The sequence below is a fragment of the Urocitellus parryii genome, chromosome 7 (genome assembly GCF_045843805.1).
Source record: "Urocitellus parryii isolate mUroPar1 chromosome 7, mUroPar1.hap1, whole genome shotgun sequence".
NCBI lineage: Eukaryota > Metazoa > Chordata > Mammalia > Rodentia > Sciuridae > Urocitellus > Urocitellus parryii.
The window spans coordinates 178,029,313-178,086,870 of record NC_135537.1 but is presented as its reverse complement, the minus strand read 5'-3'; the positions used below and the strand labels follow the sequence as shown (position 1 = coordinate 178,086,870).

General features: G+C 43.1%; 4 protein-coding genes across 6 annotated transcripts in view; 3 read left to right on the top strand and 1 right to left on the bottom strand.

The window, feature by feature from the left end:
- The window catches only part of Sumo2 (small ubiquitin like modifier 2), a 17,591-nt gene extending 9,938 nt beyond the window's left edge, over positions 1-7,653 (top strand). Inside the window, exons 3-4 of one of the 2 annotated variants that reach the window (XM_077800400.1) lie at positions 2,648-2,719; positions 5,607-7,653. In XM_077800400.1, coding sequence (XP_077656526.1) covers positions 2,648-2,719; positions 5,607-5,669 — 135 coding nt within the window. In that variant the 3' untranslated portion in view covers positions 5,670-7,653. The remainder of the gene's footprint in view (positions 1-2,647; positions 2,720-5,606) is intronic. The other variant, XM_077800401.1, reaches the window with a different exon arrangement.
- An 18,173-nt stretch (positions 7,654-25,826) lies between these two features.
- Positions 25,827-41,399, top strand: Jpt1 (Jupiter microtubule associated homolog 1). The gene is made up of 5 exons (XM_026404812.2): positions 25,827-25,993; positions 34,078-34,220; positions 34,477-34,574; positions 35,469-35,487; positions 41,135-41,399. Exons 1-5 carry the CDS (start codon positions 25,938-25,940, stop codon positions 41,281-41,283), a joined length of 465 nt encoding a protein of 154 aa, XP_026260597.1. The 5' UTR covers positions 25,827-25,937; the 3' UTR covers positions 41,284-41,399.
- A 2,800-nt stretch (positions 41,400-44,199) lies between these two features.
- On the top strand, positions 44,200-45,878 carry Nt5c (5', 3'-nucleotidase, cytosolic). The gene is made up of 5 exons (XM_026404862.2): positions 44,200-44,439; positions 44,717-44,817; positions 45,027-45,087; positions 45,294-45,408; positions 45,510-45,878. The coding sequence occupies exons 1-5, from the start codon at positions 44,254-44,256 to the stop codon at positions 45,653-45,655; spliced, it is 609 nt and encodes a 202-aa protein (XP_026260647.1). The 5' UTR covers positions 44,200-44,253; the 3' UTR covers positions 45,656-45,878.
- Positions 45,879-45,947: 69 nt separating this feature from the next.
- Armc7 (armadillo repeat containing 7) lies at positions 45,948-55,836 on the bottom strand. Of its 2 annotated transcripts, none has more exons than XM_026404826.2 (3): positions 55,483-55,836; positions 55,247-55,390; positions 45,948-47,548 (listed from the first exon to the last, which is right to left on the bottom strand). In XM_026404826.2, the coding sequence occupies exons 1-3, from the start codon at positions 55,571-55,573 to the stop codon at positions 47,187-47,189; spliced, it is 597 nt and encodes a 198-aa protein (XP_026260611.2). In that variant the 5' UTR covers positions 55,574-55,836; the 3' UTR covers positions 45,948-47,186. The 2 variants fall into 2 exon arrangements, with proteins under 2 accessions (XP_026260611.2, XP_026260613.2); XM_026404828.2 differs by having other exon boundaries at positions 47,315-47,548; positions 55,311-55,390.
- Between the last annotated feature and the right edge of the window lie 1,722 nt (positions 55,837-57,558).

Sequence of the window (57,558 nt, the reverse complement as noted above, 5' to 3'; positions counted from 1 at the left end):
TAGATCAATGACTACAAGTAACTTAATATTTCATGTTGGGTCTTTCAAAATTCCCAGTGTAGCCATTGTATGGTGGTGCTTGCCATAATCTCACCTACTCAGGAGGTTGATATAGGAGGTTCACAGGTTCAAGGCCAGCCTCAGCAAATTAGTGAGACCTTAGATAAAAAGGTCTGAGGATATAGTGCAGTGCTAAAATGCCCCTTCACTTATTTTATTTATTTATTTGTAGTTGTAGATGGACAGAATGCTTTTATTTTTTTTTTATGTGGTGCTGAGGATTCAACTAAGTAGCTTCATGAATGCCATGCAAGTGTTCTGCCACTGCCCCAGCCCTCTGTGTACATTTTTTAATGCTCTAAAATAAGGGGGTCCCCACACGGTGGCACATTCCTGTAATCCCAGCAGCTGGGGAAGCTGAGGCAGGAACATTGCGAGTTCAAAGCCAGCCTCAGCAAAATCGAGGTGCTAACGCAACTCAGTGCTAAGACCCTACCTCTAAATAACTTACAAAATAGGACTGGTTGATGTGGCTCAGTGGTTGAAACAAGAACCCCAGAATACAGAAGGTGCTTAGTATTTTATTGAAGCAAGGAGTTTCTTTAATGGAATATTATTTGTAGATACAAAATACTGGGGCTGGGGATGTGGCTCAAGCAGTAGTGTGCTCGCCTGGCATGCGTGCGGCCCGGGTTCAATCCTCAGCACCACATACAAACAAAAATGTTGTGTCCACAAAAAACTAAAAAATAAATGTTAAAATTCTCAAAAAAAAAAAATACTGAGCAGTTGATGGCTTGGCATTGAATCCTTCCTTTTTTAAAATTGTTTTTATTTTTCAATTCTTCAATTGCAAAATTGGTTTTTTTAAATTTTTTTTAGTTATAGATGGACACGATTTCTTTATTTATTTTCTTTATTTTTTATGTGGTGCTTGTGAGATGAGTGCTCTACCACTGAGCTACAGCCCCAGCCCATAATGTCATTTTGAATACTTGACTAGGATTTTAAAGGAAATCATTATGATCTTCCTATTTATGGATATATTTAAGCACAGGTTCAGTGACTCCTTGTTAAAGGGGAATGCAGATGTTATGCAAATGTTTTATTACTTTGTTTCAATATTTTGAATACTTCCTTTTAATTCTTTGAAGTATCAATTTATATTTAAGGGTGTTTATGTAACAATTTGTAATAAGTTTAAAATTGAACATGATACAGGAGTGACTAAGTTAATTTATCTCCAGCCTGCCTCTAAAGATACTTTATTTTCTTGTTTGTTGTCATTTGGCTGTCATTGCCAACAGCTTTGCTGCTTTTCCCTTCCCCCTATTCTTGCCACTTTATCAGGTAAGTAATGCTTCTCAAATGAAACACTGGAATTAGGTTTTTTTTTTTTGGTTTGGTTTGGTTTTGGTACCTGGGATTGAAGCCAGGGGCATTTAACCACTGAACCACATCCCCTAGCCCTTTTTTATGTCAGGATCGCACCGAGTTGCCAGAGCCTCACGAAAATTGTTGAGGCTGGCTTTGAACTCAAGATCCTCCTGCCTCAGTGTCTGGAGCCATTGGGACTACAGGTGTGTGCCCCTCTGTCTACCTTGGAATCAGTTTTGTAGAAGGGGCTATATATCTTGAAGCTAAACTCAATTGAGGGGGTGCGTACCAGAGGTTGAACCCGGAAGTGCTTGACCACTAATCACATCCCTATTCCTTATTATTATTTTGTTTTTCAACACCTTTATTTCACTTATTTATTTTTTTATGTGGCGTTGAGGGTCAAACCCAGGGTCTCACATTTGCGAGGCAAGCACTATACCACTGAGCCACAACCCCAGCCCCTATTATTTTTTTAATATTTATTTTTTAGTTTTAGTTGGACACAGTACCTTTATTTATTTTTATGTGGTGCTGAGGCTCGAACGTGCTAGGTGAGTGCTATACCACTGAGCCACAACCCCAGCCCCCCAATTTTTTTTTTAAATTTTACTGGGGATTGAACCCAGAGCCCTGTGTGTATGAGGCAAGCACTCTACCAATTGAGCTATAGCCCCAGCCCCACTACCTTTTTTTTTTTTTTTTTTTTTTTTTTTGGTCTCCTCAGTTTTGAGATAGGGTCTTTTTTAGACAGGGCTCTGCACTGAGTAGCTAGCCTTGCTTTTGCTGAGGCTGGCTTTGAACCTGCGATCCTCATGTATCAGCCTCCCAAGCCGCTATGATTACAGGTGTGCACCAACACGTCCAGCTGGGGGACTTTTTCTCAAGGGTGCTTCACCACTGAGCTGTATTCCCAGCCCTTTTTATTTTTTGAGACAGGGTCTCACTAAGTTGCTGGACCTGATCTTGGATTTATAATCCCTGTTTTAGTCACTGAGTTTTCAGGATTACCAAAAATAGGTGTGTGCCACTGCACCTGGCTTCCCAGCTCAATTTATTCTTTTCAAAAAAAAATCAAACATGCTGCATTTTAAAGAAAGTAAGAATCATCTCACATCTTTTTACCCACATAAAAATGTTAACTTATTGATGGTTATTTATTAGATATCTCTTTTAATATTCATGGTTAAATATTTAAATATGTGTATAGTTTTATCTAAATGGAGTTTTTTCTTTACATGCTGCTTATTGCTTTTAAACTCTTGTTCAGGGTTTGTCGATGAGGCAGATCAGATTCCGATTTGACGGGCAGCCAATTAATGAAACAGACACACCTGCACAGGTAAAGTCTCTGTTATTTAGAAAAATTGTGTTTTTTTAAACAGGTTTGTGTATCAATTTGTAAACTTTTTGACTTGGAGAGTAATTGTTGTCTCCAAGGGACATTAGAAAGGGAAAAATTGGACTAGATTGAGGAAATGCCAGTGTGGTTTTTAATTACCCAGTTACCACTCAGTAAAGGGTTATTTAATTACTTAATAAATCCCATTTTTCCCCTGTTGTCAGCATTATTTGGAAAAAATAATTAAAACCATTGTCTCTTTCTTCAGAATATAAGTTTCATTTATTTTTGTTGTTGCAGCCCTTGATCATATCCAAGGTTCTCCACAGGTAATTGGTTGGCTATTGATCCTGCCCACTTAAATTCCTCATGCTGAAGTGAATTTGTTTTCATCTATTCTCGAGAATTAATTACTCTTAGCTGCAAAGTCTCCTGATACCTTAGTTTGACAGGAAGAACTTTTGATAATAAAAGATTTTTCAAACACTTTGTAAGAAAGGTGATGATCTCTGATCCTTAATCTTTTTTACATATCAGTTTGTTCTGTGACTTGTATGGGATTGGTTGGTCTATCTCCTATGGCAGAACACTTTGTTTCTATTTACCATTTCAGTTTAAGACTTTAGTCCTGGAAACAAATAATTAACTTGCTAGCAGAAATTTAAATTGCATCATTTATACTTTTGAATTTCAATTTTGTTGCCCAGTGTAAGAAAGATAAGTGTGGCATTAATGAAGTAGCACATCCAGATGTGGTTTTGTTGATGATCTTCAAAAAATTGACATATCTGAGTTCTCTAGGGGAGAATATTTTGAAGAAATTTCCATTGGTGAGTCTCCATAAAACAATTGCATAGTGTAGCCGCTAGGAGGTGCTATAGTCTCTATAAATGATGGCCCTTTTTTGGAAGGCTTTTACAGTTTTAGTAAAAAATGTAACAATTCAAGCTGGGCACAAGCCTGTAATCCCAGCGTGGAGGCAGGAGGATCACAAGTTCAAAGCCAGCCTCAGCAATTTATTGAGGTGCTAAGCAACTCAGCAAGACTGTCTAATAAAATATAGAATAGGGGCTAGGGATGTGGCTCAGTGGTGGAATGCCTCTGAGTTCAATCCCTGATTCTCCCTGCCCCCCCCCAAAAGAAAAGTGACCTTTTCAGTATGAAAAGGTAAACCTTAATTAAAGAGCCTTTGATCTTAAGGTGGGCCTCGTGGTGTATATCTGTAATCCCAGCAGTTTTGAGAGGTGGAGGTAGGAGGATTGGAAGTTCAAGGTCAGCTTCTGAAATTGTGCAAAACCATGTCTCAAAAATATAAATGTCTGGGAATGTGGCTAAGTGGTAAAGTCACAGATTTCAGTCCCCAGTACAGGATTGGTGGTAGGGGAGAAAAACTCCCCGTGAGGGATTATAAAATGTTTAAGTACAGCTTGGAATTATTTTGGTTCATTTTAGAACTCTCACAGTATTTCTCAAATTACATAAAAAGTTCTATTTAAGAACACAAATGATTAGTATGTGCCCCTCATTCTGCTAAATGGTTATGGTTTACTTTCTTAGACTCATTTTTAATTGTTATAACTGAGTGATATTTTATAGAAGTGGGAAATGAGAGTCATGGATTTATTTTATTTAGGTACTGGGTGTGTTATCACTGAGCAATATATCCACAGGTTTTTTTTTTTTTTTTTTTTTGAGACTGGTTTGTTTAAATTGTTAAGCCTGTCCTTGCTTGAATTTGTGAACTTTCTACCTCCTGCCTCTGCTTCCCCAATACAATCCTTGGGATTATAGGCAAGTAGCCACCACACCCAACTAGAAGAACTAGCATTAAGAATATTTTAATATTTAATATTACCTCTACTTTTAGTCTGTTTGTATCTACTTAGAACGAGCTTCCTTTCTTGTCTTAAGGTATCCAAGGGAACTATTTTATTTTTTAAAAAAATCACTATTTAGCTGGGTGCCGTGGTGTTTTCCTGTAATCCCAGAAAGTCCTAAGGCTGGGGCAGGAGGGTCACAAGTTCTGGGCCAACCTGAACAATTTAGTGAGACCCTGCCTCAAAAATTTAAAAAAAGGGCTGGGGAGGTAGAGCACCCCTGGTTTCAGTCCCCAGTTCTGAGGGGCAGGGTGATCAGTTTTTAGAAGGAATGGTTTAAAAGTTAATTAATTTGCAGCATAGTAAACAATTTAAAAGCTGATTGACTTTATACAGTGTTTCAATATGTGCTAAGACCTTCCTATCACCATGGTTATTTTACAGATAGTGTGTGGATAGTAAATCTTGGTAACTAAATTTTTGAATATAATTTGGAATTTTAAATTGTTTTTTCTATATAAATAAACTTGCATGATAAAGCGATTCAGAACTCCTATTGCCTATTATCTACACTCATTTTTATTTATTTATTTATTTTTTATTTTTTATTTTTTTTAGTTTTCGGTGGACACAACATCTTTGTTTGTATGTGGTGCTGAGGATCGAACCCGGGTCGCACGCATGCCAGGCGAGCGTGCTACCGCTTGAGCCAAATCCCCAGCCCCGACACTCATTTTTATAAACTCATAAAAACAATCTAATCATACTATAAGCTATTAATTTGCTTAGTTTTTAAATTTTATTTTTAGCCTTATCTTTGGGATATAAATGTATCATGTTTTATTTCCTTGAGTTTCTATTGACAAGTTATTCCCCATCTTTTTCTGATCTAAATATTGCAGTAAGGTCCAGTGGACATATCTAGCTTTTTAACTTAAACAAGATTTCTGTGACATTCATTTAAAAAGGAGGCCAAGTGAAAAATTACTTAAATCAAATTTGATGCCTGATTAATCCATGACATCTAAATTAATCAGTGGTCTTAAATTTGTTTTTCTGTTTTATACTAGTTGGAAATGGAGGATGAAGATACAATTGATGTGTTCCAGCAGCAGACAGGAGGTGTCTACTAAAAAGGGAACCTGCTACTTTACTCCAGAACTCTGTTCTTACAGACCAAGAATACATTCTCAATTAGAAAACTGCAATTTGGTTCCACCACATCCTGACTACTACAGTATAGTTTTCTTTATTCTTTCATTTTCCCCTTCCCCATTCCTTTATTGTACATAAAGTAACTGGTGTATGTGCACAAGCATATTGCATTTTTTTTTTAAACTAAATGGCCAATGATATGTTTTGATTGACATCAAATGGAGATGGGATGGGGAAAAATACTGGTTCTGTGAAAATATCCCCTTTCTCCATTAGTGGCATGCTCATTCAGCTCTTATCTTTATATTCCAGTAAGTTATTTTGCTCTCACTGTTTTAACAAAAAACAAAAAAACAACAAAAAAAAACCTGAACAACATAAAAATCCTTGCATACCTTGTTCGATTGGAGAATTTTAATGTTTTTCATTTATCATTGTAAAACCAAGGACAATTTTATAACTTTTTTGTACGTAGCTGTTACATGTAGGGCAATCTGTCTTTAAGTAGGGGTAAATTACTCTTAAAAAAGATTCCTAGATAGTTTTCCCTTCAAGTCAAGCGTCTTGTTGTTTAAATAAACTTCTTGTTTAAAATGAGCTGTTTTCTTTATTCTGAAGAGTATTAAATAAAAAGTTGAAGCCTAGAATAAAACATGATTTGAATGGGCCTGCTGGAAGTAACATTTCAGGAGAAGAAATGAAATTATTAAACATTTCTGAGCGAATCATATAAACAAGGAATAGCAAAGTTGTATAAATGACTGGCATTGGAAGTTTCGGCATCTTCAAAAACCTTGGTACACCTGTAATCCTAGCATCTCAGGTGCCTGAGGTAGGAGAATCTCAAATTCAAACTAGCCTCAACAATTTAGCAAGGCCCTTAGTAATTTAGTGAGACCTTGTCTCAGAAAAGGGTTAGATGTGGCTCAGTGTTTAAGCCTCTGGCAGCCTCTGCTGCCAAAAACAAAACAAAAAAGGAAGATAAAGCTTTGTTAAGTCCAGTTCCAATAATGCAACTATACTAGCAAATTATTTGGGTCATAATGTTATGGCATTCAGTAAGAATATTCTCTTTTGTAACCACTACCCAAGGCAGAATAGGGCAGTTTCTGTATTAAAAGATTCTGATTTTGCTTTCTCAGCTAGTCACCTCATAGTTTGAGTAAAATATCCCTAACCTAACAAAGTTTTTGTTCTTCATTTATAGATGTTGAAGGACAGAAAATGTCTACATTTCTACTCTTAGAGCTTAAATACTTCAAGACACTATAGTTTTTAAAATATATGGAGAAAAATTATAGCTTTATAAATGGCTTATCCAGTTTTATCCTTTTCCTTGGGGTGAGGGTACTGAGGATTGAACCCAGGGGTGCTTAACCACTGAGCCCACATCTCCAGCTCTTTTTATGTTTTATGTTGAGACAAGGTCTTACTAAGTTGCTTCAGATTCACTAAATTGCTGCTCCTGAACTTTTGATCCTCCTGCCTTAGAGAGGAATCTTGGTAAATTGTTCAGGTTGGCCCAGAAACTGGCAGTCTCCCTACCCTTACTTAGCCTTCAGAGTCACTGGGATTATAGGCATGCTCCACCACATTCCCTGAAGGGTTTTTGTCACATAGTCATAACTGGACTTGGGCTGGGTGTGGTAGTGCACCATTATATTCCAGCTACTCTAGAGGCTGAGACAGAAGGATTGCAAATTGGAAGGCAGAGTGGTCAATTTAGCAAGACCCTGTCTCAAAAATATTTGAGCCAGGCATGGTGGTACACCTCTATAATCCCATTGACTTGGGAGGTTGAAGATCACAAGTTCAAAACCAGTGTCTGCAATTTGTCAAAGTTTAAGCAATTTGTTGAGACCATGTCAAAATAAAAATGGGCTGGGGCCAATCCTTGGTATTGCGTAAAAATAAAAAAGCAAACCTAGAATTTTGAGATTGTGTTTCCTGATGCCCCTCTCATTTTCCCCAGTAACTATTCATATGACCTTTTTTGGTCAATTCTCCAAGTGCTATCATGTAATACTTCACTTAATTCACTCTACTGTGTTTCAGTGTGGTGTTTACATTCCCATTTATGTAGTTGATGACCCTCCCCAGAGACAGGAGGGATTCAGTAGGTTTTTTAGCTTTGTATAATACATATGAGTCTGCAATCAAGTGAATTTCAGTTTCTTTTCTGTGTAGTGGTATCTGCCTGTTTTTCCAAAACTTATACTATAAAATGGGAAACTTGGACAAGAATTCTCAGTATGAAAAGTCTAGCATGGTTGAACACATCTATATATGATCTCATCTACTGGTGGGTAGGACAAGAGGGTTGCAACTTCCAGGTCAACCTGGGCAACTCCGAAAGACTGGGTCCCCAGAAATATTGGAGTTATAATAGCTTAGTGGTAGAGGCTTGCCTGGGTTCCATACCCTGTGTTGAAAAAAAAGTTCTTGGTATGAAGAAATCAGGTAAGGATAGTTCTCTTTACTTGATACTCTAGAATACTGTTAAATATTGGAATTTGTGGTGTCCTTAAAATTAGATGACTGGGCATAGTGGTACATCACCTGTAGTTGCAGTGACTTGTGAGAACGAGGCAGAGGGATCTCGAAATTCCAAGCCACCTTGGCAATTTAATTAGATCCTGTTTCAAAAAATAAAAAGGGCTAGAGAGTGGTACAGTGCTCCTGGGTTCAATTGCCACCAGTACTGCAAAGAAAAGGAATTAAAAGTTGTTTTTTTTTCCTTTTGCATGGGTCTTTTTTTTTTTTTTTTTTTTTTTAACATTTTTAGTTGTAGACGACTCAGTACCTTCATTTCATTTATTTTTATGTGGTGCTGAGGATCAAACCCACTGCTTCACCCATGCCAGGTAAGTGTTCTATCACTGACCTAAAACCCTAGCCTCTTGCATGAATGTTTATATTTTATGGTGCTTGGTATAGAACCCAGGGCCTTGCACATGGGAGGCAAGCTTCTACCACTGACCTTTACTGCCCTTTTTATTTTTTTAAGATAACGCTTAGTTTTTTGGTTTTTGTTTTTAACAATTATTAGTTATTGGGCTGGGGATATGGCTCAAGCGGTAGCATGCTGGCCTGGCATGCGCAGGGCACCGGGTTCGATTCTCAGCACCACATACAAACAAAGATGTTGTGTCTGCCGAAAACTAAAAAATAAATATTAAAAAATTTTCAAAAAAAACCAAAACAATTATTAGTTGTTGAGGGACCTTTACTTATTTATATGTGGTGCTGAAAATCTAACTTAGTACCTCATACACGCTAGGCAAGGGCTCTACCACTGAGCCACAATTCCAGCCCCAATTGCTACCCTTTGTTAAGTTATATATTGAGACTGGATCAGCTTGGTGAACTTGTCTGCCTCCCAAATGGGATTACAGGTTTTTGCCACAGGGCACATCTGGAAACGTCACAAATTTGTTTTATGCAGTGCTGGGAATAGAACTCAGAGGCTTGCACATGCTATGCATGTGGTCTGTAATTGAGCTATATCTCCAGCCCAAGGAAGATAATTTTAAAATTCTTTCATAGAGAAACTTTTGGGAGAATTAAATTTAAAAATTTTAAAAGAGAGAGGGAAATGCATGGAAAGGCCACTATTTGATGATAATGATATTTGGGACTGCTACTTTTTTTTTGGGGGGGGTACTAGGTTTGAACTCAGGGGCACTTAACCACAGAGCCACATCCTCCTTAGCCCTCTCTTTTTGAGAGAGAATTTTTTAAAATATTTTTTATTTTTTAATTTTCGGCGGACAACATCTTTGTTTGTATGTGGTGCTGAGGATGGAACCCAGGCCGCACGCACACCAGGCGAGCGTGCTACCGCTTGAGCCACATCCCCAGCCCCCTTTTAAATATTTTATTAGAGACAGCGTATCACTGAGTTGCTTAGGGCCTTGTTAAATTGCTGAGGCTCTCTTTGAACTTGTGATCCTCCTGCCTCAGCCTCCGAGCCACTGGGATTACAGGTGTGTGCCACTATACCTAGCTGGGACTGCTACTTTTTACCTTATTTCTGTCTTCAAACTTGTTAAATGTTGTGTTTTGTTTTTCTCTCTAGAAAAATGAAAAAAAGTTTAATGTTTTTAGTTGTTCATGGACACAGTACCTGTATTTTACTTATTTTAATATGGTGCAGAGGATTGAGCCCAGTGCTTCCCACATGCTAGGCAAGTGCTCTACCACTGAATCCCAGCCCTGGAAAAAAGTTTATTGCTTTTCTACCAAAGGAGAAATAAACAAGCTGACTCCCATCCCAGGGTCTCTGATTCTCCCCATCAAGGGAAATAGGATTTAAAAGAGGTGATTCAAAAGAATCCTGATATTAGGGAGGGGAGAAAAATTCATCCATTTAGAGCAGCAAGGGTTATGTTCAAAGTAGGAAAAGGGCCACTGTTAAATTTCCCACTGTCAATTTCTATATTACCTTTCCTTGGAAAAGTGGGCAACAATATCTCCAAGCTGCTTCCTACTGAGAGAGGGCAAAGTTGGGGGGAAGTGACCAGATTTTCTCCAGGTAGGGCATACCTATTTAAAGGTATTTAGGCCTGTTTAGAGGTCCATTGCAGCAGTTGGCGGGTTATGGGTCCAGGCATATATACATAGGGCAGGGAATCATTCTAAGACAACAATAAAATACCGTTCCTTTTTTGTAAACAATTAGCACAAAAGCAATTAGTGTTTCAGCCACTCAACATTCAGGACAACTTGGGAATCTAAAGTCCTTTCTGATAGTTATAACAACTATTGGCATATTATAACAGTTATAATTACAACAGTTATAGGCATTCCCACACAAGAACCCTTCCTTGCCAAGGTGCAGTGGCACACGCCTATAATCCCAGCAGCTTGGGAGGCTGAGATAGGAGGATTGCAAGTGCAAAACCAACCAACCCCAGCAAAATCAAGGCATTAAGCAACTCAGTGTGTCCCTGTGTCTAAATAAAATCCAAAATAGGGCCAGGGAGGTGCCTCACCAATCAATTGCCCCCGAGTTCAATCTCCAGTACCAGAAAAAAAAAAAAAAAAAGAAATGTACACTTTAAATTACATTTTAAAAACCCCAACCATGGGCTGGAGATGTGGCTCAGCGGTAGCGCGCTTGCCCAGCGTGCGTGCGGCCCGGGTTCGATCCTCAGCACCACATACCAACAAAGATGTTGTGTCCGCCAAGAACTAAAAAATAAATATTAAAAATTCTCTCTCTCTCTCTCTCTCTCTCTCTCTCTCTCTCTCTCTCTCTCTCTCTCCTCACTCACTCTCTCTTTAAAAAAAAACAAAAAAAACCCCAACCATTGTCTTTCCTTTGAAATGTCCATGTATGATTGTGCTTTTATTATACTCTACTGTCAGAAATTTAAGATCAAGTTGATCCAATTTGACCTTTTTCTTATCTACTCTTTGGGCCAGCTGAGATTCCTCAGACATCACTTTTGGGGATCTGTGAGAAGCCTTTGGTTCTTCTTCCTCTACCAGTCCTGCCATCTGCCAGGATGCTGACTATATGTGACTTCCTTTTGAAGTATCAGGGACATTTTCCTCTCCAGTGATCCTCTCTTTACAGAATGTGCACTGGTTGGTTTTCTGTTCTCTAGGATCCTCTTGATCTCCCTGATCAAGAGGTCAGGTGACTCACAGCCTTACAGGGGCCTTAGAAGGGATTCTGTCATTCCCTGGGTCCTAGCAAACCTAAGAGGGCAAGGCCAAAATGTTGACAGCTTTTTCCTTGGCTGTTTACTTCCTTCACTTCAGATCTCCAAGTTTTAGGCCAGCTTCACTAGTCTTAAATTGTGAATAATAGGTTATTCTCTCCTTATTTAATGTAAGTAGCTACTGAGAAGACAAATAACTCTATGGCACTAAAAATAGTAACCTTGAGTATCAAAATTGTAAAAAATCAGTAATCTTTGCCTTTTTATTGAGCTTGGGAGGAAAGGTTGAAATGATGGCAGTTACAGTGCCATTTTGGCTAACTCTTATTACAACTTAGCTAAACTCTTACTGCTACCCTCATTGAGTCCTATATGTTGGTCAGGTATGGTGGCACATGTCTATTATCACAGTGACTGGATGCTGAAGCAGAAGGATTTACAAGTTTGAGGCCACCTTCAGCAATTTAGCCAAACCTAAGCAACTTAGTGAGAGAGACCCTGTCTCAAAATAAAAATTAAAAAGGGGTGGGATGAGGCTCAGTGGTTGAGCACTCCTTTTCAGTTCCCAGTACCAAAAGAACAACAACCAAAAAAAAAATCCCATGTGTTGTTTCTTAGGAGTGACCTAAGTGTATCTAAATCATTTTCCACAGAAAGGTAACAATTTCATGTAAGCTGTTTGAAGCCAAAACAAGGCAGTAGCAACTTTCCAAAGACTTCAAGTTATTTAACTCAAGTGTTTTTTCTTGCTCATGTTTGAATGGGAATTTGATGATCGAATTACATTTTATCTAAAGGAAATGAGATTGAGTGGAAGATATGAAGGAGCAAATCCTGTTGGAGAAGTTGAAGGCTCAGACCAAAGCATGCAGTTGTGGGAGATTGAGGCACCATGAACTCAGTAGAATCCCACAATTTGAGAAAGGCCTGTTGGAAAGTTTTTTTTTCAAGATCCCTATGAGGCTCTGGTGCATTGGAGAGGGCCAGCTGTGCAGCTGGGAGTTATTTTTGAGTTAGGATGATACTGCTTTTAAATATAGCAGATTGATTCTCGACTGTAGTTTTGCATCAGAATCCCCTAGCAATATTTTTTTTAAAAAATGTCTCAGCCTGGGCCCCACCCCAAAAATGTATCTTCAAGCAATAAGGAATTGACAAGCAACCTGAGAGTCATCATCACCACCCTAAGAGTTAAGCACCTTATTGTGGAGCTTAAGTGAGGCAATGTATGTTTTAAATGCCTTACAGGGTATTGGGTCAGTGTTTTCACTATGGAGCAATCCTCTAAGGCAGAAAGGGTTCTGAGCCTTCAGCTGTGCACCAGAGTCAACTGAAGGTCTGCACTCCATGCAAATGAGAAACCAAAGACCAGGCCAAGAGTTTTCTATTCATTTTTAACACTACATAAAATGGTTTTCTTAGGGGATGGGAATGTGGCTCAAGCTGTAGCGCGCTCGCCTGGCATGCATGTGGCCCGGGTTCGATCCTCAGCACCACATACAAAGATGTTGTGTCCGCCGAAAACTAAAAAAAAAAAAAAAAATGGTTTTCTTAGTTATATTTTCTAATAAATACTTAATACTAAGTTGTCTTAGTATTTAAGGTAAGGAAGAACATTTATCAGGATTATAATGGTCCTCTGATACCTTAAGAAGTAAAAAATACTTTAGTGTTTTATTACCTAGGTGGTGATTTGAAGACTGTATGTGTAAGAGATACACAAGTGGTATAATAAGACTTTGGTCTTTTTTTTTTTTTTTTGCAATTCTATGGATTGAACCCAGGGCCTTACACATGCTAGGCAGGCAAAGTGCTCTACCACTGAGCTGAGGATGGCATTGAACTTGTACCTTCTACCTCAGTCTCCTAAATTGCTGGGATTACTGGCATGCGCTACTGTGCCCAGCTGTAATTCATATATTAAAGACATATTTTATAGCTAATTTGGTCACAACTTACAGAGTTTGGAATATTTAGGAAAGAATTCCTCTGCATTTTTCTCTCTTTTTTTTCTATTTTTGTTATTGTTATGGGTTATGAACCCAGGGGCACTTAACCACTGGGCCATTTCCCCAGCCCCCCCTTAAAAATCTTTCTGCTTCACCTATAATCCCAATGACTCAGGAAGTTTTTTCTTTCCTAGCAAAGGTGTAACACAGGAACTACTATTCTTTTTCTTTTCTTTTTTAAAAATTGTTAATAGACCTTTATTTTACTTAAAATTTTTTCCTTTTTTAAAATTGTTAATAGTCCTTTATTTTATTTATTTATTTAGAAAAGGTCTGGCTAAATTGTTTAGGGCCTTGCTGGCCTCCAACTTGGAATCTTCCTGCCTTAGCCTCTTGAGTCTGGACTTACAGGCATGTGCCACTGGGCTCTGGCCCTCTGTTTTATTTTTTTTCCTTCTCTGTCTCTCTCTCTCTCTCTCTCTCTTTCTCTCTCTCTCTCTCTCACAAGGAATTGAACCCAGTGATGCTTAAAAACTGAGCCACATCCCCAGCTTGAGAGAGGTTCTTGCTAAGTTGCTCAAGACCTCCTTAAATTGTTTAAATTGTTGAGGCTGCTTTGAACTGACTATCCCTGTCTCAGCCTCCAGAGCCACTGGGATTACAGATGAGTACCACTCACCTCTGTTTAATTTCTCAAAGATATCTATGACCTGTCTCTGGTCCCAGAAATTGAATTCAGTAGATCTCAGGTGGGACTTGGGATTCATTTGTATTCTTAGAAGCTCTAGGTGATTCTCATGTGCAGCCAGTGTGGGGCACCTGTAATAGAAAGTTTTACTCCAGGAAGTACAGCATTCTTAAATTTATCTCATTCCTATCCATACAACTGAGAGTAATTGTTTCCTCATTTTGCAGATTAAATAACAAAGCTTTAGGACATGGGTGTCTAGAATATATTATATTGGAAAACGGTAAAACCAGAACCTAGGCCTTTTACTTTTACAGAGTGCTGTATTGTACTAAACTTATCTTTTACTAGACACTAAGAAACTAAGGCATATCAAGACTGGGGAACAAAATTGACCAAATTATATTGTTTGTGTATATATATTTAAATAAGACAAATCAAGTACAAATTCTAAATTTAGGTCAAAAGGAACCTTAAGCATCTTATTCATACTGCTCAATTAACATGAAAAAGTCCCACAGAACCACACCTATAATCCCAATGACTCAGGAAGTTTTTTCTTTCCTAGCAAAGGTGTAACACAGGGACTCCTGTTCTTTTTCTTTTCTTTTTAAAAAATTGTTAATAGACCTTTATTTTACTTATTTATATGTGGTGCTGAGATTTGAACCCAGTGCCCCACACATAGCAGGTAAGTGTGCTAAAGCTGAGCCCCAACCCCAGCCCCAGGAACTCCTGTTCCAGAGGCTGTGATTTTGCCCATCAGGGCAACAACAATAAAAAATTTTAATACCTTTGTTTTATTTATTTATTTAGTGTTGAGGATTGAACCCAGGGCCTTGCCTACGCTAGGTGAGCACTCTACTGCTGAGCTGCAACCCCAGCCTGAAATAGCAAATTTTTAAAGAGGTCTACATTCTAGGTATTCCGTGTAGAGGGACTGTAATTCATTTGTCCTTTCGGGAGACAGTCATTTCTTAGATCTCTGAACATCCCACTTCTGTGGTGGCTGTGGGCTCAAGGACAGATAACTGGGCCTGAAATGAGAAGAAAGATAATCTTATTTCCCTGGAGGTAGCTCATCAATTTAAAACACTATGGAGGGGTTGAGGATGTGGCTCACTGGTGGAGTGCTTGCCTAGCATTCATTGAGGCCATGGATTCAATCCCCAGCACCACAAAACCTGTTGGGGGCCATGGCCAAGTCTGGATGGTGCCTGGCATTTTGCCACAGGGAGTGGTTGAGAGGTAACACCGGCGAGCCATGGGGATGATGATGATTAATTTAAGCTGTGTATAATTATTGGGATGAGGACTGATTGCTGTAACTGGATGATGCTAAATTGAAACAAGCTGTGTATTCAGTTGTGTATATAAACCTCTGCTGTCTGGCAATAAGGCGGCTCCTGCTACCTCGGCTGCCCGCTACTTTTGAGTTCCCATTGAGTTCCTGTTGGTTCTCGAGGAGTTTCATTGGAGTTCTGGAGAGTTCCCGTTAGACTCAGGCAATAAAGTAGCTCCTGTTGGAACCTACAAGTGGCTCGTGACCTCCCGATTATTTTTGTGCCCAGTCAGACTGTGGCATTTGGTGGCCCGTTTGGGGAACGCCTGAAGCTTGGGGGTAAGTGAAAGTTTTCACCCACCCTGAGGGCAGGGCGAGAGAATGGGTGACCATTTCAAAAAACAATGTGTTCTTGTTTTGATTTGTTACGTTTCTGTTTCAAGTTGCCTGCCCCTAGAAATAAATAGGATGCTAGAAAAGTTGTTCAGCCCTGAGGAAGAGATAGAGATAGACCACGGATACACAGGTCAAGAAAATAGAAAAACTGATACAACTAATTTTTGTTCCGTTTTTGTTTCATTTTGTTTCGGTTTTGTTTTGTGTTATCTTGTTGGGTTGCTTTATCTTTGTAGCAAAAATATGGAATTAAAAATTAGTAAAAAACTGGGCTGGGGATGTGGCTCAAGCGGTAGTGTGCTCGTCTGGCATGTGTGCGGCCCGGGTTCGATCCTCAGCACCACATACCAACAAAGATGTTGTGTCTGCCGATAACTAAAAAAAAAAATAAATATTGAAATTCTTTCTCTCTCTAAAAAAAATTCTTTAAAAAAATTAGTAAAAAACAAACCGAAAGAGTTTTAAGTAAATTGCTAGAGGAAGGAGGCACCCCAGTAAAACCAAGAATAGTTAGGGCATATGTTGATTAGCCCATGATTTCTTAAGGAGAGGTTGTTAAATATATCACAATGGAACCATCATGGTGAAGATTTTAAAAAGATAGAAAAGGAAAGCCCAGGAACTCTGCCACTTGGCACATTACCATTATGGACATTGGTACGATCTTGTTTGCTTAGTCTAGGAGAAGACATCTTAAAAGAGGAAGTCTCTCGAGTTATTCAGACAGGGGAAGAAAGTTTAGAGAAGGAAGGGCTATCAGGGGATAAGTTACAAAGAGAGGTTGCTACTAACACCTTTCTATCACCGGAGGGCATGGGTGTCCAACCAACAGCTCCACCTATGTATACAGAGACAACATATGCTGAGTGGCTCTCAACCCCTATAGTTGATAGATGGGATCCTGAGACAGGACCTCAAAGATTAGCATGCCCTGTATTTGAGTAGACAGGAGGGCAGTGAATTCAACATGCTTTAGATACAAAACAGTGAAGCAGCTGAAAGAGGCTGTAACAACCTATGGTCCTCAAGCACCCTTCACTGTAAGTATGGTCGAATCCATTACCAACTTTTTTTTTTTTTTCAGTTTTAACATTTTTTTTTTATTGGTCGTTCATAACATTACATAGTTCTTAATACATCATATTACATGGTTTGATTCAAGTGGATTATGAACTCCCGCTTTTACCCCGTATACAAATTGCTGTATCACATCAGTTACCCTTCCATTGATTGACATATTGCCTTTCTAGTGTCTGATGTATTCTGCTGTCTGTCCTATTGTCTACTATCCCCCCTCCCCTCCCCTCCCCTCCCCTCCCCTTTTCTCTCTCTACCCCTTCTACTGTAAATCATTTCTTCCATTTGTATTCTCTTGTCTTACCCCTCCTTTCCTCTTATATGACATTTTGTATAACCCTGAGGATCGCCTTCCATTTCCATGCAATTTCCCTTCTCACTCCCTTTCCCTCCCACCTCTCATCCCTGTTTACTGTAAATATTCTTCTCAAGCTCTTCGTCCCTACCCTGTCCTTGTTTACACCCCTTATATCAAAGGAGTCATTTGGTATTTGTTTTTTAAAGATTGACTAGCTTCACTTAGCATAATCTGCTCTAATGCCATCCATTTCCCTCCAAATTCTATGATTTTGTCATTTTTTAATGCAGAGTAATACTCCATAGTGTATAAATGCCACATTTTTTTTATCCATTCATCTATTGAAGGGCATCTAGGCTGGTTCCACAGTCTTGCTATCGTGAATTGAGCTGCTATGAACATCGATGTAGCAGTGTCCCTGTAGCATGCTCTTGTTAGGGCTTTAGGGAATAGACCGAGAAGGGGAATAGCTGGGTCAAATGGTGGTTCCATTCCCAGTTTTCCGAGAAATCTCCATACTGCTTTCCAAATTGGCTGCACCACCATTACCAACTTAAACATGACGCCAGCAGATTGGGCTAGTATGTGCAAAACTGTGCTAAATGGAGGACAATACCTGTTATGGAAGGTTGCCAATCAGGAATTTTGCACGGAGACAGCTAGGAGAAATGAAGCAGCCAGTTATCCTCAGAGAAATCTAGATATGTTGTTAGGAGAGGGACTTTATGAGGGTCAGCTGCAACAAATTAGATATGATCCTGCCATATACTCACAAATAGCTTCAGCTGTGGTTAGGGCATGGAAAACTTTACAGGGGCATGGAGATTTACAAGTTCAATTATCTAAGGTAATACAAGGAGCTAATGAACCTTATGCTGAATTTGTAGATAGGCTTATACAAACAGTTACCAGAATCTTTGGGGATGTAGAACAAGCAATGCAATTAATAAAACAACTAGCCTACGAACATGCAAACAGATGGTGCAGGGAGGCCATTAGACCATGGAAACATGGAGATTTAAACACATATATTAAATTATGTACAGACATTAATGAACAGGGGCAAGTCTTGGCAGCTGCAGTTCAACAGGCTTTAGGTGCCAGGCACAAAACATGCTACAATTGTGAACAAACAGGACATTTTAAAAGGAGTTGTCCCATAGGAGGAAGGTTTAACAAAACTAGGTATCAAAAGGGTAGAATACCGGGGAATTTGCCCATGATGCCATAGAGGGAGACATTGGGCTAATGAATGCCGTTCTCAAACCACTATAGAGGGTACTCCATTATCAAAAAACGAACAAGGACCAGGAGTTTACCCACGATATCGTGGAGAAAAACATTGGGCTCCATTGCCAAAAAACGGACAGGGGAGCCCAATACTCTGGGGCCCATGACCACAAATATACAGGGCATTGGAGGAACCCAGCAACACCATCACCATTAGATCCCTCATTAGACAAACCAGAGGGAGCGCAGGGTTAGACATCTGCACCTCCACCAGAGCAGTACTAACTCCAGAGATGGGAGTTCAAATAATTCCCACAGGAGTAAAAGGACCTCTTTCCCAAGGAACAGTAGGCTTATTATTAGGATGCAGCTCTTCTACTCTAAAAGGATTTATGATAAGTCTTGGGGTAATTGATCCTGATTATGAAGGTGAAATAAAAATTATAGCTAGCTCTCCAAGGGGTATATCAGTAATTTCACCAGGAGATAGAATAGCACAGTTACTAATAATACCCAGCCTACATGATAAATTTTCCAGTTGTACTATAGAAAGAGGTTCCAGGGGATTAGCTCTACAGGTATAGATTGGGCTATGCTTTCTTTAAATTTAGATTCTCGCCCCATGCTAAAACTAAATATTCAAGGACATGAATTTAATGGGCTACTGGATACAGGTGCAGACCTTAGCATTTTCTCTCATCAAGAATGGTCAAAACATGGGCTGGGGATGTGGCTCAAGCGGTAGCGCGCTCGCCTGGCATGCGTGTGACCCGGGTTCGATCCTCAGCACCACATACCAACAAAGATGTTGTGTCTGCCGAGAACTAAAAAATAAATATTAAAAAAAATTAAAAAAAAAAGAATGGTCAAAACATTGGCCATTACAACAAGCCCCTCAAAGTCAAGAATGGCCAAAATATTGGCCGTTACAAGAAGCCACTCAAATGCTTCAAGGCCTAGGAGTGGCAACTAATCCCCATAGAAGTGCGATGGTATTAGATTGGAAGGATCCCGAAGGATGTGAAGGAACTATACAGCCATATGTATTGGATCATCTTCCTATAAATTTATGGGGATGAGATGTCCTAGATCAATTAGGACTAACATTAACAAATAACATCAATTCAAATGCTCCCACTATTATGGCTAGACAAGGTTTTAGGAAAGACAAAGGATTAGCAAGGACAAGGTATAGTGGCACCAATACAAATAGATCAAAAAAATAGATAGACATGGATTAGGTTTTCAGGAGGGGTCACTGAGACAATAAAAATTACATGGAAATCAGAAAGGCCAGTATGGGTTCCTCAGTGGCCCCTGACTAAAGAAAAGATACAAGCAGCCCATAACCTGGTCAAACAACAATTAGCGGAGGGACATATACCTTCTGTATTTCCCTGTAATACTCCCATTTTTGTCATCAAAAAGAAATCTGATAAATGGAGATTATTGCAAGATTTAAGAGCTATTAATAACGAGATGGTTATTATGGGACCTGCTCAATCGGGGATTCCTCAATTGTCTGCTTTGCCAAAAATCCGGTATGTAATAGTTATAGATATTAAAGATTGTTTTTTTTTTTTCAATTCCAATTCATCCTGAGAATAGTCCACGTTTTGCATTTACTGTCCCTGTATTGAATCAAGAAGGACCTGATCAGAGATATGAATGGAAAGTACTCCCTCAAGGGATGGCTAACAGCCCAACTATGTGTCAAATTTATGTTAACAAAGCAATCCAGCCACTTAGAAATCAAAATCCTGAACTACAAATATTTCATTATATGGACGATGTATCATTAGCACACAAAGATAAAAACACATTGCAAAAATGTTATGCCACACTTACAAACTTATTAAAAAATTATAATCTAGAGATAGCAATAGATAAAGTATAATTAAATTTTCCAATTAATTATTTAGAATTCTATTATCCTCAACCATGGTCTATCCACCAAAAATTCAAATATTAGTAGATCAACTCAAATCACTTAACGACTTTCAAAAGTTATTAGGAGACATAAATTGGATAAGGCTTTATCTAGGCATACCAACAGGAGAGTTGGGACCTTTATTTGATATCCTAAAAGGTTCATCAGATCCAAATTCACCCCAAATGTTAATGCCTGAAGCAAGAAAGGCATTAAAAATCATGAAACATATATGGAAAATATGCATTTGGATAGAATTGATATAAGTTTGCCTTTATTATTTATTGTACTACCAACAAAAAATATTCGTGTTACAGGAGTATTTTGGCAAGAAGGTCCATTATTATGGATACATTTATTTTATTCTCCTAACACTATTCTTACTAGGTATCCTGAGGCTGTAGGACAATTAATACTCAAAGGAATAAAAGCAGCAAAGGGAGTGTTTGGAATTTCTCCCAATAAAATTATTACTTCATATACTATGGATCAAATTGATGAGTTAGCCAATGAGTTAAATCCTTGGGCAATAATCATGTGCAAATCTAATGTTTCATTTGATAACCACTTACCATCTAATCCTTTGTTGTCTTTTTGGTCTTCCCATCCTGTAGTTTTTCCAAAAATGACAAGAAAAACACCTATCATGAATGCTCCAAATATATTCACTGATGGGTCAAATAATGGTACAGCAGCAATAGTTACCCCTGATCAAACTTTTACATTTTTAGTACCCAAACAATCAGCTCAAAAGGTAGAGCTCAATGCAGTATTACAAGCTTTTGTGATGTTTAAAGATTCTGTATTTAATTTATTTTCTGATAGTTGTCAGTATATAGTTAATGCTATAGTATCCCTTGAAGATGCTGGTAGGATATTCCCTTCCTCTACTGTTTTCTCTTTATTTTCCACTATACAAAGTCTAATCTGGGACAGAAAAGATCCATTCTTTATAGGACATATCAGGGCACATACAGGATTGCCTGGAGCCCTTAGTTTGGGCAATGATTTAGCAGATAAAACTACACATGACATACATATTTTCTCTACACTAGAAGAAACTACAAATTTTCATAAATCCTTCCATGTCAATGCAAATACTTTAAAAAAGCATTTTAAAATAACTAAGGAAAAAGCTAGACAAATAATAAAACAATGTCAAAATTGTGTGACCTTTTTACCACAAGTTAATCTTGGAATCAATCCTAGAGGACTGATACCTAACCATATTTGGCAGATGGGCATCACACACTTGCCAGAATTTGAAAAATTAAAATATTTGCATGTTACAGTTGATACTTCTTCCGGATTTTTGATGGGCTCCCTTCATGCTGGAGAAAAAACTAAAGATATTATAGCTCATTGCGTACAAAATCTTGCCACTGTGGGAGTTCCAAAACAGTTAAAAACAGATAATGGCCCTGGCTATACTTCTACCTCTTTCAAGCAATTTTGCTCATCATTTGGCATTATTCATATAACAGGAATCCCATACAATACACAGGGACAAGGCATAGTTGAAAGAGCTCATCAAACTATTAAAATGTACTTATTAAAGCATAAAGAGGGAATTGGGAAGGGGTAAAAATCCCCCAAAGATAAACTTAAAATAACCCTTTTTACTCTAAACTTTGAAAATTTGGATTCATCAGGGCTTAGTGCTGCGGAAAGGCACATTTGTCCAAAAAAATGTACATAAGCCCAAGGTACTTTGGAAGGATATTCTAACAGGACAATGGAAAGGTCCTGACCCAGTGATTGTCTGGAGTCGGGGGTCTGTTTGTGTGTTTCCACAGGGAGAACAGCAGCCGATTTGGATTCCAGAGAGACTAACTAAAGTGATTTCTACAGACCAAAAAGGAGATGACTTGGCTCAAATCCATAACAGCTGATATCCAGAACTTCAGTTTAGCTATCCTTACATCTGCAACAGTGGTTCTCCCACACCTGGAGGCTAATGAATAATGAACACCATTAAGGCCTATTTCAAATGTAAAAAACCTTGGGGCTTGCTTGTGGGAATACCTTCAGACCCATATGCAAGTTACAGGAAGAAGGATGGAATATCAAAAGAAGAGTCAAACCCAGGTGGTAACCAGGATGCTTTTTTTCTTTTTTTTTTTTAATATTTATTTTTCAGTTTTTGGCAGACACAACCTCTTTGTTTGTATGTGGTGCTGAGGATTGAACCCGGGCCGCCCACATGCCAGGCGAGCGTGCTACCTCTTGAGCCGCATCCCCAGCCCCCAGGATGCTTTTTTCAATATCTATTTTATTATTGCCCTCTCCCACACCATGAGGTTCTATTTTATTTTTTGAGCTCATACAGACCTAGGTTAATGTTTTTCTGATCAGTTCTATTTTTTGACTGTGGAGTTTTTAAACACTGCAATGGAGATTTCACCTGTGAAAAGCTATAAGGCCTTTACTATTATGTTATGTGTTGTATGTATTGTGTTATGTGTACACACTTGTGTTTTGTGTTGTATGTCTGTATGTGCATATGTCCATATATTATATATGAGGAATGCTCCTGAAAAAATCGATGCAAATATTTTTTTTATTCACGTTATTTAAGTGGTTTAATTTAAATTGGGTAAATAGCTGTTGAAGATTGTTTTAAAATGTGAACAAAAAAGGAGGTTAACAGATCTGTTTGTTTACTTTCACCTTTCCTTTTCATTATATCTAATTCTATTCAGGATACTAAATTGTTTAGAAAATTGCTTTTTTTTTTTTAGTGCCTGCTGGAATGTTACATAATTTTTTTTAGCCATCATTGCCAGAATTCCTATCTTCATCCCAGTGCCAGTGAAGACAAAGATAAAACCAAACTACAGCTTCTGTTATAGCTCACAACAAACTGTATAAACTGATGCATCAATGAATAATGTAACTCAACAAGTGATACTCAATCAAGGAGTCGATTTACTTTGGGAGGAAATGGACATATTAATGGATTCCTCTCCTTTGAACTACTTGCAAAACTTGCCTGGACTATGTATCACTTGTATGCATTGTAAATTATCTGTTGGTACAGCAAATTGTGGTAGTGCTGGGGTATCTTTGCTGATGGTGTCATCGATGGTACAATTTTTCCAAAAGGAGCCGTCAATGGCTTGATATCATGGCATTTTGTATCCTCCCCTTTCTGCTTGTAGCAGGTTGTTTATGGTGTTTGTGTAAAAACCACTATCCACAAGTATGGCTAAATGCTGGGCCGGTAGTCAATGACAGGTAAGATCCAATTGCAATGGTACCAACCTAAGACAGGAGGCTGATGCCTTGAGGTCAGCTCATCCGATAACGGGTATGGATCATATGTAGTATTGGACAAGTTAAGACAGGCACGATCCCTAAGCCACATCCTTGTTTAATTAGAGGGGGGGAGATGTTGGGGTCCATGGCTAAGTCTGGATGGCGCCTGGCATTTTGCCAGAGGGAGTAGTTGAGAGGTAATGCCGGTGAGCCATTGGGATGATGATGATTAAGTTAAGCTGTGTATAATTATTGGGATGATGACTGATTGTTGTAACTGGATGATGCTAAATTGAAACAAGCTGTGTATTCAGTTGTGTATATAAACCTCTGCTGTCCAGCAATAAAGCGGTTCCTGCTACCTTGGGTGCCCGCTACTTTTGAGTTCCCTTTGAGTTCCTGTTCCTTTTGAGTTCCTGTTGGTTCTTGCGGAGTTTCAGTGGAGTTCTGGAGAGTTCCCATTGGATTTGGGCAATAAAGTAGTTCCTGTTTGAACCTACAAGTGGCTCATGACCTCCCAGTTATTTTTGTGCCCAGCCAGACTGCGGCACCACAAAACCAACACAAAAAAGTCAAAAACTAAGGAGACCAGTAATCCTAGCTACTCAAGAGGATGAAGCAGAAAGATTGCAAGTTTAAGGTCAGCCTGGGCAATTTAGCAAGGCTTTGTCTCCAAATAAAAATGGTGATAAAGTGCCCCAGGGATCAACTTCCAGTGCCACCAACAAAACAAGGGTAAAAACCCCCACTAGGTACCCTTTTAACCTTATAAATGAGGAAACTGTAACCCAAAGCTTGGTCCTCTACACCAATCCAATAACGAAGACAAGATCCTGAGAAAAAGGAAAAAAGAAGGTTTATTGCTTTGCTAGCAAAGGAGAAACACAAAATGGGGCTGAGGATGTGGCCCTGTGGTCGAGTGCCCCTGAGTTCAATCCCCAGGACTAACAAAACAAAAGAAAACCAACCCCATCAGACCAATCTGGTCAGTAAGCATGACCTCTTTAGAAGTAATGTTAACTATGGATCAGGTCACAATACTGTATTGTAATTTGCCACTGGGATTACAGGTATGTGCCACCCCACCAGTGCCTCATGCATGCTAGGTGAGCATTCTACCATTGAGCCACAGCCACAAAACAAAACCTCAGCTCTGGTTTTGTTTTTTTAAAGTTTTGGAAAACTTAGGCTCAGCCTTTAAGAATGGGAAGATTCTAACCCAAACAAATGGTGTGCTTCATGGTGTTGTGGTGAGCACATAAATGCATGATCATGCTTTCTAGAGGAGAGGAACTTCCCTCTGTTTTTTCATGAAAGCCTACTGGGAGGGCTTTTTAACTAAGACTGCTAAGAAAGAGACTTTCAACTGTCTGGAAGAGGGCCACACAAAGAGGAATGTAGTTCAATTTGTGTGGAAATACTGAGACTAGGAAAAGACATCAGCCTTGGGGAAATATGCACCACATCAAATGCCTGCACTCCTTTACCCAAGACTTTCCTATTATGATCTTATAAACAGTCATTCCTGAGTCTTCCAAGTGTGTCTGCATTTGTTGCAGGGATAGATTTACCCAGACAGGTGGAAGAGTCATGACTTAAGGGTTATAAACAGCTGCAGAAGCCTGGCTGATCCCATAGTCTTGGTGGATGGGAATGAGGCCATTTCAAGTCGCCGGGTATTAACTAGTTTTAGAACAGGCCCCCCAAACGGAATGACTGTAATTTTGGTTCAACTCATGCACCACTCATTATAGCTAAATAATAACATTAAAATGTAAAGAATTTCCAGTCATTTAAAAAAGGATCATCTTGGCGTGCTTTTTGTTGCTGACTCATAGGGCTACTGCTTTGGAACTGTTAGGTTTCCAAATGGGACACACAGTAGGTATTCAATAAAAGTAAATGTCAACTGGTAGCAGTAATTTTCGTCCCTTAAAGAGAATGTCCTTTACTATCCCACCGTAAATGTAAATGAGTAAATGGTAACAGTGACAAATCTGCCCTCGGTTTGCCGGTTCTAATTCTCCCAGAGCGAGTTTTTCCTTCTACCAGGTAACTTTTTTAATTGACGGTGAGTAGGACTTGTACCCAGCACAGGGCAGGTTCGACTCGTGCCCAATCAGCTCCAAGATTTTGGGGTGGGGGTGGGGAGAATGTCTCTAGTCCTGCCCTGTCCAGGAAGCGGGCGGGCTTAGACCCAACCCTGGCCACTGTAACCCGTCGTGACAGTGAGCGGTGCTTGACACTCCAGCAAGCCAATAGGAACAAAGAAATCCATTTAAATCGGCCAATGCCGATGGCTAGGGGGTGGGGCTTGCGAGCTCTATAAAAGCGTCGGCCGGCCAGCCAGGCGGTGGCGGAGGCTCCTGCGGCGGTAACCGGTAGTGGGTCTGGAGCTCCTCTGGGCCAGTCGCGTCCGACGCTTTCGGCGTTCTGCTTCCGCGCCAGCCTACCTCGCTCCTCGGCGCCATGACCACCACCACCACTTTCAAGGGTGTCGACCCCAACAGCAGGAATAGCTCCCGGTGAGACGGCGAGGCGGCGCCCGAACCGCACGAGGTTAAGGGGCCGTTAGGCGGCTGCCAGCGGGCCGAGTTGGCCCGGCGCGGGTCGTTGGCGATAATGTCCCCGGTGCGTCCCGCTCGCGCTGGGGCGGGCTGCGGGGCTCGGCCGCGGGGCTCGGCCGCGGGCGTCGCTTTGTGCGGCGGGGCGAGGCGGCCCCGCCCCGATCCCGCTGCTCTCGCCATTCATTCCTCCCACAGAGCGGGGGCCGGGGGGCCGGGGGGCCGGGGCCAGCCGCTCCCTCGGCAAACGGCGGGTTTTCGTCATTCGCAACGTGCGGGCGGGTTCGCTTTCCGCGCTCTGCGGTGAGGCTGGCCCAGCCCCAGGGTGGTGGTCTTAGTCCCCTGAGTGTCGGGGGGGGGTGGGGCCTCCAGGACGCCTTCGGTCAGGCCCCATTGTCCCACCCCCGGGCCACGCGCTCCCGCCACTGGCCCGGGGCATGTGCTTAGCCTGGGCTGAGGCTCAGCGATGTAATCCTGCGACTGTGTCTGCCGGGTCCGGCAGGCTCCTGCACTCGCGGTGCCCCATTCCCCATCGGGCCCGCCTGGCAGGTGTTTGTGGTCGGGCGGGGCTGGTCATCGCGACCTTTCACTCCGGTTCAGGACTCAGCCGCCCAACCCCTCTTCGAAGTGCCTACCCTCTGCTAACAAAGAGACCCCGTCTCCTCCCCCTTCCCCGCGCCCACCTCTGAGCTCAGGGAGAGTAGCAGCCAGCCAGGATGGGTTTTCTGCGCCCAAAGCTTCGGACCTCGGTTTTTGCATCCTACCTTCTTCACATCCCTTTTTCACGTTTGCCAAATGAGTTCATCCCTGGCCCCAGTTCCTTTGAGAAGGAGGTTTCCTGTTCTTGGGCGGGGCCGGAGAATCCATTGTCTCTTCTCTAGTCTCTCCACCTGGAAAGCTGGGGCCTTTCTTGCCATTCATCCTATTGCATTTTGGAGATGGGGGCACAGGGCATGGTGTTTGAACAGGAACCTTTTATCAAGCCCTTACTTAACTTGGTGGAAGGGTTTGGATTTATGGAAGGTGTCCACATTGTCTCAGCTAATTGCATTCTGTTCTGTGAGGTGGGTTATAGACATCTCGGGGATCTTCCTCGAGGCTTGGATGAAGCTTAGATTCCACTTTTTCTGGGCATCTGCTCTCTTTTGATCACGACGTGCAGTCATGTGTGGCCAGCCTTGGGGTCCTGGCCAAGTGGCACAAAGGGAGCCATTTTGTAGGGCTAAGAAGACAGACATGAAATAGCAGTATCTCACAAGGGTTAGAGAACTTGAGAACAAAAAGCAAGCCTCAGCAGAGGAGTCTTAGGAGAATGCGTGCAAGTGACATTCCCTTTCAACTAACTCTTTGCAGTTTTATAATGTAGAAGAGACTAGGTAAAATTGAAAAAAAAACTAAATCAGAGGTTACTGGGAGGGCGGGGAATTTTAGTAGTTGGACATAAGAAAATACTGGTCACTCCCTCTTCTCTTGTCATCCTTCCAATGAGATAATTTTTTTCAGAGGACACTGGGACAGATTGAACCTTGGTTTTTCATTGTGTGTGATGAGGTCAACTTTCTCATGGTCAGATTTCAGTTGGAATGATAATGTGTATCTGGAGTTTTGTCCTTTGGGTTGAATTCAGTTTGGTGCTTTGTAAAGAATTTTGGTACCCAGTGGGCTGGGGTTGTGGCTCAGTGGTAGAGCACTTGCATAGCATGTGTGAGGCACTGGGTTTGATCCTCAGCACCTCATGTAAATAAATAAAATAAAGGTATGGTGTCCATCTACAAATAAAATTATTAAAAAATAATTTTAGTACACAGATTAAATGAATCCTGCTTGTTTTTTCATATGTATATCTGAAATGAGAAAAAATAATTTTTGGTTCTGTAAAATAAATATTTTAAATATTTTTTTCCATAATTTTCTTTCCGATACTGTGATCTGGGTACTGTAGTATTGTCATTTTATTTACTTCACACATTTCCTTCTATAATCTCACCTAATTCTCCTAAACTTCTTTTCTCCAGTAATATTCTCCCGGTTCTATAGCCTCATTATAAATTTAATGTGGTAGGGAATGATCTGCAAGAACGTATGAAAACTCAGGGATTTGAAGAAAGAAGCAAGGAGCAAATTTTTAAAAAATTACTCTCTCTAATATGTGGACATGTTTTTGTTGACTCTTAAATAGATAATCTTTATTTAGTTATTATATGTGTGTTTCAGAAAGAATAGTAAAAAATAAAATTGCAGTACTTTGCCTTATGATCAAATCCTTTGTTTGGGGATGTCTGGCTGTTACAAATGGTCTCCACAACACTGACGTCATTGGAGTAGGTATCACCTGCCATTGCGGGAGGAAAGCTGCTGACCTGTCAAAGTTGGACTGGCCATAGCTTTGACTTGCTTTTAAGCTGTTGTTTGGGTACTAGTGTCTCTTTCTTTTTATTTTTTATTTTTCAAGGCCAAAAATATTTCCAAGCAAAAGAGGATTCTGAGGAATTTTATCTGGCTAAAATAATTCATGAGGTTTTAATTATGATTAGCAAAGAAAATAATTCTAATCTCTAGGGAATGAAGGGGATAATGAAGAAAGTTGATTTTTATTCTAATAATTTTAAGTGTCTTTGTTGATTTTAAGATGTAAATTATAAAAACCTAATCCCTTCAGAGAGAAAGCTTAAGAATTGATGACATACCTTTACTTGTGATTTAAATAACTGAATTAAGCTTAAAATTATCATCTTTATAAAATGTATGCCTGAACCCATATATCTTAATTTATAAAATAAATTTAAGTGGATATTTAATATCTGAGACTTTTTTATGTTTATTTATTTTTTTAGTTGCAGGTGGATCCAATGCCTTTATTTATTTATTTTTATGTGGTGTTCAGGATCTAACCCAGGGCCTCTCACGTGCTAGGCGAGTGCTCTACCACTGAAGCACAACCCCAGCCCAATATCTAAGACTTTAAAAAAATTTTTTTTTGGTTGTAGATGGACACAATATCTTTATTTGTTTTTTACTTTTATGTGGTGGTAAGGATTGAACCCAGGGCTTTGTGCGTTTGAGGCAAGTGTTCTACCACTGAGCTACAACCCCAGCCAATAATATCTGAGACTTTTTTAAAATGGAGTTTTAAATGTTATGTGTGGTTAAGGACTATAGTGGGACCTTGAGGTGGGTAGATAATGAAATTGGTGTGAATTTAGTATTGTGTTTATGTTTAAGGAAGGAAGCTAGAAAGACTGCATATTTAGAAAATAAGAAAACCCCTATCAAAGCATAATTCTACAGGTTTGTAGTTTAAAGAGAAAAATGGCATTTTGTGATTTCCCCACAGAAGTCATTGGAGCACTCACTGTTCAGTGCCTGCCCTGAGCTGAGGCTAGGCTTTGCACTCCCGCTAACTAATGCTGGACAGTTAGAGCTTCTCAAGGCCTTGCTCCCCTGGAAGGAGGATGTTGAACTGCCTGTAGCAGACTTCCTGCAGGCCTGACCCAGGCTCTCTTTCTGTAAGGCCTCTGAACTGTGAATGAAGTTAACATTGTTCAGTACTTGAGAAAAACAAGATTCATGATTTATGAATATAGTGGCACACACCTGTGATCCTAGCTATTTGGGAGGCTGAGCAGGAGGATGGCAAATTCGAGGCCATCCTGGGCAATTTAGAAGGACCCTATCTCAAGATAAAATAAAAGAGGGCTAGGGATGTGGTTCAGTGGTAGGGTGCTGCATGTTCAGGGCCCTGAGTTCAATTCCCAGGACTACAAAAGAAAAGTTTCAGTGTACATAAATAAGTTTTTATGAGTTTTAAGCCACACTTGTCTTCATATCATCGGTGGCTGCCTTCATGCAACATGGCAATGAACAGTTCAGGGAAGACCTGATCACAAAGCCAGTACTACTTACTTAAGGCTGGCCCTTTACAAAAAGAGTTGGCAGCTCCTGGGAAGTGGAGCACTAATTTCCCTGTCCTCCCTCTGTTCTGGCTGCCTCTCTGACTGCCTTTCCAAACTCAAGGAGGTTGCAGTTTCAGAGATGGACTGGAATTTGAGTAGGAACTGAGGGAAAGGTGGAGCCTAGTCCAGGCTAGCAAAGGCCCTTGCTGGAGCTGAACTGCCAGAGCGAAGAAAGTAGCAGGACTTGGTTGGGAGGGAGGAGGTTGGATCCATCTTGATTGCATCTGCTGGATTGTGGAGCCTGACACAAAGAGAGGCAGGGCAGGGGTCTCCCCTTGGTGTGGGAATGGACAGTGTGTGGGTTTAGTAAGATGGCAGTGTTAGGGTGCTGAGGCTGGGGTACCAGCCTAAGTGCAAGGGAGCTAAGAAGTCAGGATTTCTGTCTAGGGATCCAGAATGGACATAGGTGCCCACTAGTGAATGAATGATCGTTTAGAATGGACAGTGGGAAAAAGTAGTATTGTCAAGAGAAACACTGGTAGGAATTTCTAGAACTCAGAAACAGTTTTTAAAAGAATTTTAGATTAGTAAAAACTCAGAAAAACATCAGGTGTAAAAAAGACTTCAAGAATCACCTGAAATTGCATTAGTGAGTAGGCGCTCCAGGTAACTTAGTTGTGGTGATATTTATATGGTTATAATAACTAATGTGCATGATTGCCATGTTACAGATGAAATGATACCCTTATAATAATAGTCTTATGAGGTAGATATTACTATCCTCATTTTACAGAGGAGAAAACTGAGACATAGAGAGGATAATGTAACTTATCAAAGTTCCCTTTAGAAAGTTTGTACAGATTTTATACTCATACCATAATGCTGAATGTTGGCTTTTTACATCCCATTTTCCCAATCTAATCAAATGATATATCCTTTTTCTTTTTTCTGCCTGACCTATATAGGATTGAACCAGGGTCTCCCACGTGCTAGGCAAGTACTGAGTGACAGCCTCCTGCCTCAGCTTTCCAAGTGGCTGGCTTTCAGAGTGGGCTGCGGATCCTTAGATTTATTTATTTTTTAATTGTAAATGTACGGAATACCTTTATTGTATTTATTTATTTTTATGTGGTGCTGAGGATTGAACCCAGGGCCTTACACGTGCTAGGCAAGCACTCTACTGCTGAGCCATAACCCCAGCCCGGATCCTTAGTTTTAAATTGCATTTGTTTGCTAGTCTGAATAGGACTCAAACCACAGCAGTCAGCACAGAAGACTTCAGTGACCTCAGAAGGTGTGGTGCTTTCCCCACTGACAGGCAAGCAAGCAGTTCTGCAGCTGGGTATCCCCTAATCCAGCTCAGTTTTGATGCTGTCTTCAGCATCAGATCCCACACACATCAAGTGCTCAGCCCCCAAGTTGGCCTCAACCCCTCTTTAAATTCCAGGTTATTTTTATCTATGTTTCTGACTGACTGTAAGTCGAATTTCCCATAAACCCCTCCTCACATTTAATTTGCTCGTGCAACTCATGAAGCTCAGGGATATATTTGCTTCTACTTCCTTTTTTTTTGTGTGTGTGTGTGTGTGTGTGTGTGTGTGAAGGATGCTACAAGGGACAGACAGGAAGAAATGCATAGGGCAAGGTGTGGCAAAGGGATGCCTAACTTCCATGCCCTCAATGGTTGTGCCACCATCCAGGAGCCTCCATGTTTTAGCTTTGGAAGCTCTCTGAACTCTGTCCTGGGTTTTCATGGAGACTTCATTGCATGGGCTTGGTTGAAGCATGAATAACTGTTGCAGTGGGATTGGTCAAAAAGGGTGTAATCTACTGGTAGTAGACGGGAAACTCAGCAGGCCTGTCTGCTTCAGCATTCTGGTTTCTGGGCAGGAGCCTGCTGGAATGAGGAAGGTCTTATGACCTACTGTGGCACAAGGGTAGGTCAGAAATTTTCTTGTTTCTTTTCCTGGCCCCAAACTACTGGGCCCAAGGGATCTTCTGGCTTCAGCTTCCCCAGTAGCTGGGACTGGAGGGATGGACCACTGTGCCCAGCTTCAAGGTTGGATTTTTAATGTTTGGGAGCTATTTAGATTTGTTTGTGGTACTGGGGATTGCATCTGTGGTGCTCTACCACTGAGCTACATCCCCAGCCCTATGTTATTTTATTTATTTTATTTTTCTAAGCTGCCAAGGCTGACTTTGAACTTGAGATCCTTCTGCCTCAGCCTCCTGGGTTGCTGGGATTACAAGGTATATATGCCACCACAGCCAGCAAGAGAGTGTTCTTTCTTTCTTCTTTTTTTTTTCTTTTTTTGATACTAGGGATTGAACTCAGGGGCACTTGACCACTGAGCCACATCCCCAGTCCTATTTTGTATTTAGAGCCAGTCTCACTGAGTTGCTTAGTGCTTTGCTGTTGCTGAGGCTGGCTTTGATCCTCCCGTCTTGGCCTCCCAAGCCAGTGTGATTACTGGTGTATGCCACCGCACCTGGCAAGAGACAGTGTTTCTTAGTCACTGATTTAAAAAGTAGAAAACCATTATACTGGGCTGGGGTTGTGGTAGAGCGCTCGCCTCGAACTTGCAAGACCCTGGGTTCGATCCTCAGCACCACATAAAAATAAGTGAAATAAAGGTATTGTATCCAACTACAATTAAAAAAATAAATATTAAAAAAAAAAAGAAAAAGAAGACCATACTGCTCCTATCCCCAGTAAAGGAAATGAATCAGTAGTTAGAAAGTTGTCTCATGAAACCATCTCAGTTGTCTTTTTTTTTGTGTGTGTGTGTGCCAGGGATTGAACCCAGGAGTGCTACTGAACCCCAACCCCAACCCCCACCTCCCTTTTTTTTTTTTTTTTTTTTTTGTCTTTTGAGACAGAGTCTTGCTAAGTTGGTTAGGGCTTCACTAGCAGCCTGGCTTTTAACTTAGGATCCTCCTGCCTCAGCCTCTTGAGCTGCTGGGATTACAGGCATCAATTTTCTGTTTTGAGAGGTAGCAAGGGGAGTTGAGTTTAGTTTTTGCAGGGAGGAGACAAATTGATCAACCCATGGCAAGAAGATCTGGAAATGTGTACAGCCTGTATTTCCAAGTGAAACAGAAAGCCGTGGGTGCCATCCTGAAGAACATGGGTACAGAACATGCTGTGGAATTGCACATTTAATTTCTCATATCAACTTGGCCCTTGTGGCTAATCATCCGTGTTTATTATTGAGCATAGTGGGGTACAAATACATAAGCAGGCTCATGGATGCTGTGGAGGTAGTTGATACTGTTGAGCTCTCCTTTGGCTTCTAAACTGGTCCAGGTAACTTCTATGTGTATATTCTTCCTTTTTTTATTTAGTTGAAAATAAAATGGAAATGACTTTCGAATGAATAAAGGATAAGATGTTCTTCTAAACTTGTTTGCAGGTATAGTCAGTTAAGCCCAATAGAGCAAGGGCTATTTGGTCTCTTACCATTTCTAAAAAAGGGAAACCAACCAGGCAGTGACTATAATTGTGAAATGTGATAAACTAGTACTTTATCTTGGAATCTTTTTTTTTTTTTTTTTTTTTTTGTATGGAGAATTGAACCCAGGGGTGATTAACCACTGAGTCACATCCCCAGTCCTTATTTTTATTTTTTATTTTTTGTGGGGGGCACTAGAGATTGAACTGAGGGGCACTTGACCACTAAGCCACATCCCCAGCCCTATTTTGTATTTGAGTTAGAGACAGGGTCTCATTGAATTGCTTAGCACCTTGCTTTTGCTGAGGCTGGCTTTGAACTTGATATCCTCTTGTCTCAGCCTCCCAAGCCTCTGGCATTACAGGTGTGTGCCACTGTGTCTGGCTTATTTTTTATTTTGAAACAGAGTTTCGCTAAGTTGCTGAGGCTGGCCTTGAATTTGCAATCCTCCTGCCTTAGCCTCCAAGTAGCTGGGATGACAGGCATGTGCTCCCACACTGGGGAGTACTTGGTATCTTAACATTCAGCACTGAATTCATACCAGGATGAGTTGTTTCCTTTTTCCATGAACAGCTCTCTTTGGGGCAGCAGTAAGGGAGGAAGAATGGGTGTGGAAAAAGAAACAAAAGATATAAGAAAATATTTATGCCAAGAAATGCTTTGATATGATTTGAAACTAATGTTTTGCCATAATTTCCAGGGTTTTGCGGCCTCCAGGTGGTGGATCCAATTTCTCATTAGGCTTTGATGAACCAACAGAACAGCCTGTGAGGAAGAATAAAATGGCCTCCAGCATCTTTGGGACACCTGAAGAAAATCCCCCTTCTTGGGCCAAGTCGGCAGGTACTACTTTCGTGTGTGGTCACTGGAGGGCTGGGCCAGCAGAGCAGAGCCCAGCTGGCTGGTACTAGTTTAATGGTAATGAACAGCTGCTGAAGTTTAACTTGAGAAGAAAGAGCTGGGAACTATGCATGTATGTGGTGGATGAGAATGAGAACTGCAGTCAGACTGCGAGTCTAGGTTAGGATGTGTACGGAGGTGTTTTATTTTGGCATTTCTGTTGTATTCCTCAAGAAAAGTATTGTGTTTTGGTTTCTAGGTGCCAAGTCTAGTGGTGGCAGGGAAGATCTGGAGTCATCTGGACCACAGAGGAGGAACTCAACTGAAGCAAGCTCTGGAGACTTCTTAGATCTGAAGGTCGGTGTGAGCCCACTAGGAAAGCCAGGCCCAGGGCAGAGAGGGTTAGAAGTTACATTTCCCCTTTGTTTACTAAGAGTTTCAGTTCTGCTGCCGCAACTGTTGGTCACAATAACTAAAAAAGGGACTGGGTCATCTTGCTGACGGAAGACCCCTAAGTAGAAAGTAGGTCAGAAAAGTGACTTAGCCTGCCAGGTGGCTCTGACCAGTAGAGTCGGCTGTAGGCCCTTCACCACCATTGGCTTTGGGAGCCTGTGGGTCTCGCTCCCTCTCTCTCTTTAAGAGGAGCACTTCTGAGTTGAAGGATGGTTGCACCTGTTTTCCAGTGTCACCTTGAGGTGAACTACAGACTGGACTCCTGGAGTCACCATCAGGTGTCTGCAGATGAGTACTGCCACCGAGCCCCAGTAGGAAGTCCTCCTGGCTAGTGGCCTCAAGCATATTGAAGCATTGGAGTGTAGGGAGTGCTGTCTGAGGACTCTGGGCTTAGAGGATCCTTCAAAGCCAGATAAGGAGAAAAAAGATGAACAGAAGGGTGGGTTTGCCCATTCCCATTCTGATGAAAGATCCTCTGAAGTGTTAGTTGGTGTCAGTCTGTGGCCATGCCACCATGAATGTGCCTATCTCATTTGAAATGTTAGTTGGTGTCAGGTCATCAGAGCAAATGTTTTGCTTTTTGTTTGTTGTTTTTGGTGTTTAGTTGTGAAATTTATTGTGCAGGATTGCTGTATGGCATTGTTCTCAGTTAAATAAAGGTCTCCGCCTGACTCTGTGCTTGATTGCATCAGAATAGGATTTGACATTTGATTTCAAATAGATGTTAGCTACTCTGAGTTGTGACAATTAGATTTGTGTGATGCAAAATTGTAAGTTTTTAAATCTTTTCTTTTGCAGGGTGAAGGTGACATTCATGGTGAGTACTTCTAAAGACTAAATTGTTTTTTGGTTCTATAATGCTTTTTGGACAGATCTGAATTGTAATTCAAATCATGTCTTGGTGAAAGAGAACTGGGTGTGCCCCAAGAAAGTGCCATCATCATACTCTGGGCGGAGGGAGAAGAACAAAAAAATTAGAAAGTTAGTAAACATGGCCACATTTTAAATCTGCTAGCAGTGAAGAATGCTGGAAACCTAGACAGAAAGAGACCTGGAGAACCCAAGGGCACGCCACTGAGCTAACCCTTACCAGCTCCATCCCCCTCTTTAAATTTTTTACTTTTTTTGAGATAGGTTCCTGCTAAGTTGTAGAGGCTGACTTTGAATTTTCCGTCCTCCTGCCTCAGCCTTCCAGGTCTCTGGGATCACAGGGGTGTGCCACCACACCCAGTTGCTAGACCTTTTTAATTAATAAAAGACTAGCATTTCCAGTTCAGCTCATGGCATTCCATTTGCGAAGTTCATTTGATTTTATATTGAGGTACTTATTTGTAAGACATTAGTTACCCTCAAGTGATTTTGTAAGTGGTGATTTGGGGGGCAGATGTAAATTTCCAGCTAGTCATCCAGATTACCAATTATAGGTGGAAATGAGCTGTAATCATTTGCTTAATTACTTTAAATCTTTGAAGTATTTATTGGCACCTCTTATTACAAGGGCCAGAACAGTGCTGATGAGTACTCTAAGGCTTACAGGTGTCATTGCAACAGTCAGTCAAGTTGCTGGTGACACACACAGTCACAGGCCCTGAAGAGCCTTTTCCTACTGTTATGTTTTGTGATGTAGCATGTGGACTGGGGATATAGCTCAGTTGGTAGAGAGCTTGCCTCACATGCACAGGGCCCTGGGTTCAATCCCCAGCACACACACAAAAAAGAAAAAAAAACAACCCTACAGTGAATAGTTGTTTTGGGGCTGGGGTTGTGACGGAACCAAGTTCCTCTCCTGCCTCTCAGTCTTTCCTGGTGGATGTGATAACAGGAGAAGCTCCTGAGCCTTCAGTCAGACCAGTCATTCTTTCCCAAGATGAAGTTGTGTCAGTTACTGTTTGTGTTCAGTTTATGTAATTTGGAAAACTATTTTGGAGGTGAAATCTAGACTTTGCAGTCTTGCTTTTCATCCTCCCAGTACTTCAACTGTAAGACTGAATGTAGCAGAATCAGCTAATATTTGTTTAATGACTAGGGCCAGTGGATATAACTGAAGATATGGCCCTTGTGTTATGGTATCCAACTCTAATCCCAGTGACTTGGAGGCTGAGAGAGGAGGATCTCAAGTTCAAAGCCAGCCTCAGCAACTTAGTGAGACTCTGTCTCAAAAAAAAAAAAAAAAAAAAATGTGTGCGGTATGGTGGTGGTGGTATGCACCTGTAATCCCAGCGACTCATGAGGGTGAGACAGGAGGGATGGAAAGTGTAGGCCAGCCTCAGCAATTTAGTATGACCCTTTCTCAAAATAAAAATCTTATAAAAGGGCTAAGGATGTAGTTCAGTGCTAGAACACTTGCCTAGCATTTGCAAGGCCCTGGATTCAAACCCTAATACTGGGAAAGAAGTGGGGGGAAAGATTTGGGGAGCCTGGAGAAGTGAGTGAATCCTCATGAAGATATAAACGGTGTAAGTTATTAGTCCTACCAAATAATTCTGTTCCCTGAGCTTCCTTCTCCAGTTCAGTTCATTATTGATTCTTTAGATAAATGTCATAGCATACAACTCAATATGCTAAATTCTCCCTTTTAATATTTCTTTTTTTAAACAATGGCCATCAATTTTATTACCAGATTATTGTGTATTCCTGACTGCTACAACTTTTAGCTCCTTTGTCATGAATTGACAAGGGGCAGCCAGGCACTGGGGAGTGTGTCTATAATCCCACCAATTTGGGAGGCTTGAGGCAGAATGGCAAGTTTGAGGCCAGTTTCAGTGAGACCCTGCTTCAAAATAAAAATGGAAAAGGGCTGGGAAAGTAGCTCAATGGTAGAGCATTCCTGGGTTCAATCTCTAGTACCAAAAAAAAAAAAAAGAAAAGAAAAAAAGTGACAAGGGTATAATAATTCAAGATGTATCTGGTATATTAAAGGTTGACCCCAATTCTGTTGCAGTGTTTCAAGTTAGATAGTCTGCTAGTTTTCTTCTTGTTCTGATTCTTTGATCATTACAATGAATCATTTTTTTCTATTCAGACATAGGTGTCTTTGTTCAGTTTTTTGTAGTTGTGGAGATTGACCCAAGGCCTTACACATGCTGGGCAAACACCCTACCACTGAGCCCCATCCCCACCCTTTTTTAGTTATTTGAGACTGTTTTTTTTTTTTTTTTTTTTTTTTTAGTTATTTGAGACTGTTATTTTTTTATTTATTTTTTTATTTTGGGGGGTGTGCTGGGGATTGAACCAAGGGCCTTGTACATGTGAGGCAAGCACTCTACCATTTTTATTTTTATTTTTTAGTTGTTGATGGACCTTTATTTTATTTTATTTTATATGCAGTGCTGGGAATTGAACCTAGTACCTCACACATGCTAGGCAAGTGCTCTACTACTGAGCCACAACCCCAGCCCCTGGCCTAGCTTATAATCCTCTTGTTTCAGCCTCTTGAATAGGTGGGATTACAGGCGTGTGTCAGTGTGTGGTGCTGTTACATTATCAATGTGCCAAACAAAGACAAGTAAGGAGCTCATAAAATATATTTTGATGAGTGAGGTTCTGGGGTTTGATCCCTAGTACCACAATCCATCAATTAGTACTAAAATGTATAAAATTGGAGAAGTATTTCCTTTAGAGCCTTTGACATCATAATTATTAGACTCAATAGGGACAGGCAGTACCTGTCAGATTGCTATAAAAGTTTCTAAATGTTTAGTCACAGTAACTCTATTTATCTCATTACAGACTGGTAACAAACAAGCTGCCCTCTTCTGGCCACAGTGTTTCTAACCTGACAAACAAGCCCTGCCCTTAAGACCTGGGCTGCTTTCTTTGGTCTGCCTCTATTTTCCTTTTCATTTTTAGCATGTTATTATCTATGTGAAAAATAAAACACTTCCTTTAATGATGTAAGACAATTAGGAGATTCGTGGGATGAGCCTTTTATGAAAATTAACTCCAGTGGGAGAGCTGTGGGGTTTTTTTTGTCCTTCAGAATATTCATTGACTCCTTGATCCAGTCAGACAATGGAGGGTTCAGTTAGATCTTGTATATGTAGAATGAGGCCAAGGCCACCTAGCGGAAATGAAAAAACTTTAATTGAAACATTGTGTTAGTGTTTCAGGCTGAATTAATGGTCTGTATTCTCTTGTTGTTGCTGTTTTTAATTTTTCTTTTTCTTAGAGGGATTTAACCTGAAGGCACTTTACTACTGAGCCCCCAGTCCATTTAAAAATCTATTTTTTTGGGGGGGTACCGAGGATTGAACTCGGGGGTACTGGCCCACTGAGTCACATCCCCAGCTGTATTTTGTATTTTATTTAGAGACAGGGTCTCACTGAGTTGCTTAGAACCTCACCATTGTTGAGGCTGGCTTTGAACTCACAATCCTCTTGCTCAGCCTCCTAAACTGCTGGGATTATAGACATGAGCCACTGTGCCTGGCACCCCCAGTCTTTTTATGGTTTATTTTTGACATGGGGTCTTTTTTTTTTTTTCTTTGTACTATGGATTGAACTCAAGGGCACTAACCCACTTGAGCCACATCCCCAACCCTGTTTTGTATTTTATTTGGGGACAGGGTCTCACCGAGTTGTTTAGCACTTCACTAATGCTGAGGCTGTCTTTGAACTCACAATCCTTCTGCCTTAGTCTCTGAGCTGCTGGGATTATAGGCGTAAGCCACTGCATCCGGCTTTCTGACATAGGGTCTTGACAAGTTGCTAAGGCTAAGTTACTAAGGGTTCCCTGAACTTGCGATCTTCCTGCCTGAGCCTCTGAGGTGCTAGGGTTACACCCGGCCCTGTGTATTCTGCTAACACTGTGCTGCTTGTTCTGTTACTACAACCTACACATGGCTGTGTATATTTAAACTTTGACTCGGATAAATTAAAACTCCTGACCCTGTGGATTGAGTGGAGCCATGTGTGGCTGCAGTGGACAGCACAGACACTGAACATGCCCAGGGTGCAGGAGTTCTGTGGAGCAGACGCACTCACTTTGAATTTCATTATAATTGCAACATAACAAGACACTGGTCCACTTGCCAGGCAGAAAAGGGAGGACGACACTTTGCTGTAGTTCCACGTACTACTGGTTAGTGAAGAAGGACCTTCCTAATGCCTTGGTCATAATAACACAGCAATCTTTTTTTTTTTTTTATTGTTTGGTCTTTTTGGCAAATTATTGAAAAAGGACTTCTGTGGAATGTGTACAATTATCTATGGTTGTAGAAGATGCAACTAATTTTAGTTTGATGATTTAATACTGAAATAAGCCTGCCACTCAAAATTTAATGTTTAATATGCTTTAAAATATTAATATTCTTAGTATGGGCTGGGGTTGTGGCTCAGCGGTACAGTGCTCGCCTACTACTGAGTGGGAAGCCCTGGGTTCGAGCCTCTGCACCACATAAAAATAGATAAATAAAATAAAGGTATTGTGTCCAATTACAACTAAAAAAATAAATTTAAAAAAGTTAATACTTTTAGTAAACATTAAGTTTACTTATTAATAAAAATAAGGGATTTTTAAAATTGTGATTGTTGTTTTTTGTTTTTGCAGTCACTCTTGAATTCATTTGAAGAAATTAATTTTCTGTGTTTGCAATCTATTTGCTAATAAGACAATTGAGAATATATATTTGTTAGCTGGGTTCAATGGGGCACACTTGTAATCTCCGTGTCTGGAGAGGCCAGAGTAGGAGGATGACATATTTGAAGCCAGCCTCAACAACTTAGAGAGGCTGTGTCTCAAAATAAAAAATAAAAGGACTGGGTATGTGGCTCAGTGGTAGACCCCTGGGTTAAATCTGTAGAACCACACAAAAAAAATCTACTTGTTGGGAATCCACAAATCAGTCAGTGACTTGAGCAATATGTGCTGTTGTAGATATTACTACTCATGCTTACAGTGTTGAAAGTAGGAAGTGCCTAGTTCATTTGAATAGGAATCACCAACTGGACACAGTGGTGCCTGCCTGTAATCTCAGTGACTTGGAAGTCTGAAGCCGGAGGATCTCAAGTTCAAGGCCAGCCTGGGCAAATCTTGCTGTCTCAAAAAGTAAAAAGGGGTGGGGTTTGGGTTTAGTCTGAAGTACCTAAGCAAAACACTGAACTGATGTGACAAAACATAAGACAGTGATCAATTCTGGACAGTAGGATTATGGTTGATGGGGTGGTTTGTTTGTTTGTTTGTTTGTTTTTTGGTGGCACTAAGGATTTACCCAGGGTGCTATACCACTGAGCCACATCCCAGCCCTTTTACTTTTTATTTTGAGCAGGATCTCACTAAGTTGCTGAGGTTGGCTTTGAACTTGCAATTCTCCTGTCTCAGTGCTTGGATTACAGAAGTGTCACCATGTCTGGCTGAGTTTTTTTACTACTTTTCAGTATGTTTTAAACCACGAAAGTAATGAATTTGAGACTCTTTGTCTTATCCAGAAATAACTATTAGGTTCATCTCTGTTCCATTTTCCCAGAAAACATGGACACAGACCTGCAAGGCAGCCTGGGGCAGAGTGAAGAGAAGCCCGTGCCCGCGGCGCCTGTGCCCAGCCCCGTGGCCGCGGCCCCTGCACCATCCAGAAGAAACCCTCCTGGTGGCAAGTCCAGCCTGGTCTTGGGTTAACTGACTGTCCTGAACTCTGTCATTTTGTTTGTTTGTTTTCTTCATGCTTGTGAACTGCACAACTTGAGCCTGACTCTATATCTTTTGAATTTGTTTCATTAAAAAGAAGCACTTTATGTACTGCTGTCTTTTTTTGTTTGTTCGTTTTCTTCCTCCTTTTTCTTTTTGAAGAACAGGATTCTCTTTCTTTGTCTGACTCCTGGGTCTGTGGGCCATGGCATGAGTGTTTTCTAGTAGTAGATTGAAGGGAAAGCTTTGTGACACTTAGTACCGTGTTTTTAAGAACAAATCATTTGGTTCCTGATGTGGTAGAGGCTCTTTTGTATGAGGTTTTTGACGCACTGTTCTTGGGTTTACCATGGTTGGACAGACCTTCTGCAGTCCACAGGCACCACCCCGGCAGCCCCACCACACATGAGGTCTGTATGCAGAGCTTCTCTGTGGCGCTGCCCTACTCTCTCAGTGCCCTTAGCTAAAGCATCTTCCTGTGCCATATGGAAGAGGCCTGAGCCTCACAACCCGCTGCCTGAAAGCAAAGAAGCTGCCTTTTTTTAACCTTCAGAAGTGAGCCAGGTACTAACATGGCTGGCTGGCCGATGAGCAAGAGGACAGCTTCAGACGCACAGTCAAGCCACCGGGATGAAGTGGTGACGCAAGCCAGGGAGGCGAGCACACGGGTGGCCCCATGCAGGAGCGGGTCCCACAGGGGCACTGTTCTTACTAAGTAACTTGACGCTGTGTGCATGATGCTGGTGCTTGACCATGAAATGAAAGTCTCATCTTTAAAATGTGTATTGTACCTCCCGATCCTGGACTGTTGCTTACAGTAAACAATGCCCACATTTTGAAACATTGTGTCCTGTGTCTCTTTCATATTGTTTCAGTGTCCTTCCTTTTGCTTTTTTCTTTGCCACTATAATCCTGTCCAATGATTGGATTAATTGAATCCTTTTAAAGGTTCAAGGCCAGCTTGGGCAATTTAGCCAGACCTTATATCAAAATTAAAACAAGGTCTGGGGTGTGGCTCGGGTGGAGCCGCCACGGGGTGCAATCCCCAGCAACAAGATTAAAAAGTTTGTTTCCATTTTGTGAGGTCCTTATCAAGAGGGCGTGGTGGTTAAACAGAAGAGGACAACAAAGGAAGTGTCCACATAATCAGAAAGTGGTGGTGGCCAAGGCCCCACAAGTGCTCTTTGGGGTCTAGGCAGAAGGTTCCAGGTCAACATGTCAAATGTCCAAATCAGGCAGTAAGGCCTGTTTTTGCGTCACCCATGCTACTAAACTGCCGTGCTCCTCTGGGCCTCAGTTTCCCCATTGGCAAAATGAGACTTTGGAAGTACTAGGCACATCTTTTGGAAGAATAAGGGAATACCAGATAAATCAATCATCAGTATATTGAAACCGGCTTGCCCTGTAAATACTGGCCTATACCAGTATAGGCTTATACCATCGACCTGAAAAGGAGGGAAACTGCACCCTTCTCTTCCTACTAGTAAGGGTAGGGCTCCTGGAAAAGAAAGGTCTTTGGTTTTTGTCACCACTTGATAGTTGTTTTAAATTTTTTGTTCTATGAAGATAAGCAAACACTTAAAATGAAAGCTGGTCTGGGGTGGGGAACAGTTGAGCCAGTCGCTTTGGGACTATTAGAGCAGATTTAGCACTGGAATGTGTTATGGGTGTTCAATTGCTAGTCTGGAAAGTGAAGTTTTTTGATCTTCAAACCGTGACAAGATGACTACAAAGTTACCCAAGGAGCAACTTCATTGGCAGACCTCTTGGCCTGTTTGTGTGACTAAAGTACCTTGGTGAAGGAGGCCAAAGACGCAGTTGGGCACTGAGTACATCTGGCTTAATGCTTCCTACCTCTTGCACAGTTTGAAACTGACTCACCTTAGATCAGGTTCCCCTTATGTGATGCTTTTGACCCATTGGTGTGGGAGTGGCAGGGTCCTCAGATGGAGAACATGGAGATGGAAGGATGATAGAGGCTTCTGCTGTACGTGCCATTTCCAGAGAAAGAACAGCCCTGATTAGCAGTGCTTGAAGGAAATCACCTCCCCAAGTGAACAGGAGGTTTGAACTATATTCTCCCATGTTTCAAACCTATTCTGGTAAGGCTGGGCCTGTAGATCAGTGGTAGGATGCTTGCCTAGCCCCAGTTCAGTGCCCAGTGCTACAAAAATAATCGACTCACAGACCCCATTACCTTCAACAGTTTCATTCACTTCACATTAACGCGCAGCCCCCATGATTCAGGCCTTCAAGCATCAGGGCTCTGGTCTGGGGTCTCTGCATCCAGCCTGGTCAAGCAGTTAGGGCAGAACTGTCGGTGGCCTCAGAATTTGAGACTTCGAATTTAATATGTGCAGCCAGGCCCACAGATTTAAAACGCGTTGCTTCCTTGTTAGAAGGTGCTTCACAGGCTGGGCACCGTGGTGCACTTTTGTAAACCCAGCGACTCGGGAGGCTGAGGCAGGAGGATTACAAATCTGAGGCCAGCCTGGGCAATTTGGCGAGGCTGTGTCTCAAGAAATGAAAAGGGCTTGGGGATGTAGCTCAGTGGTAAAGCGACACAGGTTGGTTCAACCTCCAGTACAGAGAAAAAAGGACGGGGGAGAAAAAAAGAAGATAACTTCCAGTATTTTAGATCGTGCCTTTTTTGGGAGGACGAAGGGTGAGTCACGAAAAAGCTGAAGATCTTAAAAGAGATGGCCTTCAGCTGTCCTGCCCTGGTACCAGAAGGGGTTCCTGCCACCGCAGGTCGACAGGAAGACAGGTTTGAAGACCGGTGCCGGGTGTCGCCCTGCGTCCCCACCTGCGGCCTATGCAAATTAGCCGGGCTAGTCTGACGGGGCTCCGCCCACGGCTCGCGGCCCGGAAGCGGTGGCACTCGGCGCCCAGCGCTCCGCGCTTCCGGCCGGCTCAGCCCCTTGGGTCCGAGACCCTCGAGACCCCCGCAGCCTGGAGGCGATGGCAGCGCAGCGCGCGCGGCCCGTGCGTGTGCTGGTGGACATGGACGGCGTGCTGGCCGACTTCGAGGCCGGCCTCCTGCGGGGCTTCCACCGCCGCTTCCCCGGGGAGCCGCACGTGCCGCTGGAGCAGCGCCGCGGCTTCCTGGCCAGCGAGCAGTACCGAGCCCTGCGGCCCGACCTGGCGGTAAGACACGGAGCCCGGAGCCTCGCCGCTTGGACAGGAGCTCCTGGGCTTCGTTCCGGGGACACCCCTTTTGTTTGAAATGAACAAAACTCCCACTTTTGCATCCATAGTTCACCCCGGGACAGGAAAGGTCGGGAGAGTGCCCGCCCACCCTCCGCGACCACCACCTTCCCGACCCTCCTCTCTCCGAAGCCCCGGCCTGGGGAGCTTAATGGAGACGTCTCCGGGGCTCCATCTGCTGGAGGCGAGACCAGGACCGAGAACTCTTCTCTTGCAGGATAAAGTGGCCAGCGTGTATGAAGCCCCAGGCTTTTTCTTAGACTTGGAGCCCATCCCGGGGGCTTTGGAAGCCTTGCGGGAGATGAACGCCATGCCAGAGTAAGGAGGGAGGGGCGGTGACGCCCGCGGGACAGCGGTGGCTTCTGCGGATCTAACTGGGCCCCCTTCATGGGCTGGGAATATAGCTCAGTTGGTAGAGTGCTTGCCTTGCATGCACAACGCCCTGGTTTCAATCCCCAGCACCACACACACACACACAAAAAAAAAAAACAACCAAAAAACAACTAACTGGGCCCCCTTCTCTGCAGCACCGAGGTCTTCATCTGCTCCAGCCCTCTGCTGAAGTTTGACCACTGTGTGGGTGAGAAGGTGCGGCCGCCTGAGCTAACTTAGCTTACCAGATCATGATTTTGAAAATCAAGTCAGCCCATGAAGACAGCACCAGCTTTGGCCTCCTGGGGGGGGGGGCTGGGGGAAGGAGAAACATTTCAAGGACTCCCACTCAGTCTGCGCTATCTCTGGATACAGGATACAGGGTTCCTCAGGCCCCGCTGACTGACCTGTCTCCCATACAGTACCGCTGGGTCGAGCGACACCTGGGACCCCAGTTTGTGGAGCGCATTATCCTGACAAGAGACAAGACTGTGGTCTTGGGAGATCTGCTCATTGATGATAAGGACACCATTCAAGGTTGGACCTGTTATCTTTGGCACCTCCAGGCATCTGGCCTGCCTGGATTAGGTAGAGGGTAAAAATAACTAGATTACATGTTCCATGTCTTTCCTTCCTAGGCCTAGAGGAAACCCCAAGCTGGGAGCACATCTTGTTCACCTGCTGCCACAATCAGCACCTGGCCCTGCCCCCTTCAAGGAGACGTCTGCTCTCCTGGAGTGACAATTGGAGGGAAATTATAGAGAGCAAGCGGGCAGCTGTGTAGTGGGAATGAGCTGGACCTGCAGGCGACAGTGCTGAAGTGAAGGCAGGCAGGCTGGCAGGGAATCCCTGAAGAGCCAGGGACTCCTGCCATGCAGAATGGAGACCAGTAGTAACCTCTGCTTGCACAGGCCCAGCCACCTGGCACCTCCAGAGACGGCTGTACCTGGAGCACGACTGGCATAGAAATACAATGGAATATCAGCTAGTCAGAACCCTTTTAATAAAAAAAAAACTTGGGCTGTCTGGTCTCTTAAAATCCTTTATTTGAGAAAGGAGAGGGATAAGAGCGCCGGGTGGGTGCAGCTGGAACAAGGGCTTAGGAGAACAGATGCTTCCTCCCTTCTCCATCTTGTGGTTCCTGCCCCTGCTTCCACACCCACTTGAATAGCATTCCTCTAGAATGACCTTTGTGTGGCTGTCCAAGGGGTGCACCTGAGAGGCCAGGGCCCTCCATTTTTCACAAACCACAACTTTCCACTGGGACCACATTCCTTTCTCTGTTGACCAGCACCAGGGGGTGCACACATACCTCTTCTTCTCTGCCTTGAGCATCACCCTTTCATTTGTGCCCCTGAAATCCATGGGCCTGTGGAAACATCTCAGGGCAAGCCTTACCTCCCAGGATGCTTCCTATGACAGCAGAGAAGGGCCAGGCTTCTAGTTGGAAGCCTTGGAGCAGTGAGGGGAGACTATCCCGCTCTAAGGGGTCCTGCCTTTATTCTGTATTCTGAAGTGTCATCACTCTCAGGGCCTTGGTCTTAATGCTTGCTGGCCATGTTAACATCACAAGATTTCATCCTTGAAACCCTTATACAGTGCCTATCAGCTAGAAGGGCTGTGGAGATACTTTATCCCAGGCCATAGTTCCACAGGTAGGTGTCCACCATGGCCAGGAGCCCAGCCTGGAGACTTAAGGGGGAAGTGTGGTCTTCCACAGCCCTGGAGGGGGAGGTGTGACACCTCAGCTTCCCAAGGCTCAAGTTCTTTTTCCACGTATTGCTGGGGTCACACCCAGGGTCTCATGCATGCCAAACACACACACCTCCACAGCTACACCTCTGCTGCCCCCCACCCAGGTCCTTTTAATGATGAGGCTTCTCATATCTACCTCAAAATTACTCCAGACATTTCTGTTAAGGGCTAGTCCCTCATTGCCTCAGGCCCAGGCCCAGGGACCAATCCTAAGCCTCAGTTCCAGCTCTGCTCCCCAGCAGGCCCTTGTGCTACATCTGGATTTAGGGCCTGTGCTTTTGACACGAGTGTGAGCCTGGAGGTGGTGGCACTGGGGGTAGGCCCCTCACTTTCAGTGTGTCTGAGTGTCAGCTCATGAAGACAGCACCAGCTTTGACCTCCACAGGTCTCACGTCCCTCCAACTGCCTTTTCAACACAGTGTACACACTTGTTGTGCTGAAAAACTTCACCTTTAAGATGGTAGAAAAGGCAGCATTTTGACAGACTGTGGTCCCCTACTTCCCTGCCAGGACTGTGGTCCCCAGAAATAACGGTGCTGCAGCACTGGGAGCTGCCTGGGTCAGGGTTGCTGCGGGGCCTCAGTCCTTGGCAGTGGGATACCCATGGCAGAGTGGGCCTGCCAGCTACGAGCTTCAGCCACCTGACTTGGGGAACAGTAGTCCTCCAGGAAGATCTGGGCCAGGTTCCGGAGCCTTGTATTGGCAGAAAGAGAGAAGCGCAGCATGCACTGGACCACAGGTGTGGAAGTCAGCTCGTGGTGGGAGCTGGCACCTGGTGAACTCAGGTACATGAGCGTGGTAACTGCGGACAACACTGTCTCCTCGTTGGGACTGGACAGGCAGTTGGTGATGAGTGGGATGCCACCTGCTTGCAGAATGTGGTCCTTGTTGGCCCTGTCTGAGCACAGGTTGCAGAGGCCCCCTGGGGAAAAGCAAGGATGGGTTCAGAGTCTTCCTCCTATCACTCTCCCAGTTCCTCTCCATCCTGAGTCCCAAGGAGGGGCTCAGGCCTATAATAAGGAGTTGGCCCAGGGAAAAAGGAATGCAAAGCTCATTCTAGGCTCCAGCCCACTCTCTCAAGGTTCCAGGAAGGCCTGCCTGCTATTGCCTAGCCTTTCAGAAGTGGCACAAACAGCAAAGCATGGTGGCATATGCCTGTAATTCCAGGGTCTTAGGAGGCTGAGCCAGGAGGATCACAAATTTAAAGCCAACTTCAGCAATTTAGCAAGACCTTGTCTCTAAATTAAATATTTTAAAAGGGCTGGGAATGTGGCTTAGTACTTAAGTGCCCTGGGTTCAATTCCCTGTACCAAAAATAAGGTCTGTGGCCCAGTAGTTAAGTGCTCCTGGGTGGAAAAAACAAAACAAAACAAAAAAAAACCCCACAAACACCCTGGGTTGAGCATGAAGATGGAGCCAGAAGACCCAGGAGAAGCCACAGCCAAGGCTACTTTGAACTCCCATCCTCAGTCTACCTATGTGTAACAGCCCTGAAGAACTAAGGAAGGCTGTGGGGCAAGAGCCTCACAGAAGGGCCGAGAGTGTAGCATAGTGGTAGAGCACTTGCCTTGCATGCAGGAGTCCTGGGATCAATTCCCAGCACCACATTTTCAAGAACTGGGTGTGCTGGCCTATAATTCCAGCAGCCCAGGAGGCTAAGCCAGGAGGATTGCAAGTTTAAAGCCAGCCTCAGCAATTTAGTGAGGCCCTAAGCATTTAGTAAGACCCTGTATCAAAATAAAAACATAAAGGGCTAGGGATGTGGCCTAGTGGCTAAAGACCTCTGAGCTCAATCCCTGGTACCAAAAAAACAAACAACAAAATAACCCACAAAACAACAACAGGGGCTGGGGGTGTGGCTCAAGCGGTAGCACGCTCTCCTGGCATGCGTGCGGCCCGGGTTTGATCCTCAGCACCACATACAAACAAAGATGTTGTGTCTGCCGAAAACTAAAAAATAAATATTAAAAAATTCTCTCTCTCTCTTAAAAAAAAAAAAAAAAAAAAAAAAAAAACCACCAACAACAAAACCACCAGGTCAAATGAAGGAAACCAGATATAAGAGTATATCCTGAAACAAACAAACAAACAAACAAAAACAAAAACAAAACAAAACAAAAAACAGTACATCCTGCATGATTCCATTTACACGATGTTCAAAAACTGCTGGTGCATGCCTATAATTCTAGGTATTCAGGAAGCTGAGGCAGGAGGACCACAAATTCAAGGTAAGCCTTAGCAACTTAGTGAGACCCTGTCTCAAAGAAAAAAATAAAGGGGCTGGGGATGTGGCTCAAGCGGTAGCATGCTCGCCTGGCATGCGTGCGGCCCAGGTTCGATCCTCAGCACCACATGCCAACAAAGATGTTGTGTCCGTCGAGAACTAAAAAAATAAATAAATAAATATTAAAAAATTCTCTCTCTTTAAAAAAAAAAGAAAAAGAAAGGGCTGGGTATGTGGCCCAGTGGTTAATTCCTGGTACCAAAACAAAACAATAAAAACATGAAAAGCCCTGGGATGTGGATCAGGGGAAAAGAGACCCTTGTTTCAATCCCTGATACAAAAAATAAATAGGCAAAGCAATCTACAGAGACAGTGGTTAGGGCTGTCATTAGGTCAAGGTGGGAGGGGGCATGCAAGAACCTCTGGTAGAGGAAACATTCCCCACATTTTTTTTTTTTAAGTCGTAGATGGACACAATACCTTTATTTTATTTTTATATGGTGCTGAGAATTGAACCCAGTGCCTCACATGTGCTAAGTGAGCGCTCTACCACTGAGCCACAATCCCAGCCCCAACATTCCACACCTTAAATAATTTAGGAGTTGCTCCATGGAGGTGCACACAACTTAATGAACTGCATTGCAGTGAACTGCACTTCCAATATCTGCACACTTCACTGTAGGCTGAGAACAATGCAATTTTAGGAAATGACTACAAAACAAAAGAACAAGTTCTGACAGGCTAATGAACTTGCTTTGGACAAACAGAAAAGACAAGGAAAAAATAGAACAAAGACAGGAAGAAAAAAAATAGAACAAAGCAGGACCCTTGTAGACATCAGTATCCATGGATACCGCTGAGGAAAGAAACCTCAACTGCAGCCTGGGATAAGAAAACTGGGAGAGGCCAGGAGATTGACCTCAGGTCACATAGCAAGTAGGGTGTTGGTGCTGGGAGGGGCAGTCTGGTCCACAAGGGCAGAGACTGAAGGTTGTCCCAGGGATTAAATGAGGAGATGCTGACGAAGGCTTGGTCAGCACTTGGCACCTAGCCACTCAATGAGCTCTTCCAGGTGTTCCAAGGTATTATTACACTTAAGGCCCTGCCTACTCTGGGGTACTGAGTTGATGCAGCCAGGTCTAAATCTTCACTGGGGTTGGGGTCATGTGCACCTATAGTTCCAGCTACTCCAGAGGCTAAGGCAAGAGGATTGCTTGAGCCCAGGAGTCAAGGCTTGGAAAACATAGACCCTATGTTATGGTCTATTAGGAGCCCCCCAAAAGCTCAAATGTGAGATCACGTAACAACATTCAAAGTGAAATGATTGAGTGATGAGAGCTTTAACCTCAATCGGTGAATTAATCCCTTGATGGGGATTAACTTGAGTGGTAACTGAAGGCAGGTAAGGTGTGGCTGGAGGAGGTGGGGCATTGGAGGGCATGCCTTTGGGGTGTGTATTTTATATTTGACAAGTGTAGTCTCTCAGCTTGCTGATAATGTCCTGAGCTGGGTTTTTTCCCTGACTCATCCTGGGCCCTGAGGAATGGAGCCAGCTGTCTATTGACTGAGACCTCTCAGACTGTGAGTCCCAAATAAACTTTTCCTCCTCTAAAGTTGTTCTTGTCAGGGTTTTTTGTCACAGCAGCAAAAACCTGACTAAAACACCCTGTCTCAACAAAACAAAACAGAAAAACTTCTGGGCATGGTGGCTCACCCCTGTAATCCCAGCAACTTGAGGGGCTGAGGCAGGAGTATCACAAGTTCAAGTTCAGCCTGGGTAACTAAGTGAGACCTTGTCTCAAAATAAAAAAGGGGTGAAAATGTGTGGTGAAGTACCCCCTGAGTTCAATCCCAGGACCAGTAAACAAACAAACAAATGAACAAAGCAGCTCTTTACAGGTATGTCAAAATATGTTGCTAAATTGGGAAAAAAAAAAAAAAAAAGAATGAATATAGATTCCTCATGTGTAGATGTGCCATGAAAACAACACATACAAATTACCTATTTGTTTGTAAATCCTAAAAAAAAAATCTCTGTAGAGCATCCAAGCAACTAATAACGGTGGCTGCCTCTAGAAAAGGCAAACAAGGGGACTGGGGCTGCAGCTAGGGTAGAAAGCCTGCCTAGCAGATGTGAGGCCCTGGGTTCTATCCCCAGCACCAAAGAAAGAAAATGGCTACTGAAGGAGTGATACTGTTCACTACACACCATTTGAATTGCATACCATGTGAAAAAATTATGAATTTACATACATCAATAAAACACAAAACAAACAGTGCTGCTTGGGCCTAGAGCTAAGGGAAAGGGGCATTGGTCTTTCCAAGTCACACAGGGATGACAGAGGTGGCCTGGCCCAGGTAGAAGCAGCCTGGAGCCAGCCTTCTGAGCCGGGAGAGAGGAATGGACCAGAGATTCTCATATCACCTCTTTTCTGTGATGGGACAGAATCTTGACACAGGTAAATAGCTGGGGGATTTATTTTAAATAGCACAATGTGTGAGCCCAGAAGCCCAGCTGATCAGCACAAGGAGGTGCAGGGAGTCAGTCACCAAATATAGCAACAGCTTTGTGTCTGACAGATCCAATTAGAACCTCAGTACTGTTACTTAGGGAGGACTAGGGGACCAGAGCAAGCAACTCAGCTCTAAGTTTCAGTTTCTTTTTTTTTTTTTAAATATTTATTTATTTTTTAGTTATTGGCGGACACAACATCTTTGTTTGTATGTGGTGCTGGAGGATCGAACCTGGGCCGCACGCATGCCAGGCGAGCACGCTACCGCTTGAGCCACATCCCCAGCCCCTAAGTTTCAGTTTCTTCACCAGTAAAATGGGCAGAGAGAATTAAGTGATGTGATTAGGGCACCTGGCTGGCACAGGGTAATATCAGCAATCCACATGTACAGAAAAGTGCTGGCACATCCAGGTAGGGTTTAACAATGAAGAGGCAAGTGCCCACATAGCCAACATGAGGGGAGTCCTCAAGCCTCTGCACATCCCTTTCTGATCCAATCCTCTCCCTCCCTCAGAGGTACAGTTCCCTGATCAGGGCATGAGTTTTATATGTATCTGGCATCAATTATTTAACATTATGTTGGAAAGATTATTGCACTCGGTGCATGCCTGTAACCTCAGCAAGTTGGGAGGCTGAGACAGGAGGATCACAAGTTCAAGGTCCACCTCAGCAATGTAAAAAGCAATTCAGCAGGACTCTGTCTTAAAAAAAAAAGTCGGGGGGACTGCTGGGGATATAGCACCCTGGGTTCAATCCCCAGTATAAAAAAGGGAAAAAAAAAAAAAGAAACTGAATCTAGCTGTAGATTTCATTTTCATTTATTAATAGTATGAATAGTTGATGACATGGGTATCCATTTTATTGTTTAATCATTCCAGTTTAGGATTATTACAGACAATGCTGCTAATGGTGTTTTTCTGCATGTATCTGGATGTGCATGTCTCTAACCCTATGAACAGAAGTGCTGGATCATGGGTTACATTTATCTCCCATTTTACTAAATAATATTTCCCAGAGAGGCCATTGAGGGCTTATTTACTAACCTTTATATAAACACTGCTACCATCTGGTGGCAGCAACATGTATTGCAGGAAATGGAACATAAAAAAGCCATTTAAGAGCTGGGTTGTGGCTCAACACTAGTGCGAGGCCCTGGGTTCAATCCTCAGCACCACATAAAAATAAACAAAATAAAGATATTGTGTCCAACTACAACTAATAAATAAATAAATAAACAAATAAATAAAAAAGAAAGCAATTTGAAATGAATTCTGGAGGGCCACTTATTTAAGTCCCACTTTAGTAGAAAAACTGTCAAGAATTCTATATTTTAGGATTTAATCAGTTTTACTGGGAGCAAAGAATTCTCTCCTGATTCTTTTACATCTTCAGGTAGCATCTAGGATGATGCAGGTGTATAGGGCACCTGAAAGTCACCCAATGGTGCTTTGGGCAAACATTCCTAAATGAATACAAGGCCACCAATGTTGTAAATTGGGGTTTCAGTTCAGAATTCTTTCAACCAATTAGTAGTTACTTTACATCTGGTTCCCCATAATTCATCCACTTCCCATCCAGTATCTCAAGTTGGGGCAGCTCTGGCTTGATCAAAGCCATCTTCCAGTGGCAGTTCCTCTATGACACTGAACAGATATGGCCCTGGGGACTGTGGGCACTACCAAGTTCAGGGGGGATGACTTCCCATAAGAACTAGCTCAGGGATGTGAAGGAGGAGGTCAGGTGCAGCAGAAACAAAGAACGGAGGAAGCTGATGCCCTGGGGCCTGCATATGGGTTGTCAGCTGGGTCCCCTGGGAGCAGAATCTTCCAGAACTAGGGTAAAATTGTGGCTCCAGTCATCATTAACAGTGTGAACTTCCAGTACTAGACTTAACTTCCCTAAGTAGTTCCCTGATATATAAAGAGGGCTCAGCACCACCTGCCTAGTAGGTGGTGACAGATTCAGAGATCTTACAGGCAGTGGTACAAGATGAGCTGTAGTGGTATGTGGTGGCAAGGGACCACTACAGCTTTCAGGCCATTGCCACAACTGATGGAAATAAGTACAGTCAGAATGAAGCCCCCAGCAGACACCTGATTTCCAACCTCAGACAGAAGGCAAAGCCATTGGACCCTGGAGCAGATCTCAGCCCTGCCTCATCAGAACTGACATAGATATCTGCTACTGTGGTGGTCTTCAGGGACTGATGGAAGGAAGCCTGCATTCTGACCCTGCCCGCTGTTAGCCAGAATAGTTGCAGATATCTGTACCTCAGATTCCTTTTTTTTTAATGTTGTAGATGGACACAATACTTTTATTTTATGTGGTTCTGAGGATCAAACCCAGTGCCTTCTACATGCAAGGTGAGCACTCTACCACTGAGCTATAACCCAGCATGGCAAGAACTCTTAATACTGAGCAACACCCTCAACACCAGGCTCCTCTTTTCTCCTATTACTCAGTGATGTTTTTCCAGAGAGCAAAATCCCTGGAACAGATGGGTGGCTCCTTTGATAGGGTGTTATCTAATTCCATCTCATTTTTCTGAGAGAAAAGGAATCTGTTTACCCTCAACCAGGTTCTTGGGTGGAGGCCAAGGGGATCAGCTGTAGACACCGACCCTAAAAAAGCATCATATTTCATTTAATTCTCTCAATAATGTAAAAGGGAGTTACTGATACTGTTCCTGACAAATGACTAGAGAAGGGAAATCACATATTCAGACAATAAAAAGGCAGGGCAAGTCTTGAACATACCTGTATGACTCAAAGCCCAGCTCTACCAAACCCACTATGTTACTTGCCAACAGACAGACACTGGTTTTGGTTTTGTGAGCCATGACTAAGGGCAATCTGATCCAGTCCTTCTCTCTGCTAGTTATTCCAGAAGCAATCTAGTTCAGGGCCACTGCATCAAGTCATGGCCAGGACTGCACACACCACGTTGGATGAATCCCCCCTTCAGGTGTCCCCTTCTATTTTCCTCTGCCAGAGACAAAACACTCAAAGTCTCAAAGCCCAGAACAGAGCTTTTTAGCAGCAGAATAGGTATTTGACAGTGTATCCACCCAGTGCTGGAGACATTATGAGAAAGGAAAATGACAGAATTCACTAAGCATGTTAAGTACCACTGGGACTCTCTTTTATAGTTATATATGATAAACATACGAGAAATGTAATCTGCAGAGGCGCACATGGAAGCATTTGATACTGAGATAGTCACTGCATTTGGGACTGAGTACCTAGCTCTAGTAGAAAAACCAAGGGAAAAAAAAAAAAAAAAGAAGCAGCTTAGAAAAGCCCAGTCCTGGGCGGGGGATGTGGCTCAAGCAGTAGCGCGCTCGCCTGGCATGCGTGCGGCCTGGGTTCGATCCTCAGCACCACATACCAACAAAGATGTTGTGTCCACCGAAAAAACTAAAAAATAAATATTAAAATTAAAAAAAACAAAACAAAAACCCAGTCCTTTCCCAAGGACTGGCTTATTTATTTTTAGCACCAGGGATTGAACCCTGGGGCCCTTAACCACATCTCCAGCCCTTTTTCATTTTTATTTTGAGACAAGGTCTCGCTAAATTGCTGAGGCTGGCTTTGAACTTGAGATCTTCCTGCCTCAGCCTTCCAAGTCTTAAGGGCCACCGCGCGCGGTCCAAGGCCTCATTTCTTTTTTTTTTTTTTTTTTTAAGATGTCTTTTTATTTTTATTTACTTATTTTAGTTGTAGATGGACACACAATACCTTTATTTTTATATGTGGTGCTGAGGATCGAACTCAGTGCCTCGCACGTGCAAGGCCAGCACTCTACCACTGAGCCCCAGTCCCGGGCTCATTTCTAACACTCTCCTCTGCTCATCAGGTCTCTAGGTGACCAGCCCCAGGCTTACCAATAGCGAACTCCACCAAGGTCTCATTCTCTTCCGACAGAGAATCGAGAAATAAATCCACGACTTGTAGTTGCCGCAGATACTGGTAGTTGCTGGGGTCATAGGCGAAGTTGGCAAGGTTGGCGAGGACTTGCTCCTTGGCGTCTGCGAAGGAACAGAAGCGCTGGAACCAGGCCCAGAAGGCGGTCGCGGCCGGACTCCTGAGGGTTCCCCTGGCGCCCACCCGCGCCTCTCACCTTGGCTCTCGGTTTCCTGGAATTCCGTGACCAGTGCCTGCAGATACCCCAGCCGCCCGACATGGGGGTCTACCTTCGGCTTCTGGGCCATGGTCGGGGCCGCGGAGGGCTTTCGCGGGACCGAAGGGAGAGGGGAAGGCGAGGCCCTAAGCCGGGCGAGAACCTCACCTGGCTCTCCACGGGTGGACAGGCGGCACGTGGGCTTCTTTCCTGGGTTCAGGTTCTGCTGGAACTTGAAGATGGAACTGATGTGAAGGCCGAGGAGTTGGGTTCGAAAATCCAAACTGGGAAACTAGGGGGCGGCGGCCAATGGAAGCACCGACTCCGACTCCTGAACCCCGGGCGGAAGCCGCGCTCCACGGGCTCTCAGGGAGCGGAAGGGGCGGGCCGGCCCCAGGGGCGGGGCTTCCGCTGAGTTCCGCCGAGTGCGTGCGCCGAGCGCTGCCCCTGGTGCTGGGGCTGCTGCGGTTGGGCACTGTGCGGCCTTGTACGAGGCTGCGTGGTGAGAGGCAGGTGGCGCCTCCAGGGCGCTTGGGAGCGCGCACAAGTCGAAGCCCACGCGGCTGAAGCACGTCCATACGCCCCACGCCCGCCTTCTCGATCCTCTGGAGCCCGGGGGTCGGCTCTCTGCGCCCCCATAGATCTGTTGCCCTTACGGTGGCCCCTCCAACCCCCAAACCCCCGTCGGGACCCGTGAGGATCCGCCACCTCTGGCCAGAAATCACGGGGACTGGGTCAGTCCTAAGGCTCTTTGTCAGCCAGGCGCAGCGGGGCAGCAATGACGAGCCCTGAAAAGCGCCTCGTTTTGCACAGAGGTACAATTCTGGATATTTTGGACGCTGGAGCCCATTGACCTGATTCCTGTCAGGGGTTTTCGGGAAAGTTTGATTGATGGGGGTCTCATGATCGCAGATGATAGGGCTTGTGGTGGTAGAGGTTTCGTTTGTGAGCTTTCTGAGGACAAGGGACCATGTACCTTCAGCTCTGAGCCTGCATTAAAGCAGAGTGGCCTCCACACTCTGAGGTTTAAGATCCCTGTGATCGGCCTCTGCCTGACACACAGCCTCAGGGCAGGGGTTTTGACCTCAGTCTGGGTGGTTGGGTTCCCTGGCTGCTCAGTGAGGGCTCCAGGCCTTTGGGCTTCTGTCGGGAGCCTATGCAGGCTCAGGGAAGTGCATCTCTGCTCAGGGTGGCCAGGGCTCTTCTCTGCCTCTCCCTGGACAATAGAGGCAAAGGCCTGGAGTTCAGGCCTGAAAGGGTGAGCCCCACCCGTCCTCCAGGAATTGTCCCAGACAGTTTCCATGTAATCAACTGAGTGGGTTCTGGAGCCATGTGGGTCACTCCAGTTTCCCTTTTTTATGTTGGTTGCTGGGTCTGCTCCCCACTAAAACACTCAGGGGTCACTCCAGGGGAACTGGGCTAATTGGGCTGCGGGAAATAACCACACAAGAGACAGAAATACTTTTTTTTTTTGAGGGGGCAGTGCTGTGCCTGCTTCTCTGACCTTAAGGGTCTACAGAGAGAGAATGTGCTGACCCCTTTTATTGAGGAGAAGCTATTCAAATGAGGCAAGGGGTCATGTTTCAAGGGGCTGAGTCTAGCTTCAGGATGTCTGCTGTCAGCAGGTTTACTGACATCTAGGAAGGCCACACCCAAGGGCACAGTAAGAGAAGGGGACATACAAAAGGCATTTCCATGGAACATTCTATCCTAAACAGGGCAAGGGGTAATATTACAAAGGAACAGGTGAGCATAGCTCCACCCATGGGGCTGTAGGAAGGCACGCCCATGCATGAGTCACAGTCACCCTAGAAGACCAAGGTTATCCAGCAGCTTGACCAATGACCACGGCTGGCCACACCGCTCAGCAGGGGAGTCAGACCCAGTCACTTGCTAGTCAGCCTCCCACATTTGGTCTTATCCTCTTCCTAAGGCTTCAGGGACCCTCCTCGTGAAAGAATTCTTAGTCCTTGGTTTTGGGCTGATGACAGCAACCAGGTCTTATTCCTCTACCCAGTCTGTGGCACAAATAGATTTTTTTTTTTTTTTTTTTTGTGATGCTGGGGATTGAACCCA

Bases quoted from the DNA above. Each gene is read 5' to 3' on its own strand.
- Jpt1 (XM_026404812.2), top strand. From the start codon at position 25,938: ATGACCACCACCACCACTTTCAAGGGTGTCGACCCCAACAGCAGGAAT. The intron at 25,994-34,077 runs GTGAGACGGCGA...CATAATTTCCAG, and splicing joins AACAGCAGGAATAGCTCCCG to GGTTTTGCGGCCTCCAGGTG. The intron at 34,221-34,476 runs GTACTACTTTCG...TTTGGTTTCTAG, and splicing joins TTCTTGGGCCAAGTCGGCAG to GTGCCAAGTCTAGTGGTGGC.
- Nt5c (XM_026404862.2), top strand. From the start codon at position 44,254: ATGGCAGCGCAGCGCGCGCGGCCCGTGCGTGTGCTGGTGGACATGGAC. The intron at 44,818-45,026 runs GTAAGGAGGGAG...CCTTCTCTGCAG, and splicing joins GAGATGAACGCCATGCCAGA to CACCGAGGTCTTCATCTGCT. The intron at 45,088-45,293 runs GTGCGGCCGCCT...TCTCCCATACAG, and splicing joins ACCACTGTGTGGGTGAGAAG to TACCGCTGGGTCGAGCGACA.
- Armc7 (XM_026404826.2), bottom strand. From the start codon at position 55,573: ATGGCCCAGAAGCCGAAGGTAGACCCCCATGTCGGGCGGCTGGGGTAT. The intron at 55,391-55,482 runs GTGAGAGGCGCG...GTTCCTTCGCAG, and splicing joins CCAGGAAACCGAGAGCCAAG to ACGCCAAGGAGCAAGTCCTC. The intron at 47,549-55,246 runs GTAAGCCTGGGG...GCTTTTCCCCAG, and splicing joins CTTGGTGGAGTTCGCTATTG to GGGGCCTCTGCAACCTGTGC.